The 72,089-nt window shown below is 46.5% G+C and overlaps 1 long non-coding RNA gene across 1 annotated transcript; it reads left to right on the top strand.

Annotated features, from left to right (window-relative positions):
• The first annotated feature begins 31,426 nt into the window (after positions 1-31,426).
• Positions 31,427-63,432, top strand: LOC124612265. Its single transcript, XR_006979517.1, has 2 exons — positions 31,427-31,488; positions 63,086-63,432. It is a non-coding gene; the product is annotated as an uncharacterized LOC124612265 (long non-coding RNA).
• Positions 63,433-72,089: the final 8,657 nt, after the last annotated feature.

Below are 72,089 nucleotides of genomic sequence, written 5' to 3'. Positions count from 1 at the left end.
ATTATCCATGTTTCAGCGCCTTAAAGGAAAACAGAACGAAGATTCCAGCAATCTCATTTTAATAAGTCTGGTTAGCATTCAGTCTTTCACAACTGACTGCCAGCTTCGATGAAGCATCCCTACCCAGAACAATCCTATGGCTACCTGTGCTATGTGGCTCAGAAATATGGTGGCTCTACACTGAAAATACGACAAAGTCTTCAATTCATATTCTGATACCACACCAGTAGCCAGTAATGACTCACCTCTGTCAGTAATCATGGTCTTGGTCTTGTTCTTGTTAATGGACAATCCACGTTTCTCACTTTCTCCCTTAGTAGTTCTTTCATTTCCACTTGTGTTTCTACACGCAGTGTGGTGTCATCAGAAAATTTTGAATTCCTGTTACTGCGTCGTCCTATTCACATCTCTCCAGTCGAGCCATGAGGACTTTTTCTCAGAACATATTCTCCATAGATGTTAAATAGAACCGGCGATAAAATGCGCCCCTTTCTGACTCCTTTACATGGTTCAAAAGGACTTTACACTGACAGATTGGATATAAGTATTTAGATATTTTTGGTAAGGGTAGTAAGATGATCAGAAAAGGCTATTTCTGACAGCACATTCCACAGTTCTTTCCATCGATCACAGTCGAAAACCTTGCTATAGTCCAAGAAACGAAGAACTAATGGGGTGTTGAACTCCTTACATTTTGCAGTTAGCTGTCTGAGAATCTGCACTTACGTTCCTTTATTATGCACAATGTCGAACTCAGCTTGCTCTGGCGGTATTTCTTCATCTAAGCAGGAAGTCAGGAATTCATTGATGACATTTAGAAGAATCTCGCTGCCATGTGCAATTAATGAAATGGTTCTGTAATTCTCCCAACGCTTTGCGATTCCTTTCTTATGAAACGGAATCATCACCGACTTTGTCCAGTCCTCTGTCCTTCTGCCGTTATTCCATGTACTGTTAAATATTTAATGTTGATTGTCAAACCAAAATCTCCAGATGCTTTGATTATTTTGCCAGTAACCCTTAACTCACGAGGTGTGGTCTCTCAAACCGCGCGAAAGTTTTCAATTTCTCTCTCTCTGCAAGTTCAATTCGAATAGAATGCTCCTAAATCACCCCTACCCTTCTTAAGTCACCACGCCTGTAATGTTTTGCTGTCGGTTGCATTAGTGCCTTCGTTGTTTGATGCTGACACGTGATGCTGACAAGTGACAGGGTCTCTTAAACCATACCCTGTGAACTACGTACCTGGTTTCTTCAGTCCAGTACAAAATGTGTGGGCATTAACTTGTCATCAAACTTAGGATGGTGAAAACTGAAATGTTATTCGATGGATGATTGTGGATGTGAGTACATCAATAAACAGACGAAAAAGGCGAAGATTTTACAATATTCAGTGATCACAGTTCTGCTAGCGAACAAGACGTTCTCTCAGAGGAAGAACTTGAAAACAACTTGATGGGGATCTTTCTGTTTCTTCAGTAAAGTAGTTAAACTGTTAATTAAAATCAAATGTGTCCTGAGTGATGATAAATGTAGATCACAGTACTGAATCTCAGTCTTGCAATTTCTTTTCACACTCATCAATTATAATTTTTATGTGTAAATTTAAACCCTGGAACATTTTCTTGCTACAGATAGTTTATACGAACTATTTAAAAAAGCCGCAAAAAAGTTTTTGATTTTGTGTGATAAAAATTCTTTGTTAATTTAATTGCGCTAAATAATGCCTACATTATTTTACTTTTCATTTACGTCAATTATTTGTACAATTTCAAATGGTTTTAGCCTCAAATCTTGGGCTGAAGTCACAGGTCCCAGAGACCCCACCTCGTAGTATATGCTACAGAAAAGTCACCACGTGAGTTAAGGGGTAATAAAGTCAGGTCTAGGTGGTGGTGGTGGTGGTGGTGGTGATATTTGGTTTGTGGGGCGCTCAAGTGCACAGTTATTAGCACCTGTAAAAAAGTCCAGACCCTTCACCGTCCAGACCCTTCACCGTCCAGAATAGTAACTGGATGTTTGTTCTGTCCATCAGTTAGTCTCCGCCCGGCGAAAATCCCTGACGCGGCCGGGAATTAAACCCGGGTCCCAGAGATCCATAGACAGTAACACTAACCACTAGGCCACGAGCTGCGAACGTACGTCCAAAGCAAGACGTGTGTGTAGTGGGTGGACTATGTGACCAAACCTGTAACCGCCACTGCACTGAAACTACGAATTGAGAAAAGTAATTTACTATCAGACAATAGAAAATCCAGGACGGAATGTACGAATATTATGAAAAGGAAACTTGCTACTCATCATATAGCGGAGATGCTGAGTCGCAGATAGCCACAACAAAAAGACTGTCACAAATAAACAAATCAAGCATTTGGCCGCTAAGGCCTTCGTCAACAATAGATATCTCTCACTCACACACACACACACACACACACACACACACACACACACAAGCAGCAAGCGATGGGAGTGGTGACCAGGTGGGGGTAAGGAGGAAGCTGGGGTAGGAAGGGATAGTGAAGAAGGGCAGAAGCAAAAAATACTGTGGTGGTGGAATAACAGGTGTGTAGTGCTGGAATGAGAACGGACTGGATAGGTGAGGACAGTGACTAACGACTTACACAATCAATAACAGAGTCTTACAAAACTGTGATAATGGTAATGACCTTTTGAAAACACACTATGTAATCAAAAGTATCCGGACATCCCCAGAAACATACGTTTTTGATATGTGCATTGTGCTGCCACCTACTGCCAGGTACCCCATATCAGCGACCTCAGTAGTCATCAGACATCGTGAGAGCAGAAAGGGGCACTCCGCGGAACTCACGGACTTCGAACTTAGTCAGGTGATCGGGTGTCACTTGTGTCATACGTCTGGGCCTAGGGATGTTTACGAGTGTGGAAATCTTGTGTACACTGTTTCCGATGTGATAGTGAAGTGGAAACGTGAAAGGACACGTACAGCACAAAAGCGTAGATGTCGACCTACTCTGTTGACTGACAGAGACCGCAGACAGTTGAAGAGGGTCTTAATGTGTAATTGACAGACATCTATCCAGACCGTCACACAGGAATTCCAAACTGCATCAGGATCCATTGCAAGTACTATGACAGTTAGGCGGGAGGTGAAAAAAACTTTGATTTCATGGTCGAGCGGCTGCTCATAAGCCACACATCACGAAATGGCAAACGACGCTTCGCTTGGTGATGAGGCGTAAACATTGGACGATTGAACAGTGGAAAAATGTTGCGTGGAGGACGAATCACGGCACACAATGTAGCGATCCGATGGCAGGCTGTGGGTATGGCGAATGCCTGGTGAACGCCATCTGCCAACGTGTGTAGTGGCAACAGTAAAATTCGGAGGCGGTGGTGTTATGCTGTGGTCGTGTTTTAATGGCCGGGGCTTGCACCCCTTGTTTTGCGTGTCACTATCGCAGCACAGTCCTACACTCAGTGTTAAGCACCTTCTTGCTTCCCACTGTTGAAGAGCACTTCAGGGATGGCGACTGCATCTTTCAACATGATCGAGCACCTGTTCATAATGAATGGCCTGTGGAGGAGTGGTTACACTATAATATCCCTGTAATGGACTGGCCTGCACAGAGCCCTGACCTGAATCGTATAGAACGCCTTTGGGATGTTTTGGAACGCAGACTTCGTGCCAGGCCTCACAGACCGTCATCGATACCTCTCTTCACGGAGCGCTGCACTGAGGAAAGGGCTGCCATTCCCAAGAAACTTTCCAGCACCCGATTGAACGTATGTCTGCGAGAGGCTAAGGGTGGGCCAACACCATACTGAATTCCAGCATTACCAGTGGAGGGCGCGACGAACTTTTACGTCATTTTCGGCCAGATGTCCGGATACTTTTGGTCACATAGTGTAATTTGGATTCGTGACAAACGCAATCGAATTGCTGGGTTTTTACCCCTCAGAAAATTTCATTTTACCCCTCAGGGGATAATTACCTCCCCCTGCCCTCCTCCGCCACCGGTTGGGAACCACTGGTGTGGATGCACGTGTACTGTCCTCCAGCAGCACGCGCTGTCACAGGTTTCACTGTGCGTGGGAGACGGCGCTGGAGGGCTGGCCACCTCGACGCTGGAGACTTGTACGGACGGTCTGAGGTGCAGCGCCGGCGACGAGGCGTGCACACAGCCGGAGCTGTCCGAGTGCCGCAGCGGCAGCGCCAACGGCTTCGAGTGCCGGGCCGCCGGCTACTTCCCTGACCCGTACAACTGCAGCATCTACCATCTCTGTCCCAACGTCGGGGACCCCAACTACGTCACCGGCACCTGCACCGGCGCCTGGGCTTACAACCCGCTAACCACCGACTGCAGGTGAGCTACCGCCGTGGTCGAGGGATTGTACACAGCAAATGGATGTAGTGTCGAGAATGTGTGACAGTGAAATAGCAGTACCCTCAAATACATTACAACTCACAACACGTCGAATTTGACAAGCAAATAGTACAAAAAGTTAATACATTAAAATATACAGGGTGTACAAATTCTAGGGATTGATCGATGAGAGGATTCGGAACGAAACAGATCTAATCAACGTATCTCCACAAATGTATCGTTTCCAGGCTAGAGACTAATTATTCAGTCACACATTGTTACAGAGCGTGCAGTCTAATACGTGCTGTACCATGCAGCCATAGTTACAGCATTTGCTGAAAATGGTTTCCATGTGCCTCAAAACATGCTACATCACATACATGCATGTGTTGTCTCACGTTATCACCTAGGCTGTATCTCAACGGTGTCAAAAGCACCATGAATACGCTGCTCCATTGCCTCCACATCTGGAATGGGCTCTGCATACACAATACACTTGAGGTGGTCCCATAACCAGAAATCGCACGGGTTGAGATCCCGTGAACGTTGCTGGCCATGCAACTTGAGCCCCTGGTCCGACTCATCAATCAGGGGAGACACAATTGAGATGCGTCCAGATGTTGATGTTGCTCCGGCTCATTTCACCATTAAGTAGCAGCGACATAACACTTCGAATCATCAATGGCACTTTTCCCAGCAGGGGACGCAAAATCCCCACAAGAAACGCCAACAGCAGTTCCTCCCACGTTGCCTAACTGGCTGGAAGGCTGGTCCCAAAACATGGTCGCCAATTATCCCGCACACACATTCCAGCTGCAGTAATACTGATGATTCGCTGTCACCACACCGTGGGGGGTTCTGCATACTATCCCACAATTACCGTTATGAAAGTTGAAGATACCACTCTGTGTAAAGGTGGCCTCAACTATGAAATTGATGGATGAAACAAATCCCCTAATAGTGGTTGCCTTGTGAAGAAACCAGTGAGAAAACTGCTCCCAACGTGGAAAATAACTGTCGCTAGTAAGCCCGCACACACCGTAGGAGATAAGGGTATTAACAGTTGTCATGGAGAACGTTCCACATGGTTGTCTGGTGTCAGTACAAGTCAGTTTGCCTGCCAGCACAGGGTAAGCCAGAGACTGAGGAAAATGTCATTACTGACGTGGCGGTCGCCTTCCGTAGTATTACTCTTCAGGTATGACATTCATTATTTCCTGCTTCCTGATACGACCCTGTCTCGGACAATGGGTGAAACACTTTTTGCAGCCAAAGGCTTTGGTTGTTGTCGGTGGGGACAGGTCTCCTGATAGAACCTTGCTGCCCGCCGCCCACTGCCATTGGCCTTCCTGTAAGTAAACACCATGTCGCCAAGCTCTCGGAACCACTGCCTACCGCTTGGATCTGGAACAGTGCGGCTGCTACGGTGACAAGTGCGAATCCTGCCTCGGGCATGGATATGTGTGTGTGAGGTTAGTTAGAACTACTTAAAGCTAAGGACAAGTTCTAGGGGACTGATGACAGATGTTAAGTCCCATAGTGCTCAGAGCCATTTGAACCACTGCCTACTGCGCTGCATCACATCCACTACAAGGTGAGCACGAGAAGTTATTGGAAATGTTGTGTACGACTGACTATGGCATGAGAGAGCGCTAGGGCATAACGCATGAAAAACATTACAACCCTCTAGGAGGGAACCATGGATACTGTAACTGTAACTACATGATACAGCGCATACTGAACCACAGTCTCTGTAACAAAATATGATTGAATGAATGGTCACTAGCATGGAAACCATGCATTTCCAGGCATAAGCTCATTCGACCTTTTTTGTTCTGTATCCTCTCATCGATCAACACGGTGAAAAAAATAACCCTGTATATGGTGTGGTACCATATATTGGGTATGTAATGAAATGCAAAGTGAGTCTGTTTCTCCGGAACTATACACAGAAGGTTCGCAAAGGAATTCTGTACAGATACGCTGGTGAAGTTCTATACAGAGTGTTTGAAACTTGCCATTACAAACTTCTGTGACTCGTAGAGGGGAGTGAGCACATATCTTGCATAGCAACCCTTGTCCAGAAACGTACTGTTTTTGTTCTACGACCGTTTCAATGAAGATTAACTCATCCACTTCCACCTCAGGAATTGAATTAGGTGACGCACTACAGTTATTAGATTGCATTTTAAAGGAAACATAACGAAACCTCCATGTATCAGTTAATACAAACGCATGTGCTTAACACTTAAACATTTTGTTTTGGAATAATGTAAACACCTAGAGCCCAGCGTACTGTATAAACAGAACAGTACTGATACATTACACTAGTGCATGGATATGGTAACGTTGTTACAGACACAGTACCTACGAAGCATGTTCTGGTGCACACTTTCCATCCCACCTGGCCTCTGTTCAGTTTCTAGTGCAAGCCCAGAATTCGTACGGGCATATCTTCCTCTGCCTCTACATGAGCCTCATAAATTAAACTTGGCATGAAGTTCCTACCCTCGTATTATGTACCCACAAGCTCCTAGGACTTGAGGAAAGGAGTAACAGGAATTTCCGAACATACTGTACAATGAAATACAAAGAAAGTTACTATTTCAGTGGAACTATACAATCAACCTTGGCAAAGGAAGTGCAGAGAGTTACGCTGCTCAACTACACTATGTGATCAAAAGAATCCGGACACCCCCAGAAACATACGTTTTTCATATTAGGTGCACTGTGCTGCCACCTTCTGCCAGGCACTCCATATCAGCAACCGCAGTAGTCATTAGACATCGTGAAAGAGCAGAATGGGGCGCTTCGCGGAACTCATGGACTTCGAACGTGGTCAGGTGATTGGGTGTCACTTGTGTCATACGTCTGTACGCTAGATTTCCGCATTCTTAAACATCCCTAGGTCCACTGTTTCCGATTTGATAGTGAAGTGGAAACGTGAAGGAATACGTACAGCACAAAAGCGTAGAGGCCGACTCCGTCTGTTGACTGACAGACTGCCTATTACACATTACGAACCTCTTCAGCTGTCGGCAAACATCTATCCAGACCATCACACGGGAATTAAAAACTGCATCAGGATCCACTGCAAGTGGGATTCGTTGACCCCAAAAAACGCTTCAAATGACTGACGTCATTTCACTGGCTCTAATAAACTCGAGAACGCGATCGGCCGAGCGCGTGTCATCTGCTAAAATTGACGATATATCAGGCGACAGCTGTAGACGGGCGCGTAACGGAGTAAAATAGGGGCACTCAATTAAAAGGTGTCTTACCGTCCACAGCTGAGAGCAGTGGGGACAGAGTGGGGGAGGATCGCCGCTTAAAAGATGTCGATGGCTAAAACGACAGTGCCCTATCCGGAGTCTAATTAAAATTACCTCCTCCCGACGACGCCTTCGGGGGGAAGAGGTCCAAGCACAAGGAAGAGCTTTCACGTCCCGCAATTTATTACGGGGAAGTGTCGACCAATGCGCGTGCCATAAATGAACAACACGACGACATAACACGCTCCGTAAATCGGCGAAGGGAATCGATTGAATAGCTGGCCGAAGAAGAGAGACTGCAGCCTTGGCCGCCATATCGGCCGCCTCATTTCCACATATACCAACGTGTCCCGGGAGCCAGAGGAACGCCACCGGGACGCCCCCCAGGTGGAGCAAGCGCAGACAGTCCTGAATCCGGTGGACCAGAGGGTGGACAGGGTACAGAGCTTGGAGACTGAGGAGAGAGCTGAGAGATTCTGAACAGATAACATACTGTATCCGCTGATGGCGGCGAATGTAGTGGACAGTCTGGAGAACAGCGTAAAGCTCTGCAGTATAAACCGAACACTGGTCGGGAAGCCGAAATCGTTTTGGGGTGTCGCCAACAATATAGGCACTCCCTACACGTAACGATGTTTTCGAGCTATCAGTGTAAATAAATGTGGCTTCCTTCATTTGTGCACATAGAGCAGCAAATGCAGGACGATACACAAGCGAAGGGGTACCATCATTGGGAAATTGACAAAGGTCACGGAGCAGGCAGATCCGGGGACGGAGCCAAGGCGGTGCTGTACCCCAAGTTGTCAAGGTGGTTTTAGGAAAGCGGAAGGAAAGAATGGAGCAGTTGACGGAAGCGGACTCCCGGTGGTAGTAGGGAGGAGGGGCGGCCTGCATACCCTACATCAAAGAAGGAGTCGAAAAAGATGTCATGGGCTGGATTAGCAGGCATGGAAGACAGATGGCTAGCACAACGACTCGGGACAGCTCGCCGATAGGACAACGGAGGTTCAGCAGTCTCGGCATAAAGGCTTTCCACAGGGCTGGTGGAAAAAGCTCCAGACACTAGACGTAATCCACAGTGGTGGATAGAGTCGAGACGACGAAGAATAGACGGCCGAGCAGAGGAGTAAACTATGCTTCCATAGTCCAATTTCAAGCGCACTAAGGCGCGATAGAGAAGGAGGACCACTCGGTCCGCTCCCCAGGAGGTACCATTCAGGACACGGAGGGTATTGAGGGATCGCAGACAGCGAGCCGAAAGATAGGAAACGTGGGAGGACCAGCACAGTTTCCTGTCAAACATTAGACCCAAGAATTTAGCGACGTCTGAAAACGGAAGGTTGACAGGACCTAGATGTAAGGAGGGCGGAAGAAACTCCTTACGTCGCCAAAAATTAACACGAACGGTCTTACTGGGTGAGAAACGGAAGCCGGTTTCGATGCTCCCAGAGTGGAGGCGATCGAGACATCCTTGAAGACGTCGTTCAAGCTGTTGAGAGCTGTAGTAGACCGCAAAATCGTCCAGAAAGAGGGAGCCCGAGACATCAGGAAGGAGACAATCCATAACTGGATTTATGGCAATGGCAAACAGTACAACACTTAGCATGGAGCCCTGAGGTACCCCGTTTTCTTGGGAGAAAGTACGGGAGAGAGTAGTGTTCACCCGCACTCTAAATCTGCGCTCTGCCATAAATTCGCGAAGAATAAGGGGCAACGACCGCGAAAGCCCCAAGAGAACAGTGTGCGGAGGATGCCTGTCCTCCAACGGGAATCTTATGCTCTCTCCAGATCAGAAACTATTGCTACTCTTTGGCGTTTCCGGAGAAAATTGTTCATGATATAAGTGGAGAGACCGACAAGATGGTCAACTGCAGAACGATGCTTTCGGAATCCGAATTGGGCAGGTGTTAAAAGACTGCAGGACTCCAGCCACCAAGCTAAATGGCAATTCACCATACGCTCCAGAACCTTACACCACTCGTGAGAGAAATGGGGCGATAGCTAGAGGGGAGATGTTTGTACTTTCCAGGTTTCGGAACAGGAACGACTATAGCTTCCCGCCATCGTCTGGGGAAAGTACTGTCGGTCCAAATTCGATTGTGAAGGCGAAGGGGGTAACGCAGACTGTGGTATGATAAATGCAGCAACATTTGGATGTGGATACCATCCGGCCCTGGGGCGGAGGAGCGAGGAGAAGAGAGTGCATGTTGGAGTACCCGCATGGAGAAAACGGTATTGTAGCTTTCGCGATTTTTAGAGGAGAAAGCAAGAGGTTGCACTTCCGCTGCACGTTTCTTCAGGAGAAACGCTGGCGGGTAATTGGAAGAGCTCGAAATCTCAGCAACGTGTTGGCCCAATGAGTTAGAAATTGCGACGGGTCCACTAATGTATCATGCGCGACAGTGAGCCCAGAGACCGGGGTACTAGGCGCGCCTGATAACCGTCGAATCCGACTCCAAACTTCCGAGGAGGGAGCTAGTAAAGAAGTTCCAGCTTGCCTTCTTGCTATCGCGGATGACGCGACGGCATCGCGCACGGAACTGCTTATGGAGGATACAGTTGGCCAAAGTAGGATGGTGGCGGAAAACGCGAAGAGCACGCCGCCGCTCACGTATTGCGTCACGGCATGCCTCGTTCCACCAAGGAACTGGGGGGCGCCAGGGCAATTCGGAGGTGCGTGGTATTGAACGTTCCGCAGCTGTAAGAATGACGTCTGTAATATGTGTGACCTCATCGTCGACGCTGGGAAAGTGACGGTCATCGAATGTCGCTAGACACGAAAAAATTGTCCAATCGGCTTGGGCAAACTTCCAGCGTCGCGGGCGCATATATGGCAATTGAGGCTGCAGTCTAAGGACGCATGGAAAGTGGTCACTCGAGAGTGTATCATCAAGGGGCGAACCATTCGAAGCGCCGAGCTAGCGGAACAGTACCGACCGAAAGGTCCAAATGAGAGAAATTTGTCGTGGAGGCGGACAAAAATGTAGGGACCTCAGTGTTGAGGCAAACAAAATCTGCTTGGTGGAAGACGTCTAGCAATAGTGAACCACGTGGACAGGGATGTGGAGATCCCCAAAGCGGGTGGTGGGCATTTAAGTCCCAACCAGCGAATAGGGGGGGGGGGGGGGGGGTGGAAGCTGACCAAGAAGATGAAGGAGATCAGCTCGTGCCATTGGTGTGGACGATGGAATGTATACAGTACAAAGAGAGGTGTATCCAGAAAGGGGAAGACGGACAGCGACAGCTTGGAAGGAAGTGTTTAAGGGGATTGGGTGATAATGGAGAGTGTCATGGAGAAGAATCGTGAGTCCTCCATGTGCTGGAGTGCCTTCAACAGAGGGGAGATCAAGTCGGACAGACTGAAAATGGGGGAGAACATAGCGGTCATGGGGACACAGCTTCGTTTCCTGAAGACAGAAGATGACCGGCGATTAGGATCGTAAGAGGATCGACAATTCATCCCGATTGGCTCGAATGGCTCGAATGCCGCGGATATTCCAGTGGATAATGGACACAGCAACCTTGGTCACATTCCTCCATTTTCTGTTCACCCTGCCAACTCAACGACTGCTCAGAGCTTGCGACCGACAGCTTGGAAAGGCATTCAGCCGAAGGCAGAAGATCCTGATCCATAGGTTGTTCAGGAGCAGCTCCTGCCGCCAGCGATCGGCCGGTTGATCGGCCGCCAGCAGTGCGCCTCGGCGACACAGAAGACGGCCGAGGGTCATTTCCGCCAGGTGGTGCTGTAGATGGGACACGCCTTGGCGGAGAACTAGATGAACTGGGTTTCGTATTAGCCTTCTTGGAAATAGGATGTTCAGATGAAGGAGGAAACGATGGTTGTGAAGTTGGGGTACGTAAAAAGTCTTCACGAGTATGTTATTTTTTCGAAGTCTTGGTGTGTGTGACTTTTGGGCTCGAGATTTTGCTGAACCAAACGAAGGGTGAGCCAGAGAGTGGGCAGGCGAAAGTGGTGAGATAGATCGGCCAGCGGAAAGATCGCCCGTTCAAACGACCGTGGCACTAAATGGAGGTCGCAAGTCTGCGTGGCCGCCTCCTTTGTTGGCCGAGGAGAACCAAGGACAGTGCTGTAATTTCCTGTCTGAGGCGCAGTGGGCTTTCGACTGGCGAATAATACTCGAGCAGCAAAGGTCGACACCTTTTCATTCACTCTGATTTCCTGAATGAACTTTTCGTCTTTGCCCCATTTTTAATCTCGAGAGGAAGCAGCGTGGTCACCCAAACAGTTGATGCAACGAGGCGATGGAGGTGGACAAGCACCCTCATGGGCATCCTTGCCACACGTAACTCATTTGGCCGGATTGGAACAGGACTGGCTGGTGTGATTGAACCGCTGACACCGATAGGAAAGCGTAGGGTTTGGGATGTAAGTGCGAATGTAAATTATCTCATAGCCCGCTTTGATTTTCGATGGGAGTTGAACTTTGTCAAATGTCAAGAAGACAGTGCGGGTTGGAATGATGTTCGAGTCAACCCTTTTCATAACCCGATGAACAGCTGTGACGCCCTGGTCAGACAGGTAGTGCTGAATTTCTTCGTCAGACAATCCATCGAGGGAGCGTGTATAAACGACTCCACGTGAGGAATTTAAAGCGCGGTGCGCTTCCAGCCGTACAGGGAAGGTGTGTAGCAGTGACGTACACAGCAATTTTTGTGCCTGGAGGGCACTGACTTTCTAACAGGGTGGCATTCCGTAATCTGGAACAAGACTTTGCAGGATCTGCAACTGCTTCGACACCTTTCTGAATAATGAAAGGGTTGACTGTGGAGAAGTCGTGACCTTCGTCAGACCGAGAAACAAGGAACTGTGGCAACGATGGAAGAACTGTCTGTGGCTGAGACTCTGAACTTACGCTTGTGAGCAGACATAGTAGAAGAGGAAACCATTGCGTAAGTATCCCCCATGATTACCGGCGTCTCCGATGGCGCGCTCCTCCCTTGTGGGGGCCATCTCTGAGGGCACTCCCACCTTAGGTGTTTGTTCACACCTCATGTCACACCTCCCGACAAACGGACAGAGGGACCAATCGGCACTTTCGGAAGGTATCAGCTCGGGTAATCACCCCTCCCTGGGCCTGGCCGTTACCAGGGGGTACGTATGTGTCCTACCTGTCTACCCGGGGCGGGGAATTACGCGTTATCCCGTCACTGGCTACGCACGAAAATGCATGGGTTGGCCTTCAGACACGTACAGGGAGGAAGAAAGAGAAAGGGGGTAAAACAAAGAAAGGGAAAGGAAAGAAGAGGTCTCAAACGCTGCAGCAGAGGAAAGTGTAAAGAGAAGAGGTAAGGAAAAGAGAAGGACAAAGGAAGTATGAAGACATACGAGCAGAGAAGGTGAAGAATGCGTTACATTTACCAGCGTCCGTCTCCGGACGTAGGCACAAACCATACTCCCAGAGGAGGAGAAAGGGAAGGAAAGAGTCAGAGGTGAGGGGAGGGGGGAGGCGAAGATGGGGGATAGGGAAGGATGTGGAAAAGGAAGGCATGCAGCCCAGAAAGGAAGGAGGGCCACATTAGCTCGGGGTCCCGTGCTCGCTACACACATATCCACGAAAGAGTTGTGGACCCCTGGGGGAGTTTGAAGGTACTGGCAGGTAAAGTGGAGAAAGTCTGTTGACAAGTGCTGTGAGTACTTCTTCCACTATAGTTCAATTCTTTTATCTTGGCGGTTCACGCATGCCCGCCCAGACGCGAGAGATTGTGAGATTGCTGCGTTGCCAGTTGTACATGCCAAGAGCAGCAGTGCCATAGTAAGTTCGCAAACTTACATTTAGGGGGGAGCGCTCAGTTTATGAAATAAAGCCACCATGGCCGCATTAACCCTTTCGCTGCTACAGATACATGCTCCCCACAAACATATGTTGTTTCGACTGCTTTGTCACACATCATTCGATTTCACAAAAACTATTTGGCACAAAAAATTGATTTTTACAAGTCATCTTGACTGATACCTTCCCCCCCATAAATGACAATTTTGTTTCGATGTTCAACCCAGTTATTGTGCAGCATTAGATGTAGTAAACCATTGCAAACTCTTCAGAATGTCGTGCAGAGGTGAAAGTCCATAGTGTATACTTTCCATATGGTCGATTTTAGTTCCTACTAGAAATTTCAAAAAATACATTCAAACGAATAAAATTCATGAAGTGAGACACTTCGATATTGTTTTAAATAAAGAAAATATTGAGCACCGAACGAGGCTTGAACTCAGAACCCTTCACTTAGCAGCCATACACTTTAACCATTACACTGATGCAGCTCGTCATTTAACAGACTCCCAGAGGACTTTAGAATGTCACGCAAAATACTGGCATCACTGTTGGTATGACTGAATTACTCACGTTTCGTCTAAGTACAATAGGAAATAAAGAACAGCGGTAATTGTTTATTGCGAAAAAGCGGTTAGTGAGAATGATAGAAACACCTTTCCTTGCTATCGCCTGAATTAGTAGGCTTATTGTGTGTTTGGTTTAATTAATTAATAGAATATGAAGCAATCGGTATAAAGAATGCTTTTTCCAAACTTTCTATTAAACGAAGTCTGCTTTGTTCAATTACTTTATTGTGAGTGAACGTTTCTAAAACTGAAGACAGTCGTCCATGCTCAGAACGACGTTGCCAGAGCTCGTCTGCAGTGCACTGTTCATTGGCTGACTAGGTTCGTTCTGCGCGTCTGACGTCACAAAACACAAACTCGGTCGCCGTCGTAAATGACACGCACTTTAGTCTACTGATGTATCCTGTGGAGATTCGGAAAGAGAATGCTAAGGATGCGAAAGATTCTCCTGTTGCCAAGAACCTGAAAATAAGAGAACCCATTAAGCTACTATTTTGAATAGACTTGGGTACCATGTGATACTAGTGAAATGTGCAAGAACAGACGGAACATTTTTGGGAGTTACGTGGAGAAATATAAGAAAAATAAAGCTTGGAAAAGGACCAGTTTTTTGCTAATGTGGTGTTGGGGGGGTAATAATTTAATGCTGTGGTTGATAATTTTGTTAAGATGACCATGCACATGTGTAATGAAATGCATAACAGTGTTTGCTGAAATAATTTCATTCATACCAATTCAGTCGGTTTTGTGGTGCACCATAAAAATTAGCTTAGGTCATATGAACGAAGGTAAATGTTGTGATGCTCCTTGTAGATTCATCTGTCTCATGCATGATATAGATGACATGAGTGGTAAGTAAAAGTATTGTTTTCCATACTCCCTGGATTACGGTTTATGACCGAATCTGATGAATTTACGTAAACGTAAATATTATAGGACACATTCTCATGCACTTCCTTACAACTTTTGTTGATACATTTAACGAGCTATAACAAGAGAGACGTTGTTCCAGATATGTCTGCAATATTTTGCTCTCTCAGTTGAATGAAATGATTGAAATCAGTACCAGTGATGTATTACTTTCGTATTGTCTTACACAATACAGTTTACAAGCTGCATCAAAAGTTTCAGATGAACAAACAATTGTTCTGATCCCAGCGCCGCAAATGTGCATAAGATAATAAAACTACACGTACCTTAGTGCAGCTGAAAAACTCGCAGTGATCCGGACAGGTTTCTTGACCCGGTTGCACGATTTTCTCTGTATGTAACTTTTTGTAAGTTCTAAAACATGAGCAAACTGGCTGACAATCTGAAATAATGTCTGAATTTCGTATCGTCATTTAAAAGGTGCCTGTTAATCAAAATGTTGTAACAGCCTTCATCGCCACGTGTCGCAAAGAGACAATGAACCTTTTTCGTTTTGTTGTGGAGCCACAACAACGTAACTGTGTCATCGTTTTCTTCTTGCTGTAAAATATCTAAGTACTTTAAAGTGAAATCGAATGTGGCTCTATTTCTCTCCATCACGTCAATGACAGACAGCAGCTTGGGAAACACGCGCCGCTACTAACAAGTGAAGGTCAAATACAGCTGAGCGACAGAAGGCATTCCTATCCGTACTTATCGCATGATGTACTGTGAAGCGACAACGCGATACTCACGGGGAACTAATACTCAAAAACCCAGTGTCGCTATGATTTACCTACTACATCATATAATATCGCCTTGCCATCTATTATATTTTTAAACTAATTTGAACGTTTTTTCGCTCTGTTGAAACACTTAAATTTTTGACATTTGCTGGTTTTGTTAGGATGTCCATTTCTACTTGGGTATCCTCGTCCAGATTCAGAAGAAAATACTAGAGGTGAGTATATTTTCTTCTCATTCTTGGGAAGAGGATAAGTTATTGAAGGCAACACGTCTTTACTTTTAAGAAACCTACATTTCGTGGCATTTTAAATGAAATTGTCAAGAGCATATGGAGAAATATATGAAATAAAATGGTTTCATTAGGTCCAAATGTGTCAGCGAAACAAAACAAACGCATTCTCTATCGTGTGATGACCACATGATTCACGTTGCGCGTCGACAGAACTGGCGGCTAGTCGCGACGCTCCCGGAGATATATGAGCCCAAATCTCGGAAACGGAGATCGATATCATTCTGATCTCAACTTTAAAAATAATTTCGATATGTTAGGTCATACATCGTTTCCGATGAAAAGAAGCTAACGTGAACCACACACAAAGTAGCCAGCGACCACATTTTTCACTGTACACAATTCAAATTTTATGCAGTAGGTTACTTGTAAATCAAGTATCGGAATAACTGAAGAATATCTAAAAATGGACACCTCAATATCAAATTGTGATGTGAAACTGTAAGACACGCAAACATCAATTTTTTGTGCCTTTTACTTTCCTCACAATCGATAGGGAAGTAATATACAGCGGAAAAAAACCAAAACCTGAAGAGATACTTTTCAATTTTTTAAAGTGAAAGGAGAATCTGTATCGGAAAACTGGGAGCAGATTTAACTTTGTTCCGTTAACATACAGTATTTTTTACAGCAAGAAAATTGGTCGGCGCGGCGGCGGATTCAAATACGTAAGAAAAATAAGAATTCCAGAGCTTGGGAAACCGCGACGACTCCTGTCGTGTTGCGGCCGTGTCGCCGTCTGCCCGGGTGGGAAAAGAGGAGGGGGCAGCGTCGTTGTCGCCGCCAACTGTCTTGTCTTGCACAACGTAGCTTAAAGCTACGACAGGCGGACGGGCGTCTTGGCATACGGTATACAGAGTGGCTGACGGAAACTGTGCTTTCAGGTATAAATCGGTATGCATCATCCTGCACAGAAGAGAGCAGTTTTGAACAGATTGGTATATAGATCAAAAACTGTTTCTGACGAGGACCACTTAAGGTCCGAGATTAACCATCTGAAGTACGTGTTCAGAAAGAATGGCTATGGTGGACGCAGTATAAAGACGGCGTTCTCCAAAAGAAGGAAACGTAAAAATGCTGCACTCTCTCAGGATGAAACACCGATTGCGGTTCTTCCTATTTTGCTGGAAATAGGGCCACAAAAAGGAAGAGTCCTGCGTAGACGGGGTATAAGACAGATTTTTCATCCTCCTAAGAAAATTAAGATGATGCGCCCTGTTAAGGACAATCTCGGCCTCAGGGTAACTGGAGTTTATAACATCCCCTGTGAGAGTGGAAGCAATTATATAGGTCATACCGCTATGCAGAGCACCAACGCCATACTAAAAATAGAGAACTGGAGAAATCGGCAATTGATGAGCACAGCCTCATGAACAAACATAGAATTTTTGTTTCATCGAACAATATTTTGTCCCATGCCTCCACGTACTGGGGTTCTGTTACTAAGGAGTCTGTTGAAATAAGAATGAGCAAAAAAACTTAAAGCGCGATAGCGGATACCATCTGTGCATGCAAACGTGCGCTTGATGCAGAGCAGAGACGTTCCTTCCAAGGTTTACGTTACAGTGGAAGCGGTGGCGCCACCGACGCACACATTGACACCGTCTGCGACAGCAGTACGTAAGCGCCGACCAATCACAAGCCGTCCACGGGCTATGCAAAAGGCTACCACAGCAGCATTGAAGACAGACTGTTGCCCCTGACGATGACGATGGTGGTGGTGGTAATCGTCGAAAGCTTGAGATTTTATCCAGAATTGACGCGGCAAGAAAACCGAGAATGTTTAACTGATCAAAGTAGTTCATAAAACAAAGAACCGACTCGTCCTGATAACATATTAGATCTTCAGGTGACAAACACACCCGACTTATTTGAAACAATTAACGCAGAAGAGCGAATCAGCAATCATAAAGCCGTAACAGCATCGGTGATTTCAGCCGCAAACAGAAATATTAAAAAGGTGGGATGATTTTTCTGTTTAGCAAGAGTGACAAAACATTTGTACTCTGAAATCTGCTTTTATCTCAAGCACAGATAGTGTTGAGGATCAGTGTACAAGTTCAAAACCGTCGTACAATATGTATTAGATGAGTATGTGCCGAGCAAGATCGTAAGAGATTGTTGTTGTACCACGGTGGCTCTTTTCGGAGTTAGAAAACTGCTGTGAAGTTCCCTTTGTCTGCAAGGCTTTGGTTATGTTTATGTTTGCTACGGAAGCAAACAAAAATTACACGAAGCGAAATGTAGTGTGAGGAGGGCTATGTGAGGGGCGTTCAAATGAATTCGAAAGTAAAGTACTATGTACTGACTTGGCAGAAACTCTTAAGAAATTTGTCTTATGTCAAAACGGTAGGTGGATCAAAATAAAATATACCGACACACTGTGAAACAGCTTTGGAAAAAGACATTCAGTATTTCGGCCTTTAGTCTGTCATCCTTTGTTTCAGTACCATTGTGGTCACAGAGGAGGACTGCACTGTAGGTCCTCCACCATTTTGTCTGTGCAGCAATCTAGATATCGAAACAGAAGACAAAGGGATAGAGAAACAATCCAACTGGTATCCCATCAGGTCCAACGGCCTTTCCACTTTTGAGCGATTTTGATTTTACACAGAATACGCGAAGGAACATGCCCCCTTCTTACAGCGGTGTACAGTAGGTCTCTAGACGAGCGTAGCGTTTCGAACAGATGTGCAGAACTAATAGACCTGTATCTCTAACGTCGATCAGTTATAGAATTTGGAACACGTATTATGGTCGAGTATAAAGACTGTTGCGGAGACAAGCGAATGACCTCCGCGGGGAGACAAGCGAATGACCTCCGCGGGGAGACAAGCGAATGACCTCCGCGGGGAGACAAGCGAATGACCTCCGCGGGGAGACAAGCGAATGACCTCCGCGGGGAGACAAGCGAATGACCTCCGCGGGGAGACAAGCGAATGACCTCCGCGGGGAGACAAGCGAATGACCTCCGCGGGGAGACAAGCGAATGACCTCCGCGGGGAGACAAGCGAATGACCTCCGCGGGGAGACAAGCGAATGACCTCCGCGGGGAGACAAGCGAATGACCTCCGCGGGGAGACAAGCGAATGACCTCCGCGGGGAGACAAGCGAATGACCTCCGCGGGGAGACAAGCGAATGACCTCCGCGGGGAGACAAGCGAATGACCTCCGCGGGGAGACAAGCGAATGACCTCCGCGGGGAGACAAGCGAATGACCTCCGCGGGGAGACAAGCGAATGACCTCCGCGGGGAGACAAGCGAATGACCTCCGCGGGGAGACAAGCGAATGACCTCCGCGGGGAGACAAGCGAATGACCTCCGCGGGGAGACAAGCGAATGACCTCCGCGGGGAGACAAGCGAATGACCTCCGCGGGGAGACAAGCGAATGACCTCCGCGGGGAGACAAGCGAATGACCTCCGCGGGGAGACAAGCGAATGACCTCCGCGGGGAGACAAGCGAATGACCTCCGCGGGGAGACAAGCGAATGACCTCCGCGGGGAGACAAGCGAATGACCTCCGCGGGGAGACAAGCGAATGACCTCCGCGGGGAGACAAGCGAATGACCTCCGCGGGGAGACAAGCGAATGACCTCCGCGGGGAGACAAGCGAATGACCTCCGCGGGGAGACAAGCGAATGACCTCCGCGGGGAGACAAGCGAATGACCTCCGCGGGGAGACAAGCGAATGACCTCCGCGGGGAGACAAGCGAATGACCTCCGCGGGGAGACAAGCGAATGACCTCCGCGGGGAGACAAGCGAATGACCTCCGCGGGGAGACAAGCGAATGACCTCCGCGGGGAGACAAGCGAATGACCTCCGCGGGGAGACAAGCGAATGACCTCCGCGGGGAGACAAGCGAATGACCTCCGCGGGGAGACAAGCGAATGACCTCCGCGGGGAGACAAGCGAATGACCTCCGCGGGGAGACAAGCGAATGACCTCCGCGGGGAGACAAGCGAATGACCTCCGCGGGGAGACAAGCGAATGACCTCCGCGGGGAGACAAGCGAATGACCTCCGCGGGGAGACAAGCGAATGACCTCCGCGGGGAGACAAGCGAATGACCTCCGCGGGGAGACAAGCGAATGACCTCCGCGGGGAGACAAGCGAATGACCTCCGCGGGGAGACAAGCGAATGACCTCCGCGGGGAGACAAGCGAATGACCTCCGCGGGGAGACAAGCGAATGACCTCCGCGGGGAGACAAGCGAATGACCTCCGCGGGGAGACAAGCGAATGACCTCCGCGGGGAGACAAGCGAATGACCTCCGCGGGGAGACAAGCGAATGACCTCCGCGGGGAGACAAGCGAATGACCTCCGCGGGGAGACAAGCGAATGACCTCCGCGGGGAGACAAGCGAATGACCTCCGCGGGGAGACAAGCGAATGACCTCCGCGGGGAGACAAGCGAATGACCTCCGCGGGGAGACAAGCGAATGACCTCCGCGGGGAGACAAGCGAATGACCTCCGCGGGGAGACAAGCGAATGACCTCCGCGGGGAGACAAGCGAATGACCTCCGCGGGGAGACAAGCGAATGACCTCCGCGGGGAGACAAGCGAATGACCTCCGCGGGGAGACAAGCGAATGACCTCCGCGGGGAGACAAGCGAATGACCTCCGCGGGGAGACAAGCGAATGACCTCCGCGGGGAGACAAGCGAATGACCTCCGCGGGGAGACAAGCGAATGACCTCCGCGGGGAGACAAGCGAATGACCTCCGCGGGGAGACAAGCGAATGACCTCCGCGGGGAGACAAGCGAATGACCTCCGCGGGGAGACAAGCGAATGACCTCCGCGGGGAGACAAGCGAATGACCTCCGCGGGGAGACAAGCGAATGACCTCCGCGGGGAGACAAGCGAATGACCTCCGCGGGGAGACAAGCGAATGACCTCCGCGGGGAGACAAGCGAATGACCTCCGCGGGGAGACAAGCGAATGACCTCCGCGGGGAGACAAGCGAATGACCTCCGCGGGGAGACAAGCGAATGACCTCCGCGGGGAGACAAGCGAATGACCTCCGCGGGGAGACAAGCGAATGACCTCCGCGGGGAGACAAGCGAATGACCTCCGCGGGGAGACAAGCGAATGACCTCCGCGGGGAGACAAGCGAATGACCTCCGCGGGGAGACAAGCGAATGACCTCCGCGGGGAGACAAGCGAATGACCTCCGCGGGGAGACAAGCGAATGACCTCCGCGGGGAGACAAGCGAATGACCTCCGCGGGGAGACAAGCGAATGACCTCCGCGGGGAGACAAGCGAATGACCTCCGCGGGGAGACAAGCGAATGACCTCCGCGGGGAGACAAGCGAATGACCTCCGCGGGGAGACAAGCGAATGACCTCCGCGGGGAGACAAGCGAATGACCTCCGCGGGGAGACAAGCGAATGACCTCCGCGGGGAGACAAGCGAATGACCTCCGCGGGGAGACAAGCGAATGACCTCCGCGGGGAGACAAGCGAATGACCTCCGCGGGGAGACAAGCGAATGACCTCCGCGGGGAGACAAGCGAATGACCTCCGCGGGGAGACAAGCGAATGACCTCCGCGGGGAGACAAGCGAATGACCTCCGCGGGGAGACAAGCGAATGACCTCCGCGGGGAGACAAGCGAATGACCTCCGCGGGGAGACAAGCGAATGACCTCCGCGGGGAGACAAGCGAATGACCTCCGCGGGGAGACAAGCGAATGACCTCCGCGGGGAGACAAGCGAATGACCTCCGCGGGGAGACAAGCGAATGACCTCCGCGGGGAGACAAGCGAATGACCTCCGCGGGGAGACAAGCGAATGACCTCCGCGGGGAGACAAGCGAATGACCTCCGCGGGGAGACAAGCGAATGACCTCCGCGGGGAGACAAGCGAATGACCTCCGCGGGGAGACAAGCGAATGACCTCCGCGGGGAGACAAGCGAATGACCTCCGCGGGGAGACAAGCGAATGACCTCCGCGGGGAGACAAGCGAATGACCTCCGCGGGGAGACAAGCGAATGACCTCCGCGGGGAGACAAGCGAATGACCTCCGCGGGGAGACAAGCGAATGACCTCCGCGGGGAGACAAGCGAATGACCTCCGCGGGGAGACAAGCGAATGACCTCCGCGGGGAGACAAGCGAATGACCTCCGCGGGGAGACAAGCGAATGACCTCCGCGGGGAGACAAGCGAATGACCTCCGCGGGGAGACAAGCGAATGACCTCCGCGGGGAGACAAGCGAATGACCTCCGCGGGGAGACAAGCGAATGACCTCCGCGGGGAGACAAGCGAATGACCTCCGCGGGGAGACAAGCGAATGACCTCCGCGGGGAGACAAGCGAATGACCTCCGCGGGGAGACAAGCGAATGACCTCCGCGGGGAGACAAGCGAATGACCTCCGCGGGGAGACAAGCGAATGACCTCCGCGGGGAGACAAGCGAATGACCTCCGCGGGGAGACAAGCGAATGACCTCCGCGGGGAGACAAGCGAATGACCTCCGCGGGGAGACAAGCGAATGACCTCCGCGGGGAGACAAGCGAATGACCTCCGCGGGGAGACAAGCGAATGACCTCCGCGGGGAGACAAGCGAATGACCTCCGCGGGGAGACAAGCGAATGACCTCCGCGGGGAGACAAGCGAATGACCTCCGCGGGGAGACAAGCGAATGACCTCCGCGGGGAGACAAGCGAATGACCTCCGCGGGGAGACAAGCGAATGACCTCCGCGGAGACAAGCGAATGACCTCCGCGGAGACAAGCGAATGACCTCCGCGGAGACAAGCGAATGACCTCCGCGGAGACAAGCGAATGACCTCCGCGGAGACAAGCGAATGACCTCCGCGGAGACAAGCGAATGACCTCCGCGGAGACAAGCGAATGACCTCCGCGGAGACAAGCGAATGACCTCCGCGGAGACAAGCGAATGACCTCCGCGGAGACAAGCGAATGACCTCCGCGGAGACAAGCGAATGACCTCCGCGGAGACAAGCGAATGACCTCCGCGGAGACAAGTAATGTACTCTGTAGGAATCAGGATGGGTTTAGAAGACGACGATCGTGTGAAACCTAGCTCGCGTTATTCGCCCACGAGACTCAGAGGGCCATAGACAAGGGTTGCCAGGTGGATGCCGTGTTTCTTGACTTCCCACAGTCGATTATTAAACAAGGTAAGAGCATATGGAGTATCAGACCAATTGTGTGATTGGATTGAAGAGTTTCTAGATAAAAGAACGCAGCATGTTATTCTCAATGGAGAGAAGTCTTCGGAAGTAAGAGTGATTTCTGGTGTGCCGCAGGGTAGTGTCGTAGGACCGTTGCTATTCACAATATACATAAATGACCTTGTGAATGACAGCTTCCGTGAACTTCCGATTTTTGCGGATGATGCTGTGGTATATCGAGAGGTTGTAACAATGGAAAATTGTACTGAAATGCTGGAGGATCTGCAGCGAATTGACGCATGGTGCAGGGAATGGCAATTGAATCTCAATGTAGACAAGTGTAATGTGCTGCGAATACACATAAAGAAAGATCACATATCATTTAGCTACAATATAGCAGGTCAGCTACTGGAAGCAGTTCATTCCATGAATTGTCTGAGAGTAGGCATTAGAAGTGATTTAAAATTGACCATATAACATTAATCGTCGGTAAAGCAGATGCCAGACAGATTCATTCGAAGAATCCTAAAGAAATGCAATCCGAAAACGGAGGAAGTAGGTTAGAGTACACTTGATCGGCCACTGCTTGAATACTGCTCACCAGTGTGGGATCCGTACCAGATCGAGTTGATAGAAGAGAGAGATGAGCTACAATGGAGAGCAGCACGCTCCGTTACAGCATCATTTAGTAATCGCGAAAGCGTTACGGAGATGACAGATAAACTCCAGTGGATGACTCTGCAAGAGAGACGGTCAGTAGCTCGGTACGGGCTTTTGTTGAAGTTTCGAGAACATACCTTCAAGCAGTATATTGCTCCCTCGTATGTTTATCTCGCGAAGAGACCATGAGGATAAAGTCAGAGATTAGAGCCCACACAGAGGCATACCGACAATCTTTCTTTCAACGAACAATACGAGACTGAAATAGAAGGGAGAACCGATAGAGGTACTCAACGTACCCTCCGCACACACCGTCAGGTGGCTTGCGTTGTATGGGTGTAGATACAGATGTAGAATGGGTTTCAACGGTTCCTACTGGCTCCACCTTGTATACCAGTGGAGAGGCTGTGGTCTCACTACACTCCAAAGGAGTCATATCACGTCCAGTGGGCTTGCAGCAGCATTGTATCCTCAGTAGGATTTGGATCACGGGGTCGCGGGTTCGATTCGCAGCTTGGTTGCTATTTTCTCTGCCTGGGGACTGGGTGTTTGTGTTGTCATCATTTCATCATCGTTGTTCGTGACTGGCCAGGTTGCATTGTGTAAAAATTGGACTGTGTGAGAATTGGGACTTTGTATGGGTGCTGATGACCGCGCAGTTAAGCCCCACAAACCAAAAAATGTTCAAATGTGTGTGAAATCTTATGGGAGTTAACTGCTAAGGTCATCAGTCCCTAAGCTTACACACTACTTAACCTAAATTATCCTAAGGACAAACACAAACACCCATGCCCGAGGGAGGAATCTAACCTCCGCCGGGACCAGCCGCACACCCACTAACCAAATATAATAGAGAAGGGTTGAAACGCCCAGTGTCGACCTGGTGGCAGCAGGGTCGAACGCTGTCAAAAATACAAACCCTCGTTTTAGACAGCTAAGTGTGTGGGAATCAACGCCCCAAGGGAATGGGTGGTTTTACTGACACTGTTTATGCGACCCTATGAGGCCTTTCGTGTCGAATCTTAGCGGTGATATACCTGAAATGTTTCCCCGATCCACTGATAAAAAAACCGCGTTATTTCATCACTGGGTGCCGCTGTTCTGACCTCCATCGCAGAAGCGGCAAAAGATGCGGCGGAATGCGTGTAAGAGAGGGTGTGATGACCTTCCCATAGTATGACAGGTCCACAGTGGCGTTGACCAGAATTGCGGTGGAATTTTGAGCTTTAAGGTCACATTGGCACCTATCATTTCTGAACTGTGGCCTTTTTTACGAATTTGTAGACGTGTTGCCTAGCCCAAAGGTGACGTCGAAGGGCGACACGCTTTTGCACTGTTACACGGGACCTATAGAATTTATTTGATTTATGAAAAACTAAATGAGCTGTTATATTTTAAATCTCATGTTCAGGAAAAACTCAAATTTCATAGTTCATGTCAATTTTTACCACAGATCTGGAAAATTCTAGAGTTTCATGCAGTTCTAAGTATGGTTGGCATGCTGCGCGAAATTCATTGAAGAATCCCTCTTATTTTGGGAAGTGTACCTCTAACAACAAATGCTGCCAACAGTAAGTGAAAAAAACAGAACAAAATGACATTTCACATTTAAAAAATATTAACTTCCCCTGCTCTGAGTGTGACGCCTGAATCCTCCCTGGTCATACTGACGAAGTCTTACTGTCCTGCGGTGCCTCTCGTGCTCTAAGTCGGCCCGTTTGACGTCCTGACCCCATTAATTTTGCTGTATAGTGTATATACGGAGATGTAAGATTATACGAGCTTGTGATTGTGCTCATTTGAATGCAAATTTTGTATGTGTGTACGTGTTTTCACCATACGAGAAATAAACATACGGATTCTGGGCTGTGTGGCCTTCGAAAAGAAACTTTTTGATCGCCTTATGTTTATCACACAAAATCGTTGTGAGCATTGAGCCAACCATCTCACTGTCGCACCAGGTTGAAGACATCCGTCTGGTATAACCGCACGTCATGCTACGTGATCAAGTCCGTAATTGCCAGCTGCACCTCCTCATGCGACGTGACTCGTCGACCCTTCAAAGTCCTGTTTCAAAAACTAAAGGCGTAATAATCGGGCCAGGAGAGATCAGGACTACAGGGCGGGTGCTCCAATGCATTCCACCTCAATTGGCGCAGATGAGGCTGGGCCTTTCAGATCGACCAATTTCTTGTGCCGAATCGTGACCAGTACGGAATCTGGTGTACCATTCCACAATCGTGGTTTTCGTACACATTCTTCATTCTCCGATGGATGTCCACTGGTGATATTCTCAAATGCATTGTCCTTCGGCAGCTAAGAAAAGACTAACATTGTCATGTTTCATGTTTCCGCATTTACCGCTCAAACGCTGGAAAGACACGAATGCCACACTAGTCCCTTACGTACATTCGGCGCTTATATATTCACATCAAAGTCGCTGGTCAGAGTACTACATACACTGAAGCAGTACTCCCCAACTGAAACTTTTTATCGTCCCTGTTTATCAGAAGAATAAACCTGATGTAAACATCCGTCATGAGATTCAAGCGAACGTGGAAGAATACATTAGATTTCGTTTCACGTGAAGTGGAAGCCAAGTTGTGAGCAGTACAGTCAAGTACGATTATAAGGATAAGTTTTAAGGTGTGTTACACGAATATAGATTGAGCGACAATGTTCAGACGTAAAAAGAGACGGGCATAGGAACAACACAGCTTCGAATGTCATTTAATTTTTAAAAAGAATGGAATGATATTCAGTAAAACTCCAACACGACCGCGCGCTTCTTAGGTGACCAGACGGAAAGCATAAAATGCTCTCGTTCTCACTTGACATAGTATAATCACAAAGAAGAGTGCCGGCAGCTGTGGCCGAGCGGTTCTAGGCGCTTCAGTCTGGAACCGCGCGAACGCTACGGTCGCAGGTTCGAATCCTGCCTCGGGCATGGATGTGTGTGATGTCCTTGGGTTGGTTAGGTTTAAGTGGTTCTAAGTTCTAGGGGACTGATGACCTCAGATGTTCAGTCCCATAGTGCTCAGAGCCATTTGAACAAAGAAGAGTGATGAAAATTCCTAACGTGAAGACAGCGTAATTTTTCTGAGCGAGCCATGTGTGATGCAAAAGTATACTGCACGGATTTAACCGTACTGTTTAATACTGAAGCCACTGAAGGTATTAATTTCAGTCAGTCGTCTGGTAATCTCTTAGCTCCTTCGTTATTCGAATCCAAGAAATACATTTCAGTACTGGAACTGTCGTTGATCGACTCGTAATCGACGTAGCAGACAACAGAATCCACGAAGCCCCACCCAGGCGCTGCATTTTCTCCTCTTCTCCGTACCGTTCTATATCCCGCCAAAGTTCGGCAATGACATATGAAAAACCTGCGTGCGTTTGTTAAGCTGCCAGACGTATTGGAACTGTCTTTTTAACTTGACTCCACATACACATCAGTTCTATTGGTTTCATATTGTAATGTTACAGTGGCAAATGTAAAAATGCTGCATTTATATGGTGTGCTCGATGTTGTGAAAAGAATGTTTTTCCGATTTCTACGACGGATACCTAGATCCGTGGTATAAAACAATGGAGATACCTCAAATAAAGACAGAATTAAGGGTGCTTAAATTAAGAAAGCACAAAAATTAAGTTTTTCATTTTTGCCAAAAAATTTAACAGTCTTTCATAAAACATCGGTAACTGAGAATTTATATTTGAAATGAAAACAAGAATTTCACGTGCAATAAGTAACTAAAAACACGAAGACGTGCATTGTTCATAAAAAAATTGATGTAGATAATTTAAGGTCATCTCAAAAAAATATAAATTGAACGAGAAAAAATTGGGTCAACTCTCGCCTGAGTCAGAGAACCATGTGCTGCAGTAAGTGACCCAGATAATACGCTACCGATTCCGCTGTAGATTAACTTACATTTGGATTGCAACTGTATCTAATACAATCCCTCGGAAAACTTGGAAGCCGATTATCTCCGTAAATTTACGAAAAAACATTAAAATAGCCTATTTCTCAGCTTTTTTAACCGTGTTCCACAGGCATGTTTCACTACGGAACAGGAAGCAGCCTCAGCCATTTTTATACTGCGCGACAATCAGAGCACAACAGTGCAGAGGCTGTGAATATACACGATTTTTGAAATAAAAACTACACAACCAAAGCGTATTTACGAAAAACGTTGATGGCTGTTAACACATTTGAATATCTTTAAGTTTCATTTAACCTAACTTAGTAATAAGATAGCCAATACATAAGTAGGCCCTACTTCCCCACAATATTATCTATGTGGTCTTTCCAACTGAAGCTGTTCGTAATTTTAACACCCAGGTACTTAGTAAAATTCTCAAGGCTGTCAATTCACCAGTTTATGTGCGCTACGTCTTCTGACCAATCATCGTGTTTGTGTTTGTTTACATCAGGTTTATTGCTATGACGAACGGAGTATACACTAGCTCCGCCCACGGCAATGCTATTCCGGTTTTTGTTGGGTATCCCCTCGTATAAGTTTTAGTTGTAAACAAAGTGCATAATAAACATGTGATAAATCATCACCTAATATCCTATCCTTTATATCTGTAAGAAAAGATTTGTAAGTTAATTGTTTCCTTCCTACTGAATGTAAAAACCTAATTGAAATACATACGGTGATTTCTGCCAGTGTAAAATAATGGTATTTTTGGGGTTAGCTGTTTCATATTAATACTTCATTTCTACATCTACATGATTACTCTTCAGTTCACATTTAAGTGCTAGGCAGAGGGTTCATCGAACCACGATCATACTATCTCCCTACCATTCCACTCCCGAATAGCGCGCGGGAAAAACGAACACCTAAACCTTTCTGTTCGAGCTCTGATTTCTCTTATTTTATTTTGATGATCATTCCTACCTATGTAGGTTGGGCTGAACAGAATATTTTTGCATTCGGAAGAGGAAGTTGGTGGCTGAAATTTCGTAAAAAGATCTCGCCGCGACGAAAAACGTCTTTGCTTTAATGACTTCCATCCCAACTCGCGTATCATATCTGCCACACTCTCTCCCCTATTACGTGATAATACAAAACGAGCTGGCCTTTTTTGCACCCTTTCGATGTCCTCCGTCAATCCCACCTGGTAAGGCTCCCACACCGCGCAGCAATATTCTAACAGAGGACGAACGAGTGTAGTGTAAGCTGTCTCTTTAGTGGACTTGTTGCATCTTTTAAGTGTCCTGCCAATGAAACGCAGCCTTTGGCTCGCCTTCCCCACAGTATTATCTATGTGGTCTTTCCAACCGAAGTTGTTCGTAATTTTAACACCCAAGTACCTAATTGAATTGACAGCCTTGAGAATTGTACTATTTATCGAGTAATCAAATTCCAACTGATTTCTTTTGGAACTCATGTCGATCACTTCACACTTTTCATTATTTAGCGTCAACTGCCACCTGCCACACCATACAGCAATCTTTTCTAAATCGCTTTGCAACTGATACTAGACGGTAAATTACAGCATCATCTGCTAACAACCTAAGAACTGCTCAGATTGTCACCCAGGTCATTTATACAGGGTGTTACAAAAAGGTACGGCCAAACTTTCAGGAAACATTCCTCATACACAAATAAAAGCTGTTATGTGGACATGGGTCCGGAAACGCTTCATGCACGATGGAGCTCATTTTAGTTTCGTCAGTATGTACTGTACTTCCTCGATTCACCGCCAGTTGGCCCAACTGAAGGAAGGTAATGTTGACTTCGGTGCTTGTGTTGACATGCGACTCATTGCTCTACAGTACTAGCATCAAGCACATCAGTACGTAGCATCAACAGGTTAGTGTTCATCACGAACGTGGTTTTGCAGTCAGTGCAATGTTTACAAATGCGGAGTTGGCAGATGCCCATTTGATGTATGGATTAGCACGGGGCAATAGCCGTTGCGCGGTACGTTTGTACCGAGACAGATTTACGGAACGAAGGTGTCCAGACAGGAAGACGTCCGAAGCAATTGATCGGCGTCTTAGGGAGCACGGAACATCCCAGCCTATGACTCGTGACTGGGGAAGACCTAGAACGACGAGGACACCTGCAATGGACAAGGCGATTCTTCGTGCAGTTGACGATAACCCTAATGTCAGCGTCAGAGAAGTTACTGCTGTACAACGTAACGTTTAGCACGTCACTGTATGGAGAGTGCTACGGGAGAACCAGTTGTTTCCCTAACATGTACAGAGTGTGCAGGCACTATCAGCAGCTGATTGGCCTCCACGGGTACACTTCTGCGAATGGTTCATCCAACAATGTGTCAATCCTCATTTCAGTGCAAATATTCTCTTTACGGATGAGGCTCCATTCATACGTGATCAAATTGTAAATTTTCACAATCAACATGTGCGGCTGACGAGAATCCGCACGCAATTGTGCAATCACGTCTTCAACACAGATTTTCTGTGAACGTTTGGGCAGGCATTGTTGGTGATGTCTTGATTGTGCCCCATGTTCTTCCACCTACGCTCAGTGGAGCACGTTATCATGATTTCATACGGGATACTCTACCTGTGCTGCTAGAACATGTGCCTTTAGAAGTGAGACACAACATGCGGTTCATGCACGATGGAGCTCCTGCACATTTCAGTCGAAGTGTTCGTACGCTTCTGAATAACAGATTCGGTGATCGATGGATTGGTAGAGCCGGACCAATTCCGTGGCCTCCACGCTCTGCTGCACCCAGCCCTCTCGACTTTCATTTATGGGGGCTTTCAGTTCTTGTCTACGCAACCCCAGTACCAAATGTAGAGACTCTTCGTGCTCGTATTGTGGACGGCTGTGATACAATACGCCAATGTCCAGGGCTGCATCAGCGCATCAGGGATTCCATGCGACGGAGGGTGGATGAATGTATCCTCGCTACCGGAGGACAGCCGGCCGGAGTGGCCGTGCGGTTCTAGGCGCTACAGTTTGGAACCGCGAGACCGCTACGCTCGCAAAAAATGGTTCAAATGGTTCAAATGGCTCTGAGCACTATGCGACTTAACTTCTGAGGTTATCAGTCGCCTAAAACTTAGAACTAATTAAACCTAACTAACCTAAGTTCTAGGCGACTAATGACCTCAGAACTTAAGTCGCATAGTGCTCAGAGCCATTTGTTACAGTAAATGTTCAAAATGTCCTCCGTTCAAAGTGTTTGAAGTCACGCTGGTACGTTCTGTTGCTGTGTGTTTCCATTCCATGATTAATGTGATTTGAAGAGAAGCAATAAAATGAGCTCTAACATGGAAAGTAAGCGTTTCCGGACATATGTCCACATAACATGTTCTTTGTGTGTGTGAGGAATGTTTCCTGGAAGTTTGGCTGTACCTTTTTGTAACACCCTGTATAGATCAGGAACAGCAGAGGTCCCAGGACGCTTCCCTGGGGAACACCTGATATCACTTCAGTTTTACTCGATGATTTGCCGTCTATAACTTCCTGAACTAAGCTTTCATAAATGACTAATTCCGTTTATGGAAACCAATGCTTTTTTGTTTTTACTGTTTGTGTGCCGCCCCCCCCCCCCCTGGCATGTAGTGCAACGTGACGTGTTTCCTGCCCTTAGCCTGGAGCGGACGGAGCGGCCCTGCACTGAGGGCCCGGTGCCGCGCTGCCTGCGGCTGGGGCAGGCGGGCGCCCTGCCGGAGAACACCGCCATCCACTACGTGTGCGCGCGCGTCGGCGGGCGGCTGGTGCCGCAGCTGTACAGGTGCCCGCAGGGGCTCGTCTGGGACGAAGGCCGCTACGAGTGAGTACCCAGCCACACCACTCGCTGCCAGTCTACACCGAGCTGACGTGATAGCGATACGCACATGTACAGATGGCGGTAGCTTCGCGTAGGCGAGGTATATAAAGTGGCAGTGCCTTGGCCGAACTCTCATTTGTTCACGTGTATCACCTGAGCACAAGTTTCCGATGGCACTACGACCGCACGACGGAAATCGACAGACATTGAACGCAGAATGGTGAAACCTTCCCTTTTACAATAAACTATGAAACCTTTCCTTAGGATTTCTATCTCTTGCTTAATAATAACAAATGAGATCTTCCCTTTGAGAAAGAGAATAAATTTCTATCTTCTCATACAAATTTAACTGCTGCTATTTTAAAAGTGATTTTCGGATTACTTCGACGGAACATAGAATGTGTCGTCGTCGAGTGGCCCTCAGTCGTTATCTGCAATAACCCAAAACTATTCCTTACCTTTTTTTTACTGTTACTGGATCGCCAACTGACTGCTACATCGAACTGCGACATGAATATACTTACTCTTTTTGCTACACTGTATTAGGTGCTGGTTGTCTGACGTCCTACCCCATTCCTGTCTTCACACAAACAGGCCGACTTGATAAGTGGCTGTATTTATTACTAAAGCTGACGTTATTCTTTAATTAAATTTGACCGAAGTTAAGAGAAAGTGTAACTATGAATTACGTAACAACAAAATTTTGCAAAGTTTTACGTTGATGGTTTTGGGGATGGATTGTAATTACAAATGTTAATTATATTATGAATGAAATAATTTTGCAAACGTTCAAATGGGACTTACTTTTTACAATAATCTTACAACTAGCATTGCGCAAACGTACCTTCAGTAGTCCTGAGTTTCTCAAAAAATTAATTCAATAATATTAGTTTCTCTTATTATAATAGTTAGCTGATGTCTCTGTACATCCATTTATAATCTCTTGTAAATCATAGCTAGTGGCTGGCAGGCACACTGCTCCTCTCAACCTCTCGCTTCAGACCTGCTACCGACTCACTTCACTTCTCGCTTACTACTGACTTCCTACGAACGCTAAAGTGCGGTCTCTCCTGCCAACAATGCTTTCTGGTGCAGACAATTCCTGCTAACATTACAAAATGTATCAATGCGCGGTCTTTCCCGCTCTTTTCTTAAAATGTATTCATACGCGGTCTCTCCCGCCCTTTTTAAATTTTTTTCAATTTGCGGTCTCTGTTCTCAACAATTCTTTGGTGCAGACATTCCCTGCTACCGCATTTATATCCAACATGACAAATATTAATTATTCCTACTTAATCCTATTAATGAAATATAAACATCTTTCATAAATTGTGATTTGACAATAGAAATATACACGTCTTACAATGGTAGTTCGATCCAAACGCAAGCGACATTCCACTTCAGAAATCGTTAGAGAATTCAATATTCCGAGATCCACAGCGTCAAGTATACGTTGAGAAAATGAGGTTTCAGTCAGTACCTTTTGCCGCGGACGACACAGAGGTCGACAACCTTCACTTAAAGACCGAGAGCGGAGGCGTTCGAGAACAGCTGTTAGGGTTAAAGCAATCGCCACATGGAACGTGCATCCGAACACTGAGCGTGCCGAGTTTCTAACGCCATAGCGTGGAGTAGCACGTTCGGGAGTCTCTCCTATCGTGCACAGCAATGTCTAGCACGTCAGATATTCTGAGCGTGTGTCTAAGCGTTGACCAATCAGATGGCCCAACGTCACCTACGTCACATGCACGCCATCTCCCTTCAGCATAGAGCTGTAAGGCGCTATATTGGCATTCAGCTCAAGCCTTTACGTATACAGGATGGTCCATTGACAGTGACTGGGCCAAATGTCTCACGAAATAAGCATCAAACGAAGCAACTACAAAGAACGAAACTCGTCTAGCTTGAAGGGGGACACCATATGGCGCTGCCATCGGTGAAACTGATATCAACTGCGTAATTTTTTTTTATATAGGAACCCCCATTATTTATTACATATTCGTATAGTACGTAAAGAAATATACGTTTGTGACTATTACAGCGTCATCTATCACAAAGCAAAAAGTTTTGCCCAACTAAAACATCCGTAAGTACGTGGTATCACGTAACATTCCGCCAGTACGGGTGGTATTTGCTTCATGATACATTACCAGTCTTAAATTGGACCGTTTACCAATTGCGGAAAAGGTAGATATCGTCTAGATGTATGGCTATTGTGATCAAAATAGCCAACGGGCATGTGCTACGTATGCTGCTCGGTATCCTGGACATCATCATCCAAGTGCCCGGACCATTCGCCGGATAGTTACGTTATTTAAGGAAACAGGAAGCGCTCAGCCACATGTCAAACGTCAACCATGACCTGCAACAAATGATGATGTCCAAGTAGGTGTTGTAGCTGCTGTCGCAGCTAATCCGCACATCAGTAGCAGACAAATTGCGCGAGAATCGGGAATCTCATAAACGTCGGTGTTGAGAATGCTACATCAACATCGATTGCACCCGTACCATATTTCTATGCACCAGGAATTGTATAGCGACGATTTTGAACGTCATGTACAGTTCTGCCACTGGGCACAAGAAAAATTACGGGACGATGGCGGATGTTTTGCACGCGTTCTATTTAGCGACGAAGCGTCATTCACCAACAGCGGTAATGTAAACCGGCATAGTATGGACTATTGGGCAACGGAAAATCCAAGTGGAACATCAGCGACCTTGGCGGGTTAATGTATGGTGGGGCATTATGGGAGGAAGGATAATTGGCCCCCATTTTATCGATGGCAATCTAAATGGTGCAATGTATGCTGATTTCCCACGTAGTGTTCTACCGATGTTACTACAAGATGTTTCACTGCATGACAGAATGGCGATGTACTTCTAACATGATGGATGTCAGTCACATAGCTAGCGTGCGGTTGAAGCGGTATTGAATAGCATATTTCATGACAGGTGGATTGGTCGTCGAAGCACCATACCATGGCCCGACCGGATCTGTCCCCGGGTTTCTTTCTGTGGGGAAAGTTGAAGGATATTCGCTATCGTGATCCACCGACAACGCCTGACAACATGCGTTCAAATGGTTCTGAGCACTATGCGAGTTAACTTCTGAGGTCATCAGTCGCCTAGAACTCAAAACTTACTAAACTTAACTAACCCAAGGACATCACACACATCCATGCCCGAGGCAGGATTCATACTTGCGACAGTAGCGGTCGCTCGGTTCCAGACTGTAGCGCCTAGAACCGCACGGCCACTCCGGCCGGCGACAACATGCGTCAGCGCATTGCCAATGCATGTGCGAACATCACGGAAGGCGAACTACTCGCTGTTGAGAGGAATGTCGTTACACGTATTGCCAAATGCATTGAGGTTGACGGATATCATTTCGAGCATTTATTGCATTAATGTGGTATTTACAGGTAATCACACTGGAACAGCATGCGTTCTCAGAAATGTTAAGTTCACAAAGGTACGTGTATCACATTGGAACAACTGAAATAAAGTACAGAACGTAGGTACGTTTGAACATTTTGATTTTAAAAAGTTAGAATGACCTTATGTGATCATTCCCACATTTTAGTAAAACCATAAGATAAACATTATTTTGAGAACTATTGCAAATTTATGTCGCTCTGTTTGTAATGGAACTTTTATAAGCATGTGTCCTTATTGATTGGACGTGGTACTTTCCTTTTTGTCTTAACACATGTACATGAATATTTAAGTTGTTATTTGCGCATATTACATATAGAACAATGTCACTAGCTCTACTAAAACACACACATTTCCCCCGTTGTCCATATCGTAATGTCGGAATTTTACGCGTGCTCATTTCGAAATAGTGTGATTCACAAACTAGAAACATCCCGCAACTGCCGCTGGAGTACGTTGCGATCGCGTTTGCTACGTTGGGGCCCACGTACCGTATGCCCAAGTCGCATCGTTCCTGAGCGTTCGGCAGCACACTGAAAGCACGTTCGACAGCACGGTCCGTGTGCTGACGGCGTAACGGACGAACACTGCGTGAAATAACCGCGGAAACAAACACTCGCATAACTAAACCCACTGTTACTGGCTAGTTGATTGTAGCCTAACAGTTAAAAATATTTTGACTGTGTGCAGCTGACAAAGGCTGATCGTTAATATTTACACGCAGTTGTTTCGTACCGAATACAAAGCTAACTAGAATGTCGAGTACCAATAATTTATACATACTTTGCGTCATTCGTGCTGATATAGAACATTAACAACAGTTACTCCCTTCGTCTGACAAAGTAACAACAGTTCTCTCATCACAGGTCGCCTATTAGCGCCACATGAATACTGGCGTGTGATGACACTGACTATACAATCCTCACCGCAATCCAAATCGTGGGAATCCAGCGCGTTTGTCGCGTAATCACGGTGCACGAATTAACACAAACACATCAGACAAATCACTCAAGTAACTCCATTTACGTATTTCCTGGAGTTCAGGCCCACGGATTTGGGAGACCCACACAACCGTTAAACAATTGTAAACGCGGTCGGCCGTCCCGCCGAAATCCACTCCAAGGTTATTTTAAAGAAAGAGACTCCCTCTGGCGCTTTGGACGCTCGACTATCGACAGTGCCTCACGCAGGTCGCAGTAGGTAAAGATATATTGTTCTCAACACGTAAGGGGTGGTTGGCCCCCTACAAAATCGATGTGGGAGGTACGACGAACGTACCCGTTAGGACAGTGTGGTGAAAACTGGCGTTAATGGGCTGTGGCAGCAGAGGGACGACATCGCCTGCAGCGACTAGGCGACTAGGCCGGATGAATCCCGATTTAAATTGGTAATATTAGACGGTAGAGTTCCATTATGGTAGATACTCCGCAAAGCGATGGATCCAAGTTGTCAACAAGCTGGTGGTGGCTCAATAATGGTGTGGCCTTTGGTTCACTTGGATCAGAGAACCCAGTTCATTCCATGGGAACAATCACTGCTCGAAATAGCAGACGTATTCCACAATAGCGAAGATGAAAAAGTGCTCACAGCTCCTCAGGTATGCATTTTAGAGCCCATATTTACCGGACATTTTTCCTTGTTTTGGTCCATGCTACCACCTCGGAAAGTTGCGTAGCCTAATTTCTTAGCGACAACACTAACAGCATATCTATTCTAGTGTCAGTGGCATCAGAACGATTTTCGCTTGTAACTTTCGACTCGTTGGCTTCCGGAGCAGAGATCAGTGCCTCAAATGGATACATTTATCCACCTCCATCACCCTAGAAAGTTTCTATAATCATCACAGAACCACGCTCTATATTCGTAAATTTGAATGCTCCTTCGCCTGTAAATACGACACACTGTAGCATCGTTTGATGACATTGCCGGACATGGGCTCCTATTCAAAGTATTATACACTCACTCCCCTCTACAAGTCCGGAAATTCCCGATATGAACTTCTAGAACACCCCGTGTAGCAGTCAGACAGCGCGATTTGGGTCTGGCTGGCACACGAAGTGAGACCGAAAGGGGTCCGACGAAAGGTCTGGAAAAGAATAACTGGCCTACAAGGTTAAGCTGGACGCTGGCTCAACCACCGAAGCTTCGCACCCCACCGCTGCCTACATCCGTCCGCAGCCTGTAAAACTACCGTTCCGTAATATTTTCATGGTAGGTTTCAGAAATTTTGTAATATAAGTAGATTTAATAAAAATAAAGCGTTATTGAAAAATTTTGCTTAAATGAACTATATTTATGTAAAAATGCACAGAATAAATTAAATGAATCTCTTGAAATTTTGCGATCAAAACCGGATGACATGGGCATCTTGTTACGATATTTCGGCTGACAAGCACTCATCCTCTTCAGGTGAGCGACTTTTATTACAGACTCCTGGTGCGGGTACGCTCTGTTGGATTACAGAAAGTTGCGATTCCACACATCTGCTTTGACCCGAGAAGTCAGAAAGATGGCGGATAGCCATATTTGAAGTGCATATTTTATCGGCATTGTGTGAAATTCTGGTATTCTGTAGAATGCCGAAGTAATGTATAGAATTCCTGATATGTATAGGTAAACTATGAAACGTAAGCTTTTTATGAAAGTATTACATACTTTTCCCAGGCATTCTATACAATGCGTAAATGGTACTTGTCATTCTGTATAACGCCTACGAAAAGTGTTACTAAAGGCTTCTCATCTTGTGCCTTTTAATTAATACCCATTTGGAACAAAGAACAAACCTACGAAACAAAGCACAGGATATTCTTACCGGAAAACAACGAAAGAAGAACTGAGATTGAACAACTTGTTACAGTACGTACTCACTTTTCTCCTTCATGAAGGAACACTTTACATTTTGACAATTTGATCTTGTACATAAATATCACCATTTGGAGAAGCAAGAGAACATGATATTGTTAGCGGTAAAACACAAATCAGAACTGGTATGACCACCTTACAGCAGGGATGGGTAGAGCGACATTCTGAATTACTCTTTTCTTTTTGACATAAAGGCATGTCATAGTTTGATATTTCGTGTTGCTCATACAGCTGGCGAATCCTTGGCCGCTTCCTGGGGACTGAGATGCAGTGGTTAACACACTGGTTTGAACCGTCGTCCTCCCGAATAAAAATCCAGTGTCAAGCCATCCAGATTTAGATTTAGCACGATTTACCAAAATCGCTCCAGCCAAATGCCGGGACGGTTCCTTTGAAAGCGTACTGCCGATTCCCCTCCCAGTTCTTGATAATACCCGAGCTTGTGCTTCGTTTCTAATGACCTCGATGTCGACGGAACTTTAAGCCCAATCTTCCTTTTGTGTACAGACAAGCAGCTGCAGATCTGAGAGGTATTTCGTGGTCAGAAATAACTAATTCTCCTGAAGTTCTTTGGACAGACTGGGAATCTTGAAACAGCTCTACGCAAGATCAAAATTCATTCTGCAGTTCCAAATCTGTAAAAGCCATCTTCTGTCACGTTCGTAACAACTGTCAACAGCCGGTGCGAGTCACTCCGCCCTTTGTCCAAGTCGGGATTCGAAACTCTCACAGTAGTATCCAAACGCATAGCAGGAATTTTTCCTTGTTTCGGGCCTGAATCTCTATGTTCATTTCGATTCCGTTTTACTTCAGATAGCTTTCTCAATACTGAAGCAAACATTGCACAAAATGCTAACCCCATAACTTTCTACCTCATCGTCTTTAGGAAAAGTGCGGCCGAAACGTTCATGCCATCTGTGGACACTTGATAGGTTTGAGCACCGCTGGTTTCTTTTCAGCAGACGCAACTGGTTTTAGAAGAGGGATTTTCTGTAACCACGGAAACGGAAGGTTCTTCGATAACCATTGCTTCATCACGGTTTTTGTTTCCTCCAGCGTGGATTCCATTCTCAAATACGTCTTCTGCAGGAAGCTGTACCTCTTGCATTGATTCGTCTCGTCTTTCTGCTGTTTTGTTATTTGCACGCTCTATATTGCGTTTTGTAACTCTTCCTCAGTCTCTACGTCCTGTAAAACGTCGTCAGGCAGGGATGAGGTCGAGCATCTACTCTGCCTTCGTATGGAAACCTATTAAACCCAACATGAAAATCTGTTTTGAACAAACAGGAGTCCGTCACTCCAGCAGCTAGTTTTTTATCTTTAATCCAAGCACACAGCCTATTTTCAGTGTTCTGATTGGCTCTTTCGACTCTCCCCTGACTTTGGCGCGGCGTACCTTTTTTTTGTTTTTTTTTTGTTTGTGGTTTTAGGGCGCAAAACTTCTATGGTCATTAGCGCCCAGCCCGTGACGTAGGAAACAGGAAAAAAACGAAATTTAAAATCAGCAGCAAGGGGAACAAAGTCATAAAATTTGAGAAACTAAAGGCAGAAGGAATGCTTAAAAATCCACTATAGAAAGGGGTTGGTTGTCCCCAAAAAAAAAAAAAATCAAATGACTGACGTCATTTCACTGTCACTAATAAACTGTAGAACGCGGTCAGCTGAGCGCGCGTCATCTGCTAAAATCAACGATAGATCAGGCGATAGCTGTAGACGGGAGCGTAACTGATTAAAATAGGGGCATTCAATTAAAAGGTGTCTGACCGTCCACAGCTGAGAGCAGTGGGGACAGAGTGGGGGAGGATCACCGCTTAAAAGATGTCGATGGCTAAAAAGACAGTGCCCTATCCGGAGTCTAGCTAAAATTACCTCCTCCCGACGACGCGTTCGGGAGGAAGAGGTCCAAGCGCAAGGAAGGGCTTTCACTTCCCGCAATTTATTATGGGGAAGTGTTGACCAATGCGCATGCCATAAATGAGCAACTTGGCGACATAAACCGCTCCGTAGATCGGTAAACGGAAGAGACTGAATAGCTGGCCGAGGAAGAGAGACTGCAGCCTTGGCCGCTATATCGGCCGCCTCATTTCCACAGATACCAGCGTGTCCCGGGAGCCAGAGGAACGCCACTGAGACCCCCCCCCCAGGTGGAGCAAGCGCAAACAGTCCTGAATCCGGTGGACCAGAGGGTGCACAGGGTAAAGAGCTTGGAGACTTAGGAGAGAGCTGAGAGAATCTGAGCAGATTACGTACTGTATCCGCTGATGGCGGCGGATGTAGTGGACAGCCTGGAGAACAGCGTAAAGCTCCGCAGTATAAACCGAACACTGGTCGGGAAGCCGAGAGTGACTTGGGGTGTCGCCAACAATATAGGCACTCCCTACACCTTTTTTCGAGCCGTCGGTGTAAATAAATGTGGCTTCCGTCATTTGTGCACATAGAGCAGCAAATGCCCGACGGTAGACAAGTGTAGGGGTACCATCCTTGGGAAATTGACATAGGTCTCTGAGCAAGTCCATTCGGGGACGGAGCCAAGGCGGTGCTGTACCCCAAGTTGTCAAGAAGGTTTTAGGAAAGCGGAAGGAAAGAGAATGGAGCAGTTGACGGAAGCGGACTCCCGGGGGTAGTAGGGAGGAGGAGCGGCCTGCATACCCGACATCAAAGGAGGCGTCGAAAAAAAGGTCATGGGCTGGATTAGCAGGCATGGAAGACAGATGGCTAGCAGAACGACTCAGAAGGACTGCCCGCCGATTGGACAGCGGAGGTTCAGCAGTCTCAGCATAAAGGCTTTCCACAGGGCTGGTGTAAAAAGCTCCAGACACTAAACGCAATCCACGGTGGTGGATAGAGTCGAGACGCCGAAGAATAGACGGCCGAGCAGAGGAGTAGACTATGCTTCCATAATCGAATTTCGAGCGCACTAAGGCGCTCGAGAGGCGGAGAAGGACCACTCGGTCCGCTCCCCAGAAGGTACCATTCAGGACACGGAGGGTGTTAAGGGAACGCAGACAGCGAGCCGAAAGATAGGAAACGTGGGAGGACCAGCACAGTTTTCTGTCAAACATAAGACCCAAGAATTTAGCGACGTCGGAAAACGGAAGGTTGACAGGACCTAGATGTAAGGAGGGCGGAAGAAACTCCTTACGTCGCCAAAAATTAACACAAACGGTCTTACTGGGTGAGAAACGGAAGCCGGTTTCGATGCTCCACGAGTGGAGGCGATCGAGACATCCTTGAAGACGTCTTTCAAGCAGGCTGGTCCGTTGAGAGCTGTAGTAGATCGCAAAATCGTCCACAAAGAGGGAGCCCGACATATCAGGAAGGAGACAATCCATAATTGGATTAATGGCGATGGAAAACAGTACAACACTCAGCACGGAGCCCTGGGGTACCCCGTTTTCTTGGGAGAAATTAAAGGAGAGAGTAGTGTTCACCCGCATCCTAAATGTGCGCTCTGCCATAAATTCGCGAAGAAAAAGGGGCAGCCGGCCTCGAAAGCCCCAAGAGAACAGTGTGCGGAGGATGCCTGTCCTCCAACAGGTATCGTATGCTCTCTCCAGATCAAAAAATATTGCTACCGTTTGGCGTTTCCGGAGGAAATTGTTCATGATATAAGTGGAGAGAGCAACAAGATGGTCAACTGCAGAACGATGCTTTCGGAATCCGCATTGGGCTGGTGTTAAAAGACTGCGGGATTCCAGCCACCAAGCTAAACGGTAATTCACCATACGCTCCAAAACCCTACAGACACTACTCGTGAGAGAAATGGGGCGATAACTAGAGGGGAGATGTTTGTACTTTCCAGGTTTCGGAACGGGAACGACAATAGCTTCCCGCCATCGCCTGGGAAAGGTACCGTCGGTCCAAATTCGATTGTAAAGTCGAAGGAGGTAACGCAGACTATGGGTTGATAAATGCAGCAACATTTGGACATGGATACCATCCGGTCCTGGGGCGGAGGAGCGAGAAGAAGAGAGGGCATGTTGGAGTTCCCGCATGGAGAAAACAGTATTGTAGCTTTCGTGATTTTGAGAGGAGAAAGCAAGATGTCGCAGTTCCGCTGCACGTTTCTTCGGAAGAAACGCTGGCGGGTAATTGGAAGAGCTCGAAATCTCAGCAAAGTGCTGACCCAATGAGTTAGAAATTGCGACGGGGTCCACTAAGGTATCATGCGCGACAGTGAGTCCAGAGACCGGGGAGAAACTAGGCGCGCCTGAGAACCGTCGAAGCCGACTCCAAACTTCCGAGGGAGTGAAGGTGTTAAATGAGCTAATAAAGAATTTCCAGCTTGCGTTCTTGCTATCGGGGATGACACGACGGCATCGCGCTCGGAACTGCTTATAGCGGATACAGTTGGCCAAAGTAGGATGGTGGCGGAAAACGCGGAGAGCACGCCGCCGCTCACGTATTGCATCACGGCATGCCTCGTTCCACCAAGGAACTGGGGGGCGCCGGGGCAATTCGGAGGTGCGTGGTATTGAACGTTCCGCAGCTGTGAGAATAACGTCGGTAACATGTGCGACCTCATCGTCGACGCTTTGAAAGCGACGGTCATCGAATGTCGCTAGAGACGAAGAAAGTGTCCAATCGGCTTGGGCAAACTTCCAGCATCGCGAGCGCATATATGGCAGTTGAGGCTGCAGTCTAAGAACACATGGAAAGTGGTCACTCGAGTGTGTATCATCAAGGGCGAACCATTCGAAGCGCTGAGCTAGCGGAACACTACCGACCGCAAGGTCCAAATTAGATAAATTTGTCGTGGAGGCAGACAAAAACGTGGGGACCCCAGTGTTGAGGCAGACTAGATCCGCTTGGTGGAAGACGTCTAGCAATAGTGAGCCACGTGGACAAGGATGTGGAGATCCCCAAAGCGGGTGGTGGGCATTGAAGTCCCCAACCAGCAAATAGGGGGGTGGAAGCTAACCAAGAAGATGAAGGAGATCAGCTCGTGCCATTGGTGTGGACGATGGAATGTATACCGTACGAAGAGAGGACATGTATCCAGAAAGGGAAAGACGGACGGCGACAGCTTGGAAGGAACTGTTTAAGGGGATTTGGTGATAATGGAGAGTATCGTGGAGCAGAATCATGAGTCCTCCATGGGCTGGAGTGCCTTCAACAGAGGGGAGGTCATATCGGACGGACTGAAAATGAGGGAGAACAAAGCGGTCATGGGGACGCAGCTTTGTTTCCTGAAGACAGAAGATGACCGGCGAGTAGGATCGTAAGAGGATCGACAATTCATCCCGATTGGCTCGAATGCCGCGGATATTCCAGTGGATAATGGACATAGGGTGAACAGAAAATGGAGGAACGTGACCAAGGGTGCTGTCAACTCAACGACTGCTCAGAGCTTGCGACCGACAGCATGGAATGGCATTCAGCCGAAGGCAGAAGATCCTGATCCATAGGTTGGTCAGGAGCAGCTCCTGCCACCTACGATCGGCCAGTTGACCGGCCACCAGCAGTGCGCCTCGGCGACACAGGAGACGGCCGAGGGCGATTTCCGCCAGGTGGTGCTGTAGATGGGACACGCCTTGGCGGAGAACGAGATGAACTGGGTTTCTTTGTAGCCTTCTTGGAAGTATGATGTTTAGATGAAGGAGGAACCGATGGGTGTGAAGTTGCAGTACGTAAAAACTCTTCACGAGAATGCTCTTATTTCGAAGACTTGGCGTCTGACTTTTGGGCTCGAGATTTAGCAGAACCCGACGAAGGGTGAGCCATAGAGTGGGCAGGCGAAAGTGGTGAGGTTGAACGGGCGATCTTTGCGCTGGCCGATCTGACGACCGTGGTACTAAAGGTGAGGTCGCAAGTCTGCGTGGCCGCCTCCTTTGTTGGCCGAGGAGAAGCAAGGACAGTGCTGTATTTACCTTTCTGAGGCACGGTGGGCTGTCGACTGGCGCGTAACTTTCGAGCAGCAAAGGTCGACACCTTTTCCTTCACTCTTATTTCCTGGATGAGTTTTTCGTCCTTAAAAACGGGGCAATCTCGAGAGGAAGCAGCGTGGTCACCCATACAGTTGATGCAGCGAGGGGATGGAGGTGGACAAGCACCCTCATGGGCATCCTTCCCACACGTAACACATTTGGCCGGATTGGAACAGGACTGGCTGGTGTGATTGAACCGCTGACATCGATAGCAACGCGTAGGGTTTGGGACATAAGGGCGAACGGAAATTATCTCATAGCCTGCTTTGATTTTTGATGGGAGTTGAACTTTGTCAAATGTCAAGAAGACAGTGTGGGTTGGAATGATGTTCGAGTCAACCCTTTTCATAACCCGATGAACAGCCGTGACGCCCTGGTCAGTCAGACAATCCATCGAGGGAGCGTGTATAAACGACTCCACGCGAGGAATTTAAGGTACGGTGCGGTTCCACCCGGACAGGGAAGGTGTGGAGCAGAGAAGTACGCAGCAATTTTTGAGCCTGGAGAGCACTGTGTGTTTCCAACAACAGGGTGCCATTCCGTAATCTGGAACAAGACTTTACAGGACCCGCAATTGCGTCGACACCTTTCTGAATAATGAAAGGGTTGACCGTGGAAAAGTCGTGACCTTCGTCAGACCGAGAAACAACAAGGAACTGTGGCAACGATGGAAGAACCGTCTGTGGCTGAGACTCAGTGAACTTACGTTTGTGAGCAGACATAGTGGAAGGTGAGGAAACCATTGCGGAAGAATCCCCCATGATTACCGGCGTCTCCGATGGCGCGCTCCTCCCTTGTGGGGGCCCTCACCGAGGGCACACCCGCCTTAGGTGATTGTTCACACCTCAGGTCACACCTCCCGACAAACGGACGGAGGGACCAATCGGCACTTTCGGAAGGTATCAGCTCGGGTAATCACCCCTCCCTGGGCCTGGCCGTTACCAGGGGGTACGTACGTGTCCTACCTGTCTACCCGGGGCGGGGAATTACGCGTTACCCCGTCACCGGCTACGCATGGAAGTGCGTGGGTCTGCCTTCAGACACGCACAGGGAGGAAGAAAGAGACAGGGAAAGGAAAGAAGAGGGGTCTCAAACGCCGCAGCGGAGAAAAGGGGAAAGAGAAGAGGTAAAGAGAAGAGGTAAGGAAAAGAGAAGGTCGAAGAAAGATGAAGACATACAAGCAAGGAAGGCGAAGAGTGCGGTACATTTACAAGCGTCCGTCTCCGGACGTAGGCACAAACCATACTCCCAGAGGGGGAGAAAGGGAAGGAAAGAGCCAGAGGTGAGGGGGGGGGGGCGAAGATGGGGGATGGGGAAGGATACGGAAAGGGAAGGTATGCAGCCCGGAAAGGAAGGAGGGCCACATTAGCTCGGGGTCCCGTGCTCGCAACGCACGTGTCCACAAAAGAGTGGTGGACCCCCTGGGGGTGCGGCGTACCATGGACGACATTCAAGGTGGGCCAATTAATACTCGTTTACGCTACTTACCACACTGTTTGTGAAGTCCCGCCGGTCTCTGACTGTACACTTGTTGGAGCACCAAGCAACGTAAATATGTCGATGAGGCTGTTGGCAACTTCTTCCGCTCTCTTCGATTTCAGTCCTGAGAACTATAAACCTAGTGAGATGATCCTGGTAGGTCTACTTGTACTCTTTATCAGAATGAGACTGAAAATCGATGAGATCGACCTGACAACGTAAACTGTTAAAAACGTGCTGTGGTCAACCCAATGGCTTTTTCGATTTTACATTGTCAGCCAGAAGAAGCAAAAAGACGAATGTACTGCTCGTTATCATGAGGGGTAATGTCCTTACACTTAGGTGAAAGTTCTTTCAACATATTGTCCCGCTTTACATGACCAAAAGCCAGATGTGCCTCACAGAGTATGTTAAATAATTCGGACGTAAAACTGAATGATACTCATACCTTCAACAGGATGGATCAACTTAGTCTTATTCTCAGCCATCATTAGTCAGTGTTACAGCAGCCAATAGCCTTGTGGTTCCTCCTTCATAGTCGTCTTAGAGTTGTTCACATCGTTGAATAAGTTCTGGTGACTGGTTTCGGTTAGGAAACTTACTTGAGATAATTCATCGAAGAACCGTCACTGCATCTCAGCATGGGGTGATTCTTGTCTTGACACCACACTACCTTCCGAAATAGCGATACAAAAACATCGGGAAAGAATGCCAGGAGAGCGTCTGTGGGAGTTCAGCCGCATGCTATACACTGAAGAACTACACTGGATCGCTAAAGAAACTGGTATAGGCATGCGTATTCAAATACAGAAAGATGTAAACAGGCAGAATGCGGCGCTGCGGTCGGCAACACCTATATAACAAGTGTCCGGTTGTTCGGTTACTGCTACTGCTGCTACTGCTTATCAAGATTTAATTAAGTTTGAACGTGGTGTTACAGTCGATGCACGAGTGGTGGGACACAGCGTCTCCGAAGTACCGATGAAATGGGGATTTTCTCGTACCACTATTTCACGAGTATACCGTGAATATCAGGAATCCGGTGAAACATCAAGTATCCGACATCGCTCCGGCCGGAAAAACATCCTGCAAGAACGGGGCCAATGGCGACTGAAGAGAATCGTTCATTGTGATAGAAGTGCAACCCTTCCGCAAATTGCTGCAGATTTCAATGCTGGGCCATCAAGTGTCATCGCGCGAACCATTCAATGAGACATCATCGATATGCGCTTTCGGAGCCGAAGGACCACTCGTGTACCCTTAATGAATGCACGACACAAAGCTTTACGCATCGCCTGGGCCCGTCAATACCGTCATTGGACTATGATGACTGGAAACTGACTGCAGCAGCAACATGTTTCATGAATCCATGGACCCTGCATGTCAGCAGGGACTATTCAAGCTGGTGGAGGCTCTGTAATGGCGTGGGGCGTTTGCAGTTGGAGTGATATGAGACCCCTCTTACGTCTAGATACGACTGGCAGGTGACACGTACGTAAGCATCCTGTCTGATCACCTGCTTCGACTGATGTTTCTTGTGCATTCCAGCGGACTTGGGCAATTCCAGCAGGACAATGCGACACCCCTCATGTCCGGAATTACTGTAGAGTGGCTCCAGGAACACACTTCTGTCAAGGGAACCTCCCCATCGCACCCCCCTCAGATTTAGTTATAAGTTGGCACAGTGGATAGGCCTTGACAAACTGAACACAGATCAATCGATAAAACAGGAAGAAGTTGTGTGGAACTATGAAAAAATAAGCAAAATATGCAAACTGAGTAGTCCCTGGCCAACATAGGCAACATAGGCAACATCAAGGAGGTTGTAAGCTCAGTAGCGCCGTGGTCCCGTGGTTAGCGTGAGCAGCTGTGGAACGAGAGGTCCTTGGTTCAAGTCTTCCCTCTAGTGAAAATTTTAATTTGTTATTTTCAGACAATTACCAAAGTTCAGGCACTCACACATAATCAACGTCGCTCTCCAAAATTCCAGGACATGTTCAGATTTGCTTGGACATATGCAGGATTTGACGGTCTACACACGGAAAAATTTGAAAACGTTAGAAACATATGTTTTGACAGAGCACAGAAAACTGTGCGACTGTGAAACTGTTGCATTCATTTGTTGCAGTTTGTGTGACACACTTATGTTTTCACCACTTTTTTGGAAGTGATTATCACATCCACAAGAAAACCTAAATCGCACACATGGCGAATGGTTAAAAAGATTCTTCTTCCTTGTCCAAGTTAGGTGGGTCGACAACATATACCTGTCATGTGAAGCTCATGCCGTCACCAGTGTCGTATAGAATATATCAGACGTGTTTTCCTGTGGAGGAATCGGTTGACCTATGACCTTCTGATCAAATGTTTTAGGTTCCCATGGGAGAGGCACGTCCTTTCGTCTACTAATCACACGGTTTTGCGGTGCGGTCGCAAAACACAGACACTAAACTTATTACAGTGAACAGAGACGTCAATGAACGAATGGACAGATCATAACTTTGCAAAAATCGTAATTAAACTTTTCGCTCGAGGGAAGGCTTGAACCAAGGACCTTTCGCTCAGCAGCTGCTCACGCTAACCACAAGACCACGGCACACTTGTGATCATTTACTCCTTGATATTGCCTATGTTGCTCATGGACTACTCAGTTTGTATATTTTGCTTATTTTTCCGTAGTTCCACACAAGTTCTTCCTGTTTTCTCGATTGATCTGTGTTCAGTTTTACAAGGCCTACCCACTGTGCCAAATTATAACTAAATCTGAGGGGGGTGCGATGGAGAGGTTCCCGTGTGAGTTTGAACAGTTCCGCTGACCACCGAACTCCCCAGAGATGAACATTGAGCATATCTGGGATGCCTTGCAATGTGCTGTTCGTAAGAGATCTCCACTCCCTCGTAATCTTACCTATTATGGACAGTCCCGCCGGACTCATGATGTCAGTTCCCTCCAGCACCACTTCAGACATTAGTCAAGTCCACGCCACGTCGTGTTGCGGCACTTCTGCGTGCTCGGGGCCCTACACGATATTAGGCAGGATATTAGGCAGGTGAACCCGAACACCGCCGCAAACAGTGGCGGAGGGAAAAAACGATGGGATTAGTATATGATATGCCTTTGATATTTTATACATTAACAGCAGACAATCCGACAAAGTATACAAAGCCTAGGCAATCTTTTCATGCGTTGACGTTCCATTTTAGGCATTCTGTAGAATGCCTAATTCCACATAATTCCAGTAACATATGCAATATGGTGGCCACGACTCTTCGTATTATACCCGACAACAAGCGTGCAGGATTCAAGAAAAACGAACAACAAACTATAGGAGACAAACTCTCTGCTGATGTTACTGGATACACGAAGGTTCAAAATTCTGACACGGGTGCTATGTTTGTTACCACACGGTGACTACAACACAAAACAAATCATTTTGTTTGTTGGAATTTCTGCCAAGTCAATCCACTGTTTAAGTGCAACCTGCATTCCGTCATCGTTCCAGCAAGCAATCACCTCTGCACAAGCAAATTTATTATTAGAATGAGATTTTCACTCTGCAGCGGAGTGTGCGCTGATATGAAACTTCCTGGCAGATTAAAACTGTGCCCGACCGAGACTCGAACTGGACCTTTGCCTTCCGCGGGCAAGTGCTCTTGCATCTGAGCTACCGAAGCACGACATCCCCAGGTTGTGGCTAAGCCATGTCTGCGCAGTATCCTTTCTTTCAGGAGTGCTAGTTCTGCAAGGTTCGCAGGAGAGCTTCGGTAAAGTTTGGAAGGTAGGAGACGAGATACTGGCAGAAGTAAAGCTGTGAGGGCCGGGCGTGAGTCGTGCTTCGGTAGCTCAGATGGTAGAGCACTTGCCCGCGAAAGGCAAAGGTCCCGAGTTCGAGTCTCGGTCGGGCACACAGTTTTAATCTGCCAGGAGGTTTCAAATTTATTATTTTTTATTTCTCGGATCGCTGGACAACATTCAAAGAAACCGTATTAACGAGTTTCATTACGAAAAGTAAAAGACAATAATTAACTTTGAGAATTACATAGATGTAAGAATGCAGAGTCTCGCGGTGATAACATTTAATGAAATGTTCTCGGGATTCGAACCGCGTCCATTGCTTAAAAATACACTACTTGGCCAAGCTCCTCGCTCCACAAGTAGGACACTGCTGATAAATTCTGCTGTGCTTTTAATATGATGTTCGCAGACTCAACCATCTACGCCTTAGTGAGGATGATATTATGGTGAGTTTTGACGTAGTGGCGCTGTTTACGAATGTGCCTATCAAAGACGCTTTGGACCTATTTCCCAGTACTTTGTGCCTAAATAGCTCGACCAATCACTTACACTCTTACGTCCTCCTATTTCGTGTACAACGGCCAGTATTACGATCAGACAGACGGCGTAGCAATGGGTGGCCCGTTGGCTCCAGCTGATGCAAACCTGTTTATGGAGTATTTGGAGGATTTTGCCATAGATACTGCGCCACTGATGCCGAAGTGTTTCTTTAGATACGTTGACGGCACTTTCGTCATTTGGTCACACGGACGCGAGAAACTAGACGAGCTTTTGGAACACCTCAATGGCATCAACAGTAACACCCAGTTCACCATGGAGGTGGAAAAAGATAATGCATTGCACTTCCTCGACGTCCTTGTCCAGCGTAAGCGAAATGGGTGCCTTGGCCACAGCGTCTGCAGAAAACCCACCCACACAGACCTGTACCTGCACGCCACCAGCCATCATCATACAGCACAGAAGCGCACAGTATTACAAACATTGGTGCATCGTGCAAGAGTAATATTAGACGACGATAACCTGCCCCATGAACTGAGCCACCTCCGCAACGTTTTCAGGAATAACGGCGACAGCACCCATCAAGTAAAAGTAATAATTTCTGGGAAATATCAAAATAAGACCACCGACGAAGAGCAGGAAAAGAAACTTGCTTTGCAACCACTCTGTGACTGGGTGTCGGGCAAAATAAGCCACCTGTTGAAAAGACGCAAGATCAAATCAATCTTCAGGCCTCCAACGAAAATCCGTCAATTATTGAGACCAGTTAAAGACGCAGTTTGTCTGAGAACACCTATAGTCTACGAAGTAACTTGTGGATGTGGCCAGAAGTACATCGGACAAACAGTGCGCACTGTGGAACAACGCAGGAAAGAACATGAGAGGTATTATCGCCTACTCTATCCAGAGAAATCTGCGTTAGCTGAGCATGCGTTAAAAAAAACGGTCACCACATAAAATTTGGCTATACCTCTGTCGCGGCTCGCACTAATGGTTTCTGGGACAGTTTAATAAAGGAAGCTATTGAAATAAAAATTACCGCAAACACTGAATAGAGACGGTGGCTTGCACCTCAGCACTGCGTGGAATCCAGCGATCGCGCAGTTGAAGAGGGCACATCGCACGCCGACTCAAAACATGCCCATATATGGCACTGTCACAGGCACCAGTAACGTCACAGCCGGCAGCTGCCTTATGTAAGGGCGTACCAACAGCCCACTGGCAGTCATACCACTTGTCAATGGCCAAGGAGTGCTTGGCCGAAAGCTCGTGGAGTTTTAAGCAATTGACGCGGTTGGGAACCCGAGAACATTTTATTCAAACATGGAACTACTTCGCCAGAAGACATTGTTTACATAAATTGGCGATGTTTGGATCTGAACTCTTGAAAGGCATTCGGCAGCCCTTCTTGCTTATCTGTTATGCGGGCCCTCTAACTGATAAGGGGCCGCTACGACAATGCACAAGTCGGTGAATAGCCTTACACAGAAATCCTTGAGTCTTAGCGTTTGTAGGGTTCTGATCACGTCGTCTCACCATCGCAGAGTACTCGAGCAAAGAAAATTTCTGACACGGCCGGGAATCAAACCCCATGGTCTAGAGGCAGCTATGATCACCACTACACCTTACTCTTTAGGATTTATTGCATATAAATTGATTCTGGCGTGTAGCCCATTCTCCACCAGATGGGTATGCTCTGCTCAGACTGCTCAGTGTGTGTGTGTGTGTGTGTGTGTGTGTGTGTGTGTGTGTGTCGCTATCCAAAACTAAACACAGAGAAGACACGCATTTTGGAAAGATCTTTGATGTGCAGCAACATGTACGCTGCAAATTTTCGTATTACGAAAGCATAAATTCGAATTCCGCCGAACACCGCATCTTACTTTACGAAGCATTGAAATCTAGATTTCAATGCGCTTTTGTAAGCCAGTCATAGCTCATGTCACGTGATCTCGCCAGCCTTTGACAGCGGGTATTCAGAGCTTAGGGCACGTGATGTAGTCGGCCAACAGCAACATCACTTAAGTAGTGCAAACACACAAACAGAAAGAGTTAATGGTTTAAATTAATATACATAGTGTTGCTACATGACATGCAAAGCTTTCACATTTAATATTGGTCTATATGATTAATACGCTGCAGGAGAAGCTAAGCTTTTACTTACAATGTTGTTCTTTTATGCGCGTATTACAATTTAAGATATACCACACAAATGTGCCAGTAAAATGTTTAATAATGACATGAATGTCTGATCTTCTGGGCTCGAGATTCATCTAAATGGCTCATCATCACAGAGTTAATTTTTAAATGAGAGTCAAACGCTCTGTGATTTAAGAAATTCATCGTACATCATCGCACATAGTTCCGGTATAGCTGCCAGAATGCTACTTTGATGGTAACTCTTTTCAAAGCACCATTCGGAATTTTTTCCCGCGACCTGTTAGAAATCGGTTCGTTTCTGCACTTGCCAGAGACGCCACATGACAGGCGTGACCGCGCTTGTGCAGCTACGATGTCGTAGGAAGCCCGTATGTTCACAGGTGTAAAACATCAAAAGCTCTTACATTATATCATAAGAGAAACAAGACATCAGAGGACACTCGAAGAGCATCAGAATTTCGTGACACGAATGTGCACTTTAAATGTGCAAATTTTAATATGTCCAGATTCCCAGTGAAGTAAGCCACGACCTGATAGTAAGATTTCAATGTGGTTTTCTGGATGTAAATTTTCTTGGAGTACCAGTACTGTATTACCTCATGTTTGGTTCTTTATTATGGCATAATGCCATACGTGCAAGAAGTTGAAAACGTGCACTCGAAATGCAGCGAACAGTGTGTGGAATTTAACACTTCGTTTCAAATATATTGTCTGCCTCAGCGGAAAAGATTAATAAAAGAAAATTTCTTTAGCAAACCGACAAAAATGATTTCATTGTTCTGCAAGGCAATTAATGCTCGACTGTCAGAAAGGTGGAAATAAATTTGCAACTAGTAACACATTTTAGCCTTCCGTAATTACGTGAATTTATTTTATTTCGTTTGATAGCTCCCGGCCACAGAAATCTGTTTTGTTTTCATTTGACGTGTGAGCAGTAAACGAAGGGGGAACAGCAAAATCACTAAATTGAAACACGTATATTTTGTAATGGTTACCATCAAACCATATTCAGGACAGTGGAAATTAAAATGTCCTGTGGTCTCTCTCCTGCTTACAGTAGGCCGGTTTGACATCCTGTCCCCTTTTCTTAAAAAAAACTCTTCAGAAAATTTGCACACACTATCCCATATCAGTTAACAACTTGCTGCTTTGTGTGACAAAATTAAATATAGGATACATAAACCCAGTAAAGACATGACAAGCAAAACAAAAAATTCTAGGAGCTAAGGATCGAAGAAATGTGTATTCTCTCTCTAATCTTGCTACAGCTTTACATGGCGTGCTTCCCTTTCTGCGAAAGAATCCAGTACCTCAAAGTTCGTCAAACGTCTTGCTACATGAAAAGTCGATATGTCGTTGTCTAATACTGAGAAAGCTGTTATTACAAATAGCACCCAAGACTGGTGTGGATTCCGATCTGATTACGTCTATTTTGTCACTGTCTGGTAGGTAAAACAAAATAGGCCTTTCTAATGCTCAACAATTTTAACACAAATCAAATAAACGTGACTGTTTTGGTACAAACGGTCTTTTTTGTAACGACAGAACATAATTCACATGTACCAGTATCAAATCCCTATTTCACCCACTACAAGCAAAAAGCTTTACGTTAAGAAATAGTTTCACACTTCATTCATACGCTCCAGTTTCTCAGGTATAAAATCGAGAAGTAGTAGCACGAAATTTTTATACAAACTTGGAAGGAGAAGAAACGGATACATCACTAAAATTATGGAACAACATTACGATTCCAACAGTCTTGTTATCACTAATTCTGTAACTATTCCCGCCAGTGTCAAAGCTTATTCGCAGGTTAACTTCACTAACCCTGCCACGATCACCAGTTTAGTTATCCCGCGTTTATTCTCCGGTTAGACGTTATTAAGTGATTGTGGAACATTTTCTGCACTACTCCCAGAATAGAACTTCAGCGGCTGCTACAACTAGCCCTTACTAGTATAGCGATATGGCCAAAAATTTTCTGTCAAAATTTCATTTTCTTGGATACATAGAGAAGGTAATACGTGATCTTTCTTTCCTGTTATTCGTTTATTTCCACTCCTGTAGTCTGAATCTATGGATGTCGCTAGTAATTATAACAACGCTCATCATTCGCAAACCCAACCAACCACACAATCAGACAGCGGTTGGCATTCATCCGTTCGGCCTTACACCGCTCAGCTCGTGTAGCCCCTTTTGTCTGTAGGAAAGTTTGTTTCTACATGCGACGAGGATTCCCCCGACACAGATATGTACACTATGCACGCATTCACAAAACAACTTACGATTCATTCAGAAAGCAATTTAGAATGTGTTAAAAAACCGACAGGAATGCGTTTCAAAGTCATATGAATAATCGATAGACTAACGTGCGCTGGATGCAAGTCGCTTTGTGAAACAAGGTCCCCCCCCCCCCCCCCCCCCCTTTGCCAGATTGCCAATCTTTAACGTCCATTTACTGCCAGAAATTTTGGGAGAGACATTTTTGTATTGCTGGTACGTAAGGAACCGCGCTGCGAAGTCCAAGTGCGATTGCATGCAAACAGTACTGACAACATGGCACCACAACTACCAACTGCTTCAGAGCGCTACTGGACTAGGGATCAAGATCTACGACAGCTTGAGGACTCAGATCGAACGTGACCGAATTGAGCGCAGGCTGGCGATAGTTATCTACTGACACCGACTATCTGATCTGATACTTTTAACCCCGTTCATCTGTTATCTCTTAAATATCACTGTGGAAAAGAGGGCCGGAAAATCAAATTTAATTGAGTACCCTGAAACCATACTTAATGGTTTGAATATGTTACAAATTTACATAAAAGCTGGCTACACCCACAACGTCAATCGCAGTTCGACACGTAATTTAAAGATGCAGCCTTCAGACACTTTAACAGCTTAGGAAATAAGAATATGTCAACTGAAAGACTGAACACAATCAAAGACACAAATCTCTCATCGACACGCTTATTTACGACGTCTTGTGTCGCTTACACAGAAATAATTCGCACGTTGCACACAGGTGCGCGAAAAATTTACGTTTCACAACTGAGTAAAGCCTGTATATCTAAATTTCTCTTTTTAGAACGAATATTCGAAGGTCACAGGTAACAACGCTGATAACACGTAAACATGACTTGATGCAGAAGAACCTTATGACGGCATGTGCACTCGCTCACAGGCGATTATTAATAAAAGAAATACATTTTCAGTAACTGTCTGCGGCCATCGGGAGTATTTTGACAATGAACCCATCTAGATCGGTTAACAAACAGTATTTCTTTAGTCATCACGCCGTTTCTGCTACTGTCCACCATCAGAGGATTAAAAATATACCAGTTGTGCACAGGTTTTGATACTACATTTTCTAAAATTTGATCGAAGTTTTCAGATGATGACTGCAATGGCCGATACGAAATAATACGTAAAGAAATTTATTACCCGTTCTAGAAGGATCTATTCGCAAAAAAAATAAAAACTAAAAAATAAAAAATAAAGAAGACGTTAGGGATCTTCTTTTAACGCGTAGCGGCTGCTATTCTGATGTGGCTCGTATCATTATCTTCGAGGAATCAGCTTGAACAGAGTCAACTCAGAATGAAACCAGAGGAAGATCTACGCACCGTCAACGTGTTAACTATTCGTTCATTACACAATTCTCTCTCCAGCCCTTGCACGTTCAGCTCCTTACAGCCTAATAGAATTACGAGGAAGAACAGATTTATAACAGCATACAAAATACAAAGACATAAAATTACAGTGTTGTCATACCGCACGTCCAAAATATTGCTAACGTTAAGTGTCGAAGACGCACGTTTCGTCGGTCTACATTTAACACTCTCATCCACCATTGACAGCTCACCGCTGCAAACCTCATATCGCTGCAAACCTCATACCGCTGCATCCCAGGCGCCTCCAGCCGCTGTGCGCAGCCCAGCACTCCGTGTTCCTCCTACGTGCGACGACGGACCACGAGACTGACTCCCTGTCACGAGTGAAGCTGCACCGCCCCCTCAGCAAAAAGACTCTTCCCCTTTCTCATACCCACATGGTGCATTTCGATACTAAGAACTGCAAAGAACATCGCTCGAGATTCTGCTCCATCAGTTGCTTACGCATAACTCATGTTGTCCCATCAAAATGTGTTGTCATACTGTACGATTTTTCACTGTATCTTAACTATTTATTTCATTGTACGATGTTTCCGAGTTGTGCCTTCTATTGACAGAAACGAATTTGTATTCAGCAGTTCTCATAGAAAACAGTACTCTGCTTTAATTTCCTCAAATTGTGACACATGAGACTTGTCCAAGCGAGTACATACCGCGGCAAACCCCATACCGCGGCAAACCCCATACCGCGGCAAACCCCATACCGCGGCAAACCCCATACCGCGGCAAACCCCATACCGCGGCAAACCCCATACCGCGGCAAACCCCATACCGCGGCAAACCCCATACCGCGGCAAACCCCATACCGCGGCAAACCCCATACCGCGGCAAACCCCATACCGCGGCAAACCCCATACCGCGGCAAACCCCATACCGCGGCAAACCCCATACCGCGGCAAACCCCATACCGCGGCAAACCCCATACCGCGGCAAACCCCATACCGCGGCAAACCCCATACCGCGGCAAACCCCATACCGCGGCAAACCCCATACCGCGGCAAACCCCATACCGCGGCAAACCCCATACCGCGGCAAACCCCATACCGCGGCAAACCCCATACCGCGGCAAACCCCATACCGCGGCAAACCCCATACCGCGGCAAACCCCATACCGCGGCAAACCCCATACCGCGGCAAACCCCATACCGCGGCAAACCCCATACCGCGGCAAACCCCATACCGCGGCAAACCCCATACCGCGGCAAACCCCATACCGCGGCAAACCCCATACCGCGGCAAACCCCATACCGCGGCAAACCCCATACCGCGGCAAACCCCATACCGCGGCAAACCCCATACCGCGGCAAACCCCATACCGCGGCAAACCCCATACCGCGGCAAACCCCATACCGCGGCAAACCCCATACCAATGAAGGATATATTTATACCCGTCTACGGATATTTTACCCCTGAACACCATGCTTTTTTCACACAATGACTGGGCCGTAATACTACCATGAAAATTTGAAAAAAGGTCTGTAGTAGGAAGAAACAAGTTATATTGATTACATCACAGATTTGAATGTGCCTTACCTCTTCATTATGGAAACAATGAGTGCAGTTCATGGTCTTCCTACAATCTGAGTTTTGTATAGTCCAGATCTTATTGTATTTCTGGCAGTAAATGTGCTGTTCGTTAATATTTGTCTTAACGCATTTCGTCTGTTGTCAACCGATATTGGAGGAGCATTCCCTCTGGTATTTTAATGCTTTCAGATATCAAATTCGAACGCTTCTAATTGTTCACAATTAGGATAACTGCTGTATGGTGTGTGCCGTTATTTAGATGACTATTTCATGAAAAATTGCGTCTGGGTCACTCACGATATTCGATTACCGATGTAGAGTGCAGATCACCTTCATGTATATAACTATAGATACAAAACGCTGTTTTTCCAGAAGGGTGTCAGTGAAACAGTTCCACAAACCAATTCTTTCAGTACCTTACTAGCTGACTGAAGTATCGTATTTAACAGGTGAGGCCTGAATCGGGAATTACACTTCGCTTGAACAGATTTGACTGATCAGTCGTTTCGTCACTGCAGCCTACTTTCTTATTCTATATGGCTTAGTGTATTTTGCAGAGAGAATAGGACAAATTGCGTATCACTTATTGTGACATCTCATTAACTAGCACATCTTATAAACTGTTCATTTTCTCCAGAAAAGACGGATATTACAAGTAAAAAGGGGAATATATGAGAAGGGGATTTATAAAGAATCCCATCCACCACTGATCAGTTTTTTCCACTGGAGGAAGCCATATCTGAATACGCATAATACAACAAAACTACATTTGCTAACATGAAGAAAACCTACGATAGCATAAACAGAGAAAAGTCATGGGAGAAAATGCACAATTCTGGAATACCAATAGAGAGTACAAGTTTTGCAAAAGTTACATTGGAAGCCTGGAAAGGGGGAGTGAAAATGCAAGGAGAATATTCCAACTCTTGACATAAGAAGGGCCAGGCGAGGTGATGCAGTATCATAGCTCTTGTTTAAAAATAATCATACAGGAAGTAGTGGAAACAGCAGGAAAGCCAGGAGAGCCAGGAGAGGGTATAAACGGAGGAATAAAATTGAAAATCTTGTCTTTGCAGATGATTATGCAGTAGGGGCCTACTGGCTGAAAATCTAGATGAAAACCATTTTCCTGTAATACGAGCCCCGTGATTTGTTAAAATAAAGAGAAAATGAAATTCATGAGGACAGAAAGAAATTACAAGACAAAAATGGTGGGATACACTGCATGTCGATAACCACGTTCCTGAAGAGTCTATAAGACTTAATCTGTATCCAGAGCGTCATATTCACTCAACGCATTACTGACATCCAAAATATTTTCCAGAGGGACCAAAAGAAGGATAAACAAAATTCAGTCAGAGCAGTGTTACTATACACCGCAAAAACAGAAAGATAAGTGTACAGAGAGTAAGAAATATTTTTAAGTAAAATGTTGTGGAAGATATTTGCATCAATTTGTGAGGGAAGACAGCGGCGAAGAAGAAGAACGAACAGAGGGCTCATGGCGATACACAGGCTGAGTCGCCAACTACCGCCACCTAGAATAACTCCTGAAGTACGATAGTAGCTGGAAAGTTTGTGGGACAATTGTTGCTCGGGACAACGGGGGCCATAATATGACATTGGTTTTTGTTGCTATGTGGGGTCGCTTCCGAGATATGGTCATCTTTTTAAATGGGATGTTTTAGTTTGGTACCTATTTTCTGATAATGGCCATCGAAACGAATCCAGCGATGTGTAACAGTAAGGTTTTTGAAGATCAACGAAAGTTACAAAAGTGGCATAAGTGTCCATTTACAGAAGGTGTTCGAAGTGATGACCATTGGTATAAATGCAGTGCTGCAATTGATCATGGTTGGAGTGGTATTCCTTATCACTTCGGCACTTATCGAAGCACATGCTCTGACAGTTCTCTATCGTATATCGTGCAAATAGTAAATATTTGCCGAATACGGCGTATCTATCTAAAGTGTCATCGACATGTAAACACCATTCGACGGTTTCGCAATACATCACTAACAGTAACGGTACGACTAGTATCGTCGAATCAAGCGAATGTGATTGATGTATTCCTTCGAAGAACAAGTCTACATGCTTCTCATTTACGGAGGAGAATGCCAACGAAATTCAGTCAGAGCTAGAGACATATATATTTAAAGATATCCACAACGTACTCACCCTACATGTCGTACATTTAAATACGTGTATGATAAACAGAGAACTTTATCTTTAACGCCTCGGAAACACATCCGACAAAGGAAAGTTACTAACGAGAGAACGGAAATTGGTACTCTTGCCACTGTGGTTAGAGATCCTTGTGTTAGCTCGCGTCAAATCGCAAGAGAATCCGGCATGAGCCAGTGTAGTGTTGTTCGTGTTCTGCATCGCCATAAATATCATCCTTACCATATCAGTCTTCACGAAGAATTAACTGGTACGGATTGCAGGCGTCGCATTGAATCTGAAGTTGAGCTCATCACCAGAATTCAAAGGGATGACATTTGTAATTTTGATTTTATTTACTGACGAGGCTACTTTCACGAACCATGGAAATGTTACTTTGCGTAACACACATTATTGGGCAACATTGGTTGCGGCAAGTTGCACACCAAAAACCGTGGCCGGTGAATGTTGTTAGATTCTGGAGGACAGAAATATAGCCCCCATTTCATCGAAGGAAATCTTAATGGTAGGAAGTACACCACATTCCCGCAAGAAACATTACGTCTGTTACTGGAAGGAATACCTTTAGGAATAAGGAACAAAGTGTGTTAATTTGTGTCCGGCACATTTTTCGGTAATGGCTAGAAATGAGTTGGAGAGAGAATTCCGAAATCGTTGGATTGGACACGGAGGAAATGTGTCGTGGCCGGTTCGTTCGCCAGACTTAACACCTCTGGATTTTTTGTGTGTGGATTCGTAAGGGACATTGTTTATAAAGACGTTCCAACTACACCTGAAGATATCGAAGTACATGCTCTGACAATTCTCTCTCGCCAAAGTGCCGAAGTGATCAGGAATAACACTCAGTCCATGATAAGAAGATTGTAGCACTGCATTGATATCGATGGTCATCACTTTGAAGGTCAACGAAGGTCACAACGCTGGCATGAAAGTCCATTTACAGAATATTTTCAAAGACCTTACTGTTACATATCATTGGATTCGTCTCTATAGCTGCTGTCATAAAATAAGTACCGAATTATAGCATCCCATTTAAGAAGTTGACAATCTCTGAAGCGACCTCACCTAGTAACAAAACACCAACGTCTTATTATGGCCCACGTTGTCCCATGCATCTTTTGTCCCACAAACTTTTCAGCTCCTATCGTACTTTCGGAGTTATTCTTGGTGCCAATAATTAGTGACTCATCCTGTATAATGAACAGATGATGTGGAAGCGAAAACAAGGAGGCTGAGATTGGCCGTGCACATCTGTAGAAGATAGCAGGGAGCAAGACCGAGGGAAGTGTCAGATGAAACCTGGAGAACGTAGGCCAAAGGAAAATGGACAGACCAGGTGGCCAAGGACCTTCATACATTTGGGGCGAGGGAAGAAGGTGGCAAGAGGGGAGTTGGAATTTGGCCTTCTCCCCCAAATCAACCCGAGGTCACTGGTCTCATCGACTTACGGAAGGAAGTCGGCATTGCCCTTTCAAAGGAACCATCCCGGCATTTGCCTAAAGCGATTTAGGGATATCATGGAGAACCTAAATCAGGATGGCCAGACGCGGGATACACACTGGACTCTCATTTGGGAGGACAACGGTTCAAACCACTGCGCCACCTCACTCTGTGAATGTGCCAAGAACTGAATGCTTTGTGGCCAGGCTACTTGACGAGGCAAAAAGCCGACTGCAGTTTGTGGTGACAGGACAGTAAGTTGGTTGAGAACACGAATCACTGTGGCGAAGAAACAACGAAACTGTGAGCGGAGTTGTGATTCCACATATTCGAAAAAGGCATTGCTTGGTGTGGTCACTGCATAGTGCATATAACCTGTTGCATAAACACCGGCAAGGAAGATCCCAAACACAAACGAACTGCGGGGTCACCACTATGGGAATGGTATCAGTAACCGGGATATAGGAAACTTAATTCCCATACATGTCGTAGCTCATATATATATATATATATATATATATATATATATATATATATATATATATATATATATATATAACACTTGACACTAGTCAGTTATTTGCTATACTTCATTCTGTACGGACGCGAAGTGAGTGCTCAGTCGAGTCTCCATCTCAACTTTAGAGTTCACAGATATTAAGTTTCGTGGTCAACACAAACTATCAACGCCACAAGGTACACCGCTTCCATTGGAGGTTCGAGTCCTCCCCCGGGCATGGGGGTGTGTGTTGTGAGTTTAAGTGATGTGTAATATTTAGGTACTGTATATCTAGCTCCAAACTGTACAGCTAATAGTGGTAGGTGCGGAAGAACATAGTCATGAATCACAATCTTCTCCAGTGTACTTCAGTTCCCCACTGCAGTATACGTTATGGTATCACAGTATCATCAATTCTTTTTACATGACCGTAACACAGCTATTTTCTTCTACACAACACAACACATTCTTCCATTTCATTCCGTTTTCCTATACACTTCAGTGTTCCTTTTTCTTTTTATGAAATTCTTGCTCATTTTCTCCAAAAATCATTGTCCAATACTTTCAGTGTATTAATATGCCTCCTATTAGTTATCGAAGTCTCTGCTTCATACAATACTATACTATCTAATATCAATTTCCTTATGGTAGTTTTAGCTTTTTTCATCAATTTGTGTTCCATAAAATTCAGCTGAATAAGCCGATGGCATTCTGTCCATCACTACTACTTTTATTAAATTCTAAATCTCATTTTCCCTCTTTTCTACAACAGATCTACAGTAGCAAGAATTTCTTATCTTTCAGATTTTGTTCCTCTATATCAACTGTTTATCTAGAAAAATAATGTATTTTGTGTCTTCATTACTGATCTTCAGACCACAGCTTTTTATTCTACTGCATATTGCATATGTAAATTGTATACTGTGCTGTGGCTACTTCATCAACAAATAGAAATAAGAATAAACAAATATACATTTACTAATTCCATTCCCCTATCTTTATGAGACCGTGCCCTTATAGTAATATGTTGATGACATGGGCATTCGTGTTCCTTTTAAAGTCGGCAGTACATTTACACAGATATTTAAGAGTATTTCTAATACTTTTTCCAATGAACAGGTCTCTCTTCACCAAATTTAATGTTTTCCAACACAGATTCCTTGGAACAGTATCATAAGCTGCTACTTAATTAAAACTAATCCAATTTTCTTCACCAGCTCACTGACCACCTTGCATTCCAAAATTAGCTTTCCCTCTTATTGCTTTCTCAGAAATCTTCACGAATAAATACCTGACACATAATTTGAACAAATTTTACAATGCTTTTTTTTGAAATATGGCAGTAATAGAACCTAATCTCATTTCTCAGATTGTACATCACCATGCAATGTTTGGTTGAATAGTCACACTCTTAGTTACACGACTGTCAGTATTTAGGTTTTGAAGTACCTTGGTGACTGAGCCTGTTCGAAGTGTTAGTTATTTTGTATTTGAGAAAACGGGGTGGTTCAACTGCCACAAATTCGGATCTTATGATTGTGTGTTCAATTCCTTCCATGATTCTTGCTCTGAATATTATTGTGAACTGAACAATTTTTGAATTTGTTCTTCACTTTTTTGTACTGTCAGTTGCAGACTTGCATTGGATTTTCTCTCTTGGAATAAAACATACCAATAAATATGATGCAGAGTTCAGCAAGTATACAAAACAAACATGTTTTAAATTATGCTGATCACCTGAAAAAATTTTAGACACTTCAGAAACAGCTGGTGAGTATTTGTAGCTTATACAGGTTGGAGAAAATGAAATTAGATCAGAAAATATTTCGAGCATCTTAAGAAAGGCCATGCCAATTACACTTCCCAGTGTACACTATGCAGGTCGGATTGCCTATCCTAAGGCCATGAAATATTTTGTGGGCCAGTTATGTTTTACCTGGAAAGCTTTAAACACTGAAAATTACAACAGCTCTTATATGAATAAAACTTGTGCATATTTATGTATAGTATTACACATGAAAATGGTACCTGGAAGTGACTAGTTTCAGTCTTGAATCAATAATTAAATGTGAAATCACATTTTTTTGCCTTTTGTGAGTAATAATGTTTTCTTTCACAGATGTGGTCTCCAGTTTTAGTGTCATCTGGAAATAACTGACGACTGATTGGCGCCATTGGCAAGAAATGTACAAAGCTACATCATCATTTGTCATATCTTTCCTCTAGAACGCAGAATTCATTTAGAACGTTTATATGTGCAGTAACACTGCCAGTAACACGTGTAAGAAGATACACGGACATAAAATAAGACTTTCATCACAGAATGGTCCTCGCTTTACAAAACAAATATGACTCCGTTTCCCGTCATCTCAAAGATATTCATATCATCAGAAGAAACAATACAACTGCAAACTTGTATTATAACTGTAATCAACATTTCTGATAAAATAGAGAAACATATACCAATTTACTGATTTAAAAAGTGACCTATATTTATGTCTACTGTGCTGTAAAAAAGTTATAGAAACATTCAGTGTCCCATAGGGATGAGGTCCCATTTATGACTATATTCATCAGCAGTTGAATTAGATGTATTTGCTGTGTTCGATGAAGTGTACTCTCTTTACCACAGCGAATGGCACAGATTGGTTTGTCACATGACTGGTATGAAGTCAGAACTTCTGCAATCAGTCAGTGTGACAGTATACAGGAGGACGGGTAAGACAAGCAATTCTACAGAGGCATATCTGATCATGGTCAGAAAACGGCTCCCTGAAGCAGAGCTCACTGTTTTTCCATGGTCATCCAGTCACTCCAGTACTTGCATGTACCTTGTAAAAGGGATGCTGTTGAATCTGTTGGCTGTGGTTCTCTCTGTGCCAAAGTACCAACTACCACTGGCACTGATTTGTTGCTCAGCATTGTTGTTGTTGTTGTTGTTATTATTAACTTGTTTTAAATGAAACTTATGATTTTAGAATTCTCGAAGAAGTAGTTACACTGAAATAGGTACAATGACACAGTGGTACATTAGACCATGTATGGAATGCTTAGATCTTCAGTTTCTGTCAGCACCACATGAGCAAACAAACCGACTGTGGAAGCTCTGTTGTGATCTCTCTCTCTCTCTCTCTCTCTCTCTCTCTCTCTCTCTCTCTCTCTCTCTCTTTCGTGTACATCTATCCTTTCTCTGGCAACTTGTTCGAAGGCTTAACATCCCACTTCAGAAATTTGTTACTTGTGGTAGCACTTGCAGTTTCTTTCATTAAGTAATCTGCCTTCACCTTTTTCCACATATGAAAGTAGGAGTTGTTTGAATGGGATAGTTTAAGTACCACAGAACTTAGTCCATATAGGTGACAGATGATTTAACAGTAGTGGCCGACAGAAAACATGGTCTCGAACCTGTCATGCTGCACAGAAGGTACAGGGAAGGGGGGCGGGGGGTGTTGTGTCATTGTGGTTGTTGCCACCTGATAACTCAGACTGCAGCAGGTGTGTATTTGGGTTTCTTATGAAAAACAGAGGTGCCTGCTAAGACAGAGCTGGGGAGACAGCAGGAATGAACACAGCTGCAGATTGGTTTCTCTGAGATTCTCCAAACAGTGGTGATTGTATTAGGTAGTACAGCAATTTGTGTAGGGATTATTAGCTCTACTATGTGCTAGATTCCTGGTAAAACAATTAAGAGCACCTTTAACTATGCCATTGCTCATTGGAACAACAGTGCCTATAAAATCCACAATGTATTATTTCTTCAATAATGTGGGTATTGCGGTCTGAATAAATCAATAAAATGTTTGTTGCATCAGGATATGCTTGGAACATTACCTCCTCGATGGTTACATTCTGGGATAGAAAAAACAATGTCTTCGGTCAACCTGGCACAGTAACTGAATGCTGTTTTTTCACAGAAAATATATTCTTGAAGTGCAACATACACAATGCCGTAAAAGAGTAGAAATGCAGTGGATAAATGGACAGTCTGATAATTGAGTCTGAATAAATTAGAACACTGGAGGGAGGCCTGAGAAACAAAATGCAGAGTTCTGTGAATGGCTAGAAGCTGTGCTGTGAACACATTACATGATCCTGGCAATAAATGGTGTTCTAAGCCAGTAAGAGACATGAAAGCATATCCCACCTTACCTATTGTCTTAGAACCATCCATGTAAAAGATGGTGGCACCCTGGAACTCTTCAAGGATGGCACCTACAAGATGCCAGTAAAGCATAGGAGCAACAGATACCTTAGGGGACCCTTGACTAGGTCAGTCCTAATCTGTGGTTTAGGCACCATCCAAGGGAGGGGAAGAAAATACATGGGGTATATTCCAGTGAGTGGATATAGAGATCCCAACAGATGGAAGTGAGGCATGCCAATCAGCAACCCCCACCCATGGGTGATTGTCAGATGGGAGATATCCCTCATTTGGACAGAGGACAGGGTACATGGTATGGTCAGAGAATTGGCAGATGGCAATTGCATGAGACACCAGAAGTTGAATCTGTTGTATTTGTAGAGGTGGAAGCCCCACTTCTGTGAGGAGATTTAACAGGACTAGTGCGGAAAGCACCCTTAGCCAGATGCATCTCATGATGGTGAACAGGGCCAAGTAGTTGCAGAGCAGAAGTAGTCGCTGAGCCATAAACCTGACTACCATAATCTAGTCTGGACAAGAACAGAGCATGGTAAAGATGAAGATGAGTGGTACAATCTCCACCGTGGCGAATATAGGGCAGCCATGTCAGCCTTTTATCAAAATTAAGGCCCAAGAAATGGGGCTTTGTCACAACATTGAGGATCTGGTAGCCTACATAAAGTTCCAGATCAGGGTGGACTGTGGATCAACGACAACAAGCGTAACCTGCATTTTGGAGGTAGAAAACTGGAAGACATGGAAGATGGCCCACACACAGGCACATTGGATGGCACCTTGGGACTGGCACTCAGCAGATGCTGCCGAGTGGGAGCTGCACCAGATGCAAATATCATTGACATACAGTGCTGGAGTAACCACAGTCCCAACTAAGATTGGTTCCATCATTTCTTCATAGCCATCAATGGGCTTGTAACCTGTGTCTTATGCCTTATGTAGGTCAAAGAAGACCACAACAAGGTTTTTTGTTATGGTTTTAGGGCGCAAAACTGCTACTATCATTAGCGCCCGGTCTGTGACTTAGGAAAAGGTAAAAAACCCAAACTGGAAACCAGCAGCAATGGGAACGAAACAAAAAATTGAAGAAACTAAAAAGAGAAGGAAGGCTTAAAAAACCACTATAGGAAGGGGTTGGTTGTCCCCAAAAAGAGCTTCAAATGACTGACATCTCACTGGCACTAATAAACTCGAGAACGCGATCGGCTGAACGCGTGTCATCTGCTAAAATGGACAATATATCAGGCGACAGCTGTAGACGGGCGCGTAACGGAGTAAAATAGGGGCACTCAAGTAAAAGGTGTCTTACCGTCCACAACTGAGAGCAGTGGGGACAGAGTGGGGGAGGACCGCCGCTTACAAGATGTCGATGGCTAAAAAGACAGTGCCCTATCCGGAATCTAGTTAAAATTACCTCCTCCCGACGACGCGTTCGTGAGGAAGAGGTCCAAGCACAAGGAAGAGCTTTCACGTCCCGCAAATTATTACTGGGAAGTGTCGACCAATGTGCGTGCCATAAAAGAGTAACACGACGACATAAAACACTCCATAGATTGGCGAAGGGAATCGTGCGAATAGCTGTCCGAAGAAGAGAGACTGCAGCCTTGGCCGCTATATCGGCCGCCTCATTTCCACAGATACCAACGTGTCCTGGGATCCAGAGGAACGCCACAGAGACGCCCCCCATGTGGAGCAAGCGTAGGTAGTCCTGAATCCGGTGGACCAGAGGGTGGACAGGGTCGAGAGCTTGGAGACTGAGGAGAGAGCTGAGATAATCCGAACAGATAACACACCGTATCCGCTGATGGCGACGGATGTATTGGACAGCCTGGAGAACAGCGTAAAGCTCCGCAGTATAAACCGAACACTGGTCGGGAAGCCGAAATCGATTTGGGATGTCGCCAACAATATAGGCACTCCCTACACCAAACGATGTTTTTGAGCCATCAGTGTAAATAAAAGTGGCTTCCTTCATTTGTGCACATAGAGCAGGAAATGCCCGACGATAGACAAGTGAAGGGGGGTAACATCCTTGGGAAACTAACAAAGGTCATGGAGCAGGCAGGTGCGGGGACGGAGCCAAGGCGGTGCTGTACCCCAAGTTGTCAAGAAAGTTTTAGGAAAGCGGAAGGAAAGAGAATGGAGCAGTTGACGGAAGTGGACTCCCGGTGGTAGTATGGAGGCCTGCATACCCTAAATCCAAGGAGGCGTCGAAAGAAATGTCATGGGCCGGATTACCAGGCATGGAAGACAGATGGCTAGCATAACGACTTGGGACAGCTCGCCGATAGGACAGCGGAGGTTCAGCAGTCTCAGCATAAAGGCTTTCCACAGGGCTGGTGGAAAAAGCTCCAGACACGTAATCCACGGTGGTGGATAAAGTCGAGACGCCGAAGAATAGACGGTCGAGCAGAGGAGTAAACTATGCTTCCATAGTCCAATTTCGAGCGCATAAGGCGCGATAGAGGCGGAGAAGGACCACTCGGTCCGCTTCCCAGGAGGTACCATTCAGGACACGGAGGGTATTGACGGATCGCAGACCGCTGTCTGATAGGAAACGTGGGAGGACCAGCGCAGTTTTCTGTCAAACATAAGACCCAAGAATTTAGCGACGTCCGAAAACGGAAGGTAGACAGGTCCTAGATGTAAGGAAGGTGGAAGAAACTCCGTACGACGCCAAAAATTTACACAAACGGTCTTACTGGGAGAAAAGCGGAAGCCTGTTTCGATGCTCCCAGAGTGGAGGCGATCGAGATAGCTTTGAAGACGTCGTTCAAGAAGGCTGGTCCGTTGAGAGATGTTGTAGATCGCAAAATCGTCCACAAAGAGGGAGCCCGAGACATCAGGAAGGAGACAATCCATAATTGGATTGATGGCAATGGCAAACAGTGCAACACTCAGCACGGAGCCCTGATGTACCCCGTTTTCTTGGGAGAAAGTACGGGAGAGAGTAATGTTCACCCGCACTTTAAATGTGCGCTCTGCCATAAATTCGCGAAGAATAAGGGGCAACGACCCCGAAAGCCCAAAGAGAATAGTGTGCGGAAGATGCCTGTCCTCCAACGGGTATCTTATGCTCTCTCCAGATCAGAAACTATTGCTACTCTTTGGCGTTTCCGGAGAAAATTGTTCATGATGTAAGTGGAGAGACCGACAAGATGGTCAACTGCAGAACGATGCTTTCGGAAACCGCATTGGGCAGGTGTTAAAAGATTGCGGGACTTCAGCCACCAAGCTAAACGCCAATTCACCATACGCTCCAAAACCTTACATACACTACTCGTGAGAGAAATGGGGCGATAGCTAGAGGGGAGATGTTTGTACTTTCCAGATTTCGGAACAAGAACGACTATAGCTTCCCGCCATCGTCTGGGGAAAGTACTGTCGGTCCAAATTCGATTGTAAAGGCGAAGGAGGTAACGCAGACTGTGGTATGATAAATGCAGCAACATTTGGATGTGGATACCATCCGGTCCTTGGGCGGAGGAGCGAGAAGAAGAAAGTGCATGTTGGAGTTCCCGCATGGAGAAAACGGTATTGTAGCTTTCGCGATTTTGAGAGGAGAAAGCAAGAGGTTGCACTTCCGCTGCACGTTTCTTCGGGAGAAACGCTGGCGGGTAATTGGAAGAGCTCGAAATCTCAGCAACGTGTTGACCCAATGAGTTAGAAATTGCGACGGGTCCACTAACGTATCGTGTGCGACAGTGAGCCCAGAGACCGGGGAGAAACTAGGCGCGCCTGATAACCGTCGAATCCGACTCCAAACTTCCGAAGAGGGACCTAGTAAAGAAGTTCCAGCTTGCCTTCTTGCTATCGCGGATGACCCGACGGCATCGCGCGAGGAACTGCTTATAGCGGATACAGTTGGCCAAAGTAGGATGGTGGCGGAAAACGCGAAGAGCACGCCGCCGCTCACGTATTGCGTCACGGCATGCCTCGTTCCACCAAGGAACTGGGGGGCGCCGGAGCAATTCGGAGGTGCGTGGTATTGAACGTTCCGCAGCTGTAAGAATGACGTCCGTAATATGTGTGACCTCATCGTCGACGCTAGGAAAGTGACGGTCATCGAATGTCGCTAGACACGAAAAAAGTGTCCAATCGGCTCGGGCAAACTTCCAGTGTCGCAGGCGCATATATGGCAGTTGTTGCTGCAGTCTAAGGACACATGGAAAGTTGTCACTCTAGTGTGTACCATGAAGTGCGAACCATTCGAAGCGCCTAGCCAGCGGAATAGTACCGACCGAAATGTCCAAATGAGAGAAATTTGTCGTGGAGGCAGACAAAAATGTAGGGTCCCCAGTGTTGAGGCGAACTAGATCTGCTTGGTGGAAGACGTCGATCAATAGTGAGCCACGCGGACAAGGATGTGGAGATCCCCAAAGCGGGTGGTGGGCATTGAAGTCCCCAACTAGCGAATAGGGGGGTGGAAGCTGATCAAGAACATGAAGGAGATCAGCTCGTTCCACTGGTGTGGACGATGGAATGTATACAGTACAAAGAGGTGCATCCAGAAAGGGGAAGACGGACAGCGACAGCTTGGAAGGAAGTGTTTAAGGGGATTGGGTGATAATGGAGTGTCATGGAGAAGAATCGTGAGTCCTCCATGTGCTGGAGTGCCTTCAACAGAGGGGAGATCAAATCGGAATGACTGAAAATGGGGGGGGGGGGGGGGGGAAGCGGTCGTGGGGACGCAGCTTTGTTTCCTGAAGACTGAAGATGGCCGGCGAGTAGGATCGTAAGAGGATCGACAATTCATCCCGATTGGCTCGAATCGAATGCCGCGGATATTCCAATGGATAATGGACATAGGGTGAACAGAAAATGGAGGAATGTGACCAAGGTTGCCGTCAACTCAACGACGGCTCAGAGCTTGCGACCGACAGCGTGGAACGGCAGTCAGCCGAAGGCAGAAGATCCTGATCCATAGGTTGTTCAGGAGCAGCTCCTGCCAGCAGCGATCGGCCGGTTGATCGGCCGCCAGCAGTGCGCCTCGACGACACAGAAGACGGCCGAGGGCGGTTACCGCCAGGTGGTGCTGTAGATGGAACACGCCATGGCGGAGGAGGACAGGAACTGCGTTTCTTATTAGCCTTCTCGGAAACAGGATGTTTAGATGAAGGAGCAACCGATAGTTGTGAATTTGGGGTACGTAAATATCTTCACGAGTAGGCTGTTTTTTCGAAGTCTTGGTGTCTGACTTTTGGGCTCGAGATTTAGCAGAACCCGATGAAGGGTGAGCCATGGAGTGAGCAGGCGAAAGTGGGGAGATTGAACGGGCGATCCCTGCGCTGGCCGATCTTACGACCGTGGCACTAAAGGTGAGGTCGCAAGTCTGCGTGGCCGCCTCCTTTGTTGGCCAAGGAGAGGCAAGAACAGTGCTGTCTGAGGTGCAGTGGGCTTTCGACTGGCGAATAATATTTGAGCAGTAAAGGTCGACACCTTTTCCTTCACTCTGATTTCCTGAAAGAGCTTTTCGTCTTTAAAAATCGGGCAATCTCGAGAGGAAGCAGCGTAGTCACCCAAACAGTTGATGCAGCGAGGGGATGGAGGTGGACAAGCACCCTCATGGGCATCCTTGCCACACGTAACACATTTGACCAGGTTGGAACAGGACTGGCTGGTATGATTGAACCGCTGACACCAATAGCAACCCATAAGGTTTGGGACGTGAGGGCGAATGGAAATTATAGCCTGCTTTTATGTTCGATGGGAGTTGAACTCTGTCAAATGTCAAGAAGACAGTATGGGTTAGAACAATGTCCGTGTCTATCCTTTTCATGACTATGAACAGCCGAGACGCCCTTGTCAGACAGGTAGTGTTGAATTTCCTTGTCCGACAATCCGTCGAGGGTGCGTGTATGAACGACCCCACGCGAGGAATTTAAAGTGCGGTGCGCTTCCACCCGGACAGGGAAGGTGTGAAGCAGTGACGTACACAGCAATTTTTGTGCCTGGAGGGCAATGACTTCCTCACAACAGGGTGCCATTCCGTAATCTGGGACAAGACTTTACAGGATCTGCAATTGCGTCGACACCTTTCTGAATAATGAAAGGGTTGACCGTGGAGAAGTCGTGACCTTCGTCAGACCGAGAAACAACAAGGAACTGTGGCAACGATGGAAGAACTGTCTGTGGCTGAGACTCAGTGAACTTACGCTTGTGATCAGACAGTGGAAGATGAGGAAACCATTGCCGAAGTATCCCCCATGATTACCGGCGTCTCCAGTGGCGCTCTCCTTCGAGAAACGGACGGAGGGACCAATCGGCACTTTCGGAAGGTATCAGCTCGGGTAATCACCCCTCTCTGGGCCTGGCCGTTACCAGGGGGTACGTACGTGTCCTACCAGTCTACCTGGGGCGGGGAATTACGCGTTACCCTGTCACCAGCTACGCATGGAAATGCGTGGGTCGGCCTTCAGACACGCACAGGGAGGAAAAAAGAGAAATGCAAAACAAAGAAAGGGAAAGGGAAGAAGAGATCTCAAACGCTGCCGCGGAGAAAAGGGTAAAGAGAAGAGGTAAGGAAAAAAGAATGATAAAGGAAGGATGAAGGGAAGATGAAGACTTGCAAGCAGAGAAAACGAACGTGTTACATTCGAGCATCCGTCTCCGGATGTAGGCACAACACATACTCCCAGAGGGGGAGAAGAGAGAGGCGGAGTTGGAGGGGGGGGGGGTGGCGAAGATGGGGGATGGGGAAGGATGCGGAAAAGGAAGGTATGCAGCTACGCACGTATCCACAAGAGAGTTGTGGACCCCCTGGGGGGACCACAACAAGGTGCCGGAGGTGAGTAAAACGCTGTCACATTGCCGTTTCCAATCTGGGTAAACGGTCAGTTGGATATCGTGCTGCCCGGAAGCTGTACTGGTAAGGGGACAAAAGGCCCCGCTATTTGAGTGCCCAACATAATCTGAAGCTAACTACCCTCTCCAGGAGTTTACGAAGTACATTCATTAGGCTAATCAG

The sequence above is a fragment of the Schistocerca americana genome, chromosome 4 (assembly GCF_021461395.2).
Source record: "Schistocerca americana isolate TAMUIC-IGC-003095 chromosome 4, iqSchAmer2.1, whole genome shotgun sequence".
NCBI classification, from domain to species: domain Eukaryota; kingdom Metazoa; phylum Arthropoda; class Insecta; order Orthoptera; family Acrididae; genus Schistocerca; species Schistocerca americana.
This window is presented reverse-complemented; position numbering and strand designations above follow the sequence as displayed.